We start from the raw sequence: 52,289 nt of genomic DNA on the forward strand, positions 1-52,289 counted from the left end.
TCTCGGAGGACCTGAGCCCTAGGACCATGCCCCAGGACTACCTGACATGATGACTCCTTGCTGTCCCCAGTCCACCTGGCCATGCTGCTGCTCCAGTTTCAACTGACCTGAGCCCTAGGACCATGCCCCAGGACTACCTGACATGATGACTCCTTGCTGTCCCCAGTCCACCTGGCCATGCTGCTGCTCCAGTTTCAACTGACCTGAGCGCTAGGACCATGCCCCAGGACTACCTGACATGATGACTCCTTGCTGTCCCCAGTCCACCTGGCCATGCTGCTGCTCCAGTTTCAACTGTTCTGCCTTACTATTATTTGACCATGATGGTCATTTATGAACATTTGAACATCTTGGCCATGTTCTGTTATAATCTCCACCCGGCACAGCCAGAAGAGGACTGGCCACCCCACATATGCTCTCTCTAATTCTCTCTTTCTTTCTCTCTCTCGGAGGACCTGAGCCCAAGGACCGTGCCCCAGGACGACCTGACATGATGACTCCTTGCTGTCCCCAGTCCACCTGACTGTGCTGCTGCTCCAATTTCAACTGTTCTGCCTTGTTATTATTCGACCATGCTGGTCATTTATGAACATTTGAACATCTTGGCCATGTTCTGTTGTAATCTCCACCCGGCACAGCCAAAAGAGGACTGGCCACCCCACATAGCCTGGTTCCTCTCTAGGTTTCTTCCTAGGTTTTGGCCTTTCTAGGGAGTTTTTCCTAGCCACCGTGCTTCTACACCTGCATTGCTTGCTGTTTGGGGTTTTAGGCTGGGTTTCTGTACAGCACTTTGAGATATCAGCTGATGTACGAAGGGCTATATAAATAAAATTTGATTTGGATTTGATTTGGCATGCTAAGTGCAGGAATGTCCACCAGAGCTGCTGCCAGATGATTCAATGTTCATTTCTCTACCATAAGCTGCCTTCAATGTCATTTTAGAGAATTTGGCAGTACGTCCAACTGGTCTCACAACCGCAGATAACCCAGCCCAGGGCCTCCACATCCTCCTTCTTCACCTGTGGGGATGTCTGAGGGGGGTGGCAGTGGAGATGCTGAGGAGTATTTATGTCTGTAAAAGAAGCACTTAAAAAAAACGAATTAGCTTCACAATTGCAACATTTTCTCTAAACTCAATGGATAAAATGTGTAGAATAGCAGAAAATTTGCTTTAAAATTGTACCTTTTTCTCTACACTGTCAATATACCTTTCTAACTAATAGAGTTACATTTACATTACATTTAAGTCATTTAGCAGACGCTCTTATCCAGAGCAACTTACAAATTGGTGCATTCACCTTATGACATCCGGTGGAACAGCCACTTTACAATAGTGCATCTAAATCTTTTAGGGGGGGTGAGAAGGATTACTTATCCTATCCTAGGTATTCCTTAAAGAGGTGGGGTTTCAGGTGTCTCCGGAAGGTGGTGATTGACTCCGCTGTCCTGGCGTCGTGAGGGAGTTTGTTCCACCATTGGGGGGCCAGAGCAGCGAACAGTTTTGACTGGGCTGAGCGGGAACTGTACTTCCTCAGTGGTAGGGAGGCGAGCAGGCCAGAGGTGGATGAACGCAGTGCCCTTGTTTGGGTGTAGGGCCTGATCAGAGCCTGGAGGTACTGAGGTGCCGTTCCCCTCACAGCTCCGTAGGCAAGCACCATGGTCTTGTAGCGGATGCGAGCTTCAACTGGAAGCCAGTGGAGAGAGGGGAGGAGCGGGGTGACGTGAGAGAACTTGGGAAGGTTGAACACCAGACGGGCTGCGGCGTTCTGGATGAGTTGTAGGGGTTTAATGGCACAGGCAGGGAGCCCAGCCAACAGCGAGTTGCAGTAATCCAGACGGGAGATGGCAAGTGCCTGGATTAGGACCTGCGCCGTTAGAGTTAGAGTTTACACTTTCTCTTCCAGTGAACTGTGGGAACGTCAAAATAATTTAACTGTCTACCAAATCTATTAATTTAAAAATGTTACTTCTACTTTCCATTATCATTCACTTGATGATAAAACAAGAGGTCCCTGGGTTGCAGGTTTTCCTGGTCAGGGGAACCCTGGGCAAGAACATTTGTAAACCCCTGCCATAAAGTACCTGTACCCTCCACAATGATTACTATGTATTCATATTAAAGTAATTGCTCCTGTGATTTAAAACACTTTCTATGAAGAATCAAAGCTCTATATCACTCTTGCTGGTCTGGTTCCACATTGTGTGTATACACTCTTTGAAAAAAGGGTTCCAGAAAGGTTATTTGGCTGTCCCCATAGTAGAACCCTTTTCAGTTCCAGGGAGAACCCTTTTTGGTTCCATGAAGAACCCTCTGTGAAAAGGGTCCTACATGGAACCAAAAAGAGTTATTCAAAGGGTTCTCTTATGGGGACAGCCAAAGAACCCTTTCAGGTTCTAGGTAGCATATTTATAAGAGTGTATGTAACTGTAATATCACCACCCCCATGGGAGAAGCCTTATTTTTGTGCAGCTATGCCATCCTGACAAAATATTCCCATGCTTTACACAAAAGCACTTTTCCATTGGTTTTATCTGCGCTGAGCTCTGGGAAGATCAAGAGCCCTCTTCTGATTCTCAAAGAATCTCACTGGAGGACAAATGTAATGGCCTAGACAGATATTCCAGTTGAAGTCTACTAGTGCCTCATGTTATAGCTCTTTCCTGCAGTCAAATGACCTAGTGGCCTCGTGGGTGGAATGTTATTAGTATTTTTCATAATTTCATAATTAATTAACATTATAAAAAATGTAAAAACGCAAGAAATACAGTGTTTCTATGTCAAACATTTGTGTTATATTTCTGTCTTCTGTGATGTATATAAAGTCTAATGTTGGGATATAAACTCAGAATTGAATAGATTTCAACTCTATATTTAACACAGTACAGGTATCTTATTTTTTGTAAGCCCATAACCATGTGTGTAAGGTGTATACATTCGTTTCAAAGTAGATTTGTTTATACTACCAAGAAACCCTCTGTGTGACCCTGATTTATCCCACTGGGGTAAAAGGTTCAATGTTGGCAAGAATTGTCTTGTTGTGCCAATGCATGGACATGACATGCAGTGATCACATGTTTGTCTTTTAAGGGGATTTAGTTTAGAATCTGGGATTCTACTGTTTCTAAAAGGTCTGCCCTTTCTGTACTTTCATTTTCTACACATGTGCCATGTAAGCAATTCATTTAGCTATAGGTGTGGTGGGGGATGGGAAAGAGAGAGCTCTGAGGATGTTGTTATGTCAGCATATGCCCTGCCCATGTTTTATAACTTTACAAGTTCTGCTCCAAGGCAGAGATAACCATCTATCACTGTAAGACCCTTTGAGCAACGAGTCAGTGTTGAGAAGATGTAGCCTACAGTCATAGTAAATGACCAGCCCTTGGGGGAAGGAGTCTCCCGGGGACCAGAGATGATGTCCACCAGTAAATTACTAAACTACAACACAATACTTCACTGGCAGGATTCAGGAGAGGCAGCACACCCCGAGATCGTGTTCCGTCTTGTCTACATTCCACAGTGGTCTATGGAGCTCCCATGTGGAAAATTCCACCTCTGTGGATTGAAAGAGAAGAAGGGGTGGCCAGGGGACCACATTAACACAACCTAGTACTGTATGTGATAACCTGTTTCTGTACAACTAGCCTCTATGACAGCTTTACTTGTGTTCAAGAGCATACTGTATTTTATGGCTATTTTTCTCAACAAATGTGTTGCCGTGGTGAAACACTGTGTTGCCTACATTTTGAACTTTTGACCATGCTGTCAGTGGCTCTTATGTGTCATTGCCAAAAGAAAGATGAGGTGACATCCTAATCCGAAATCAACTAACCAGGGTCAGACTCAGTCCCCCAGGAGTTACAATCTACCCTCCCTCAGCTTCAGCCTTCAGCTCTTAACCACAATCATTAAATGAGATTAGAATATTGGAGCTAGGTTTTTGTATTCAGGGAGCACACAGCACAGCCATGGTCTCCCCCAAGGGAGGGCACTGGATTGGCTCATTGGTTTTCATCAGAGGAATTCATCTTTGCAAACTGACAGCCTAATGTATATAGATCAGCTTCTAGATAATGATGGATTTCACTTCACGTTTCCAAATAATTGACGACAATGGAACTGACGCAGCAAATCAAAGTATATTTTTCTGCCAAATCAATTCACATGTTTTATGTGAGATGTGTTCATCTACACTAATACCAGCTTGGATTGTCACCAGTTGTCACAAAGTGTCTTCTTGCCTCATTGGGTTCTGCTTTGCTTCCCCACCTTGCATCCCCACCTCCTATTATGTCTTAGCTTGTACAATATTGGGCATTAAGCAATGTGTTGGCTACAGGTGAAACTCAAAGCTGCACTCTTTTCTCAAAGAAATATGGCAAAAGAAATTGATGAACATAATTATAGAACACTACTTAATTATGCAGTTTTAAAAAATCCTAAGAAAAAAATGTATTTTACAAAAATGTTTTTTTTATTGATTGTAGAAATTATTCTGAAAAGGTATGGAATAGAGTTAAGGGCTTACTTGGTACATCTATTTCAACATGCCCATCTAGTGTGGATGTTGACTGGAGGACAATAACAAAACTGGCTGATATTGCCAATAATTTTGCTGATATTTTTACAAAGAAAATGAATTTATAGAGCGATAATGTAAACACCCATTCTTCCAAACAATCTATCAATGGATTGATGATCATATTATGAGCAAAAAAACAGCTCTTTTAGTCTACAAATTGTGTCAGTAGAGGAGGTGTTAAACCTATTGAAGTCATTACCCAATGGTAAATCTACAAGTTACGATCTTATGGAAATGTTTTACTTTGCTATGCTGCTCCCCAGATTGCAGCTCCACTGAAAAACATATTAAATTGGTCACTCGCAAAGGGGACATTTGCAAATGTATGGAAGCATGCTAAACTGTGTCCAATCATGAAAGACAACAAAGAACCCATTACTCCTGCCAATAGTCGACCAATTAGTCTGCTCCCTTCCCTCAGTAAGATGTTGGAGGGTATTGTGAGTAGACAAATATGGGAGTTCATGGGAAAAAAATGATCTGATTACAGCCAATCAGCATGCTTATCACAAAACAATTCCACCACCACTGCATTGGTTGACATGACTGACTAGTGGCTCAATGCAATGGATAATGGTAGGTTTGTGGGTGTACTATTTTTAGATTTTAGTGCAGCATTTGATTTAGTGGATCATGAAATAATTGAATCAATATTCTTGCATTGTGGGTTTAAGGAGGCAGCATTGAATTGGGTACAGTCATATCTAACTGACAGGAAACAGTCCACCTATGGCAATGGGTTGTTTTCTTCCCCTCATGCTTTAAACTGTGGAATAACGCAGGGCAGCTGCCTTGTGCCACTTCTTTACTTTAATATATACCAACAACCTTCCTTATGCATTATCTGAAACTCAAGCGAGTATATTTTCAGATGAAACTACAATTTATACAGCAAGCCAATCGATTCAACAGGTACAGAAAGCTCTACAAGTAGATCTTCAAAATATCAGGGAGTCGGTTTGCCGGTACAAACGAAAATCAAGGTTATGTTGGTCTGTTCCACCAGGAAAAGGCCAACACAGCATGGGATACAGTTAAGTATGAGGGGAGTACAACTTGAGGAAGTGGCAGAAACCAAACTACTAGGGGTGCAGCTAGACAACTGCTAATCATGGACGTCTCAAATAACTAATCTATGTTAAAAATTTAAAATTAAAACTGCATGCATGATCAGAAGGATAGCTAAATATTTACCGGAAAATATTCTTAAGCAAACAACCCAAGCATTAATTGGGAGTCAGGTGAACTACTGTTCTATGGTCTGGGGACATGCATCAGCAAGTGAAATTAGGAGGCTGCAGATTGCAAAGAACAAAGCAGCAAGGATTGTTTTAAAGGTGGAGATATGGTTCTTCTGTTGTAGTCATGCTCAATGCTCTTGGTTGGTCATCCATAAAACAAGATAATTGAAAAAACCTGCTTATTTTATTTCACAATGTACACCATTTAAAATGGCCAAACTCTATTCACAACAGTATTCAGCTGGTAAGAGACAGACATTCAGTAAATACGAGGAATAGATTGTTCTCCATCTATGTGTTGTCCACATAGAAAAGAGTAATAAGCAAAATAACATTTCAATTTAGAGCAATAAAGAAATTGAATAATATATCTGAGAAAACCAGAAACCTTTTAATTAATAAATTCAAACAATTCTTTAGAACAATTCTTTAGAACAATTTAAATATAATAAATTGGAAGGTTGTGCGGGACTATGGCAGATGAAGGATTATTTATCTGGTCAATATGTCAGTGTATTATGTCTGTTTGTAACAGTGTGAAAATAATATGTGAAAATGTGATAGTATTATAAATTGTATTTTAATGTTTAAGGACTCTTGGAAGATTAGTCCTAATGAGGATTAAAAGAGATCCTAATCAAATCAAATCTCTTGATTGAATGTGTTGCTGGGGAGATTGCAGCCAACCTTGAATGATGTGCAAGTCCAGACAAAGCAACACATATTTTACCTGAAAGTGTAGGCTGGGAGGAGACTCTAGCAGAGACTGTGGCTGTGGCTGGCCCCGGGCCCTCAGGGGGCTCCTGTAACTCCCCATACCCCTATCTACTATATGGCCTGCTTCACCCAGGGGCTCCTCTGACATTTAATTTCCTCAACTGGATCACAGTAATATGCCTTCAGTATAAACAAACAGTGTTCTACTGCTCATAGTGTGTCATTCTGCTCCTCTCAGAGTGTCAGGTTCTCTTTCCACTGAGTGCAACCTTTGTCTTCAAATGTGTACTCGAATCACAAACTTAAACATGTTTCAAGGCTGAACATGAAGACGTGTCAATCTCACTATTGTTTAGAGAATCCTGCATGAATGACCACAATGCGTTATTCAGGACTCTAGAATAGTACTGTGAATACATTTAAACATGGTATGAAGTCAAAATACATCAGAACACATTCATGTTGAAATGAGATCTGGTATCACAGAATTAAAAAGGTTCTCATTCAGGCAGGGAGCAGAATATACAGGTGCTACTCCTTTCCTGCACTGTAGAATTCCAGGCATGTTGAAACAGTGACCTCTCCCTGGAACTGGGATGTCGAAATAGCTGTTCTGTTCTGTTTAACATAAATTATACCTGTTTTATACAGGAAGTGTTAATAACATATTGCCCTCACAACATGTGAACTGCAATATCTTAATCATAAATGTTATTCACAAGTAATGTCATAGCGTAACATGACTTATGGGCTGTAAAATATATGGTGTTTTTCTTTTATCAAACACAACTGATTTTGCATTATTCTGGGGGCTAACTGTGACCATTTAAATACTGTGATTTTGCATACAGATTTCCTGCATTAAGCTTCCTTTTTATCTCCATGTTTTCTTCCATAGTTGCAGTCACCCAGAAAGTGAGCAAATTCCTTGGCCAACGTGTCCAAACAGACTCCACTCTGGTGAGAATGAAAGGAAGGGGAGGAGGGGGAGGATTGGGAGGAGGGTATTTTGATGATATCCCACATTTCCATAGAATTTCTGCCAAAGAATGCACAACTCTATAGATCAACATCTATAGATTGTTGTCAAGCATAGACAGCCAAAGACAAAGCTATTAAACATACTGCTGTGTTGACCTAGAATAATAATAGAATAAAGCCTAAATGGTTAATCTATTTCAACAGTTATTGATTGTTTATACTTTCAGTATGATCATTTTTTATTATCATTTCTTATGCTGAATTGTGAAAATGGATGTGGAACAATACTGCTGAATAATGTTGGGTGTTTGTTGGTGGAATAGTTTTAGGGAGGTGATAAATTCTGTTCTGTCATTCAGAATTTGGCCACAAGGGCTATATTAGGGTGTGGACCAGTATTAAAGGGATACTTCGGGATTTTGGCAATGAATACCATTGATACCATTTTCATGTTTCTGTGTTCAATATTAAGGAAGTTAGAGGTAGATTCACAAGCCAATGCTAATTAGCGTTAGCGCAATGACTGGAAGACTACAGGGACAACTGTTCCCATAGTCTGATAGTCATTGTGCTAACGCTAGTTAGCAATTGCACTAACGTAAGACTCTGGAGAAGTAAATAAAGGACTTAATTGCAAAACTCCCGAAGTATCCCTTTAAGATAGAGGGGGCGAGGCATGCTCTTTTTGCTGCAATGCCATTGGTCCATGCTGTAAGCTAAAATTCCTCTATTTAGGGCAGGTGAAAAGACAATGAGGCTGACATCAGGCACTTCAGGAAAAGGATTGATCTGGACTACTTCGTTTAATTTACCTTTCAAAGGAAATTTACAGAAACTTTTCGAAGACATCGTCTTTACTTTTTGTTTACCTTCAATGATTACTCAGAAATAAAATCTAAAATCTTTTTTATTTTGATGAAACTGTTGCTTGATGTTTGATATTTGTGTTTTGTTTTGTTTTTAGATATGGAACAAACGAGAACCAAGAGTTGAAAAGTCAATCTCCAGTAAGGTGAGTCAGATTGGAGACTTCCGGTATCGATGTTAAAACAGGGTATGCAGTGACCCAAACCTTCAACCATTTAATTGATAGGTAGCAGTCGTGATATTGAAATCTCATATTCTACTCAGTATTGTAAAAGTAAAAAACATTACATACAAAACAATGTGACTCTGGGCCACAGAAGCTTAAGCCCCACCTCTACCAATGTCTAACAGGGATAAGGCATTCACCAGGGCCTGGAACACACTGAAGGAATGGAACAGTACAGGAGCAGGTTGCATCTTGTGCAGTGAGAGGCTGGCACACCTACACAGAGGCCCACACACATTACACAGACACATGGAGTGAACTGTATGTAATTCTTCACTCCTCAGTTTTTCCTCAGTGTCTAATGTTCCATTTTGACTAATTTTGTGATTTGTTTTCTGACAAGGATCCAAGGAGTACTCTGCTTTGAATTGGGGCGAATGAAGGAAAAGATCCATAGGCTGACTGGAATTATCCATGCATTCTATCCTTCATTCCACCGGAGTCTGTGTCATGAACCAATCAGATTTCAGTGGTATGAAGAGTAAGAAACATGGAGTTTATCATCAAGAGAAAATATTTGGAGAGTTGGATTCTTTGCTCTGAATCTTGACTCAAATCAGTAACTTAGCAGGATTTTACCTGAATTTACAGACAAGATCTAGCCCTGTTCGGAAAATAGTTTGGACCATTGTACTGCAGACATAGTGTATGTTGCTACAGATTATGATACAGCATTATGACAGAAACATCAGTAAAAGCCTAACAGAGAGGTGCAAACATGAATAACGTGTTATTTCCTGCATTAGATTTAAGTAATGTTTATGTTTATCGATTGGTGTATGACACAGTTGCAATCTCTACACGAACATGGTGGGCAAGGTCAGATTTTTGTTCATTAACATTATACATTCATGGCAGGTTTGTGACCTGCCATAGTCTACTGCTATAAATGCATTTTAAAAAAACAAGTTGCATCCAACACACAAAATTAGAATATATGTGGCTAGGGTATACACAATTCAAAGCCCTTACAAAGAATACATCAAATGTTTGTAGTAATTGCAATTTGATGACTCATGACTCACTCTTTGTACATAAATCATGAGGTTTTGAAGTTGTCATACAGACACCCCTAACCCCACCCCTCCTAGTCCATTTTACTCAGCCCTTGTATTCCGGAAGTGGAATATAACTACATGCAAATGGCAAATATCACCCCTAGCAAGTCAGTCAATCAAGGGGATAACAGCTCATGCAACTTAATCTAACATCTAATTTGATGGAAATGTCTACATTTATAATGTCAACCAATCATATACTATTATCTTAGTAGTCTCATCTTTATTATTTGACCTATAAATGAAAACCATCCTTTTCACATTTACATCAGATATTTATATTCAGAGTGAATCTTTCTTGTTCTAAAGAGAGTTGGTTTTCTCATGCGACTGTACCTGGGTCTCTGTGGGGCAATTAACATCCATTTCAATAACAGTGTGACGCTTCACAGACCTCATTCAAATTGTTAATAACAATGAAAGAGACTGCTGGAAGTCATTTGACAGCTATAGTGTGCTGTTAGTCATCCAGTTATAATGTTTCCATCCAATTAAGATGAAGGAGCATAATGAATGAACAAACAAAGCGATAACAGGACAAATATGGAATGATTAATATCATGGCAATTTTACTAATAGGACTTTGATAGAAAAGGCTCAAACACTACTTGCGATGCTCATTTTTTGATTTGTAGGCATGTTCTAGGCACATTTGTAGCAATATATTGGTTTCATGACATTTGAGTTCCATCAATCCAAGCTTGCCACCAACTTTTCCACATAATAATCAAATCAGCTCAAACATTAACTTTATACAGTATATTAAACAATATTAAACCGAAGAAAAGTATTCTTAAAAAATGTGAGTACAAGAGGTCAAGATACTCTATATGTTTTCTACTCCATATTCTAATAGCAACATAATTAATTTATAATCAACATTATTCATCTTTGTTACCATCTTACTACAATAAGTCCCTAACTCACACAGTAGATAGTGTAGTGACTTTGTCCTGAACGGGCCTCTCCTGCACCACACACCTTAGCCTGCTGTTCACCTTCCTGTTGGTGGCTATGATCACCAGGGGGCTGAGCGCTGCATACAGCGACGAGAAGAATATGCGCAGGTCTGAGATCAGTGAGGAGTTCATGGTCTTCCTCATGGTGAGGGTGTATACCCACAGTCCATTATCCACCCCATAGAGGACCACATACAGGGTCACCAAGGCCACTACAGCCTTAGCTGCCCGCTGCTCTGCCCCACCGCTGGCCCCAGAGCTGCTGCGGAGTCCCTTCACCTGCTGGCTGTAGCGGTACAGGAACAAAAGGATGACCAGACTGGCCAGGGTCATCATGCCCATAGGTACCACATCCCTCCCTACCTGGACAGCCCCGTTCACCTGTTTGGACTGCATAGTAGGAAAGCGAACATAGCAGAATTGAACATTAATGCTGTGCTGCATGTTGACCGAGTCATTCAAGGAGCCCAGGGAGAAGGCTATGGCTGCCGAGCTCATGGAGGTATTGATGACCCAAAGGGTGAGGAAGATCACTGCCAGGTAGCGAGCCACCAGGACACGGATGGAGGCCCAGCGGGAGCCGGGAGTAGCGATGCTCAGGCACTGGTAGGCACTCAGCACAAAGGTGAGCCAGATGGAGAGGGAGCGAGACGTACGGTAGACAAAGATCACCCCCTGGCAGCCCGTATCCCCGAAGATGTTGACCAGGCGGAAGGTGGCCAGGGTCTCCAGCAGACAGCGCACGCTTACCACCAGCAGGTTGGCACAGGCCAGGTGCAGCACAATGGCGTCAGCAGGAAGAAGCTGATGCTCCTGGTACCGTGCCAGGAGGAATGCCACGATGACAGCAATGTTTCCTGGAACTCCAACCACAGTGAGAGACAGGTACAGCATTCCCCGGACCACCTCTTCTGATTCCATGGCTGCAGGGATGAAGGATATGAAAATATATGTCATAGGCCTATTAGTATTTGCCAATATATTCAATCATCTCAGAAGGCCATTGCATTCATCAATTATCTTACCTGAGGGGTATGCTTTATGATGCAGTTGGAGTCTGTAGATCACAAGTCTCTTTGTAAAACAGACCAAAGTCCCCATGTCTAGTGAGTTTCCTCGTATTCTTATACTCCTAGAGTGGTTCAGTAGCCGTAGGGAGTGATCAGCATGGTCCACTGACTTTAGGCTCCTCTTTCATCTCCCTCCAATTACCTGATATCAATACAGATGACTGCATATTTTCCAGCTGTGTCCATATGGCACCAAAACATATGATTAGGACTGAGGACAGTCAGCCAGAATGGAAATATACTCTAGGTCTCAAGAAGTATCTCAATGGGCTCAATACATTTCCAGCCAGACCGGTCACTTTCAATACTCATGGACTAGATCTACTGCTCTATTTCTATGGTTCCTTTGAATTGCTTTCTGCTATGTTCCAGGTAAGGACTAACAACAAGGCTACAGTGCCCCCCTGTGGAGAAAGATGTGACAAGATAGATAAGTGTATAATTTCTGCCATAGAGCCCCAGAGTGGAGGTGTAATAATACACACAAAACCTAGCGGTCAAACAGGGAAGTGGATCCAATTCCCATAGGGAATTTTTAGAAACACTTCAAATAATGTCTGTTTTCTGTAGGCTTACCCTGGCGTGACGTTTTGATAACCATGTCAATCTCTCTCGGTCAAAGTGAGTTTTATCAATTGTATTCGGGCTCTATTTACTCTGATTTAAAAATGCTAGCATCAAAGTAGACATCATGGAAGACTACAAATCCCTGCACGTTATCTCTAGCTGACACCTTTGCTAACAGGTATTGTGTCAATTTAAAACTTGCAGAAGACAGTTCACAGAATTGTCACGAAATGTATAAATTTATTCATTACGAAATGTAGCTAACATTAGATAATTCATTCAGAGGTTCTTACCTTTGCCTCGATTTGGCAGTCTTGTCCAGATCATCATGGCATTTGTAGTTCTTTACGATAAACACATTAGTAGCTAATTAGAATTTAACTTTTGAGTTGTTAATTACAGGCAAATTTATTGATAAAAGTCCCCTTGTCCTAGAGGGATTTACACGGTTATCAAAACGTCACACCAGGATAAGCCTACACAAAACACAGTCCTTCTTTTAAGTGTTTCTAAAATCCCCTACGGGAAAAATGAATGGCGGAAAAACGATTGGAACCATTTCCTTGTTTGACCCCTGGGGTTTTATGGGTATTATGACTCATACTGTGGTACTCTATTAAAAAAATATCTGACCGAGGAGTAAAATAGTTACACCAAACTGAGAAATAATGTGTAACGGCTTTCTTCCGTCGAAGGAGAGGACCAAAATGCAGCGTAGTTCGTGTTCAACATGTTTAATAAAAGACGATAACACTACACAAATACAAAATAACAAACGTGGCAAAACCCGAAACAGTCCTATCTGGTGCAGAGAACACAAAGACAGGAAACAACCACCCACAAACCCCAACACAAAACAAGCTACCTAAATATGGTTCCCAATCAGAGACAATGACTAACACCTGCCTCTGATTGAGAACATTATCAGGCCATACATAGAAACGGACAAACTAGACACACAATATAGAATGCCCACCCAGCTCACGTCCTGAACAACACTAAAACAAGGAAAACACAAAAGAACTATGGTCAGAACGTGACATAATATATGAGCACTGTGTGGTTTGTTTTACTTTGTGATTGATGCTTGTAATGAAATGAGTAACAAGTGAAACAAAGAGCATGTTTCAAATTTTATTTGTCACATACACATGGTAAGCAGATGTTAATGCGAGCATAGCGAAATGCTTGTGCTTCTAGTTCCGACAATGCAGCAATAACCAACGAGTAATCTAACCTAACAATTTCACAACAACTACCTTATACACACAAGTGTAAAGAAAGGAAGAATATGAACGGCATAGGCAAGATGCAGTAGATGGTATAGAGTACAGTATATACATATGAGATGAGTAATGTAGGGTATGTAAACATATACAAGTGGCATTGTTTAAAGTGGTTAGTGATACATGTATTACATAAAGATGGCAAGATGCAGTAGAGGGTATGGAGTACAGTATATACATATGAGATGAGTAATGTAGGGTATGTAAACATTATATTAAGTGGCATTGTTTAAAGTGGCTAGTGATACATTTTTTACATCAATTTTTATATTATTAAAGTGGCTGGAGTTGAGTCAGTATGTTGGCAGCAGCCACTCAATGTTAGTGGTGGCTGTTTAACAGTCTGGTGACCTTGAGATAGAAGCTGTTTTTCAGTCCCTCGGTCCCTGCTTTGATGCACCTGTACTGACCTCGCCTTCTGAATGATAGCGGGGTGAACAGGCAGTGGCTTGGGTGGTTGTTGTCCTTAATGATCTTTATGGCCTTCCTGTGACATCGGGTGGTGTAGGTGTCCTGGAGGGCAGGTAGTTTGCCCCTGGTGATGCGTTGTGCAGACCTCACTACCCTCTGGAGAGCCTTACGGTTGTGGGCGGAGCAGTTGCCATACCAGGCGGTGATACAGCCCAACAGGATGCTCTCGATTGTGCATCTGTAAAAGTTTGTGAGTGCTTTTGGTGACAAGCCAAATTTCTTCAGCCTCCTGAGGTTGAAGAGGCGCTGCTGCACCTTCTTCACCACGCTGTCTGTGTGGGTGGACCAATTCAGTTTTTCCGTGATGTGTACGCCGAGGAACTTAAAACTTTACTACCCTCTCCACTACTGTCCTGTCGATGTGGATAGGGGTTGCTCCCTCTGCTGTTTCCTGAAGTGCATGATCATCTCCTTTGTTTTGTTGATGTTGAGTGTGAGGTTATTTTCCTGACACCACACTCCAAGGGCCCTCACCTCCTCCCTGTAGGCCGTCTCGTCATTGTTGGTAATAAAGCCTACCACTGTAGTGTCGTCTGCAAACTTAATGATTGAGTCGGAGGCATGCATGGTCATGCAGTCGTGGGTGAACAGGGAGAACAGGAGAGGGCTCAGAATGCACCCTTGTGGGGCCCCAGTGTTGAGGATCAGCGGGGTGGAGATGTTGTTACCTACCCTCACCCAGATAACAGGGCGGGGTCGAGACCCAGGGTCTCAAGCTTGATGAAGAGTTTGGAGGGTACTGTGGTGTTAAATGCTGAGCTGTAGTCGATGAACAGCATTCTCACATGGGTATTCCTCTTGTCCAGATGGGTTAGGGCAGTGTGCAGTGTGGTTGCGGTTGCGTCGTCTGTGGACCTATTGGGGCGGTAAGCAAATTGGAGTGGGTCTAGGGTGTCAGGTAGGGTGGAGGTGATATCGTCCTTGACTAGTCTCTCAAAGAACTTCATGATGACGGAAGTGAGTGCTACGGGGCGGTAGTCATTTAGCTCACTTACCTTAGCTTTCTTGGGAACAGGAACAATGGTGGCCCTCTTGAAGCATGTGGGAACAGCAGACTGGGATAAGGATTGATTGAATATATCCGTAAACACAAAAGCCAGCTGGTCTGCACATGCTCCAAGCGTCTGGGGATGCCTTCTGGGCCTGCAGCCTTGCGAGGGTTAAGACATTGAAATGTTTTACTGTCAGCTGCAGTGAATGAGAGACCGCAGGTTTTGGTAGCGGGCCGTGTCAGTGGCACTGTATTGTCCTCAAAGCGAGCAAAGACGTTTTTTAGTCTGTCTGGGAGCAAGACACCCTGGTCCGCGACAGGGCTGGTTTTCCTTTTGTAATCTGTGATTGACTGCAGACCCTGCCACATACATCTTGTGTCTGAGCCGTTGAATTGCGACTCTACTTTGTCTCTATACTGACGCTTAGCTTGTTTGATTGCCTTGTGGAGGGAATAGCTACACTGTTTGTATCCGGTCATGTTTCCGGTCACCTTGCCCTGGTTAAAAGCAGTGGTTCAAGCTTTCATTTTCGTGAGAATGCTGCCATCAATCCACGGTTTCTGGTTTGGGAATGTTTTAATAGTTGCTGTGGGTATGACATCTCCGATGCACTTGCTAATAAACTCGCTCACCCAATTAGTGTATTCGTCAATGTTGTTTAACGCAATGCGGAACATATCCCAATCCATGTGATCGAAGCAATCTTTAAGCGTGGAATCTGATTGGTCGGACCAACATTGAACAGACCTGAGCGCGGGAGCTTCCTGTTTTAGTCTCTGTCTATAGGCAGGAGCAACAAAATGGAGTCGTGGTCAGCTTTTCCGAAAGGAGGGCGTCGTTAGAATAAAGTTAGAATAACAATGATCCAGGGTTTTACCAGCCCTGGTTGCACAATCGATATGCTGATAGAATTTAGAGAGTCTTGTTTTCAGATTAGCCTTGTTAAAATCCCCAGCAACAATGAATGCAGCCTCAGGATATGTGGTTTCCAGTTTACATAGAGTCAAATAAAGTTTGTTCAGGGCCATCGATGTGTCTGCTTGGGGGGGATATATGCGGCTGTGATTATAATTGAAGAGAATTCTCTTGGTAGATAATGCCGTCGACATTTGATTGTGACTAATTCTAAGTCAGGTGAACAGAAGGACTTGAGTTCCTGTATGTTGTTATTGATGTCATTGACGTCTCACTGTCATTGTCACCTCTGTCAGAGATTAAAGTGATGCTGAAGCAAGACACCATGCTCTATAAAAACATATAAGAAGTTAATAAAAATATATATCTTTCTGTAAGTGGATCCCACTCCAAGGAGTGTATACATATTAGTGTACACCTCTACCCCTCCTCATTAGTCTTTAATAAGACATAATGTCTCCCACAGAGAGCGATGGGGATACGAGGAGGGTGGCAGAAGAAATAGGACAGGAGAGTAAATAACTTGGTGAACAGAGTAGCTTTTAGAGATTTTCAACAGTCATCTGTAGTTTGTGACAACCTCTTTGAGGCAATGAATAATGAATCAATAAAGTAATTAGAAGCGGGGGGGTCTGGTCTTTGGAGGAAACACATTAAAACTATCTGCTCACTGACTCGGAACACATGATCAAATCCCCAGAGAAGAACATGCATGAGCCTGCTCTTTAATTAGTCCTGTACTCATACAAACATTTTGATACACACATGGGGAAATAACACCTTCTTTACATTATGTAACCCAGAGAGTGCTTCCAGGATGTGTTTAGCAAATTAAATTAAAATGTCACCTTCGCCTTTATCAATGATTCTTCAGTATTGGTTGACTTTCTTCTAAGTTTGACTATTGGTCAAAGGGCTGTGCAGTCTAAATGACACATTATTGGAGCAACACTTAATTACAAATGTACACTGTCTGGATTGCATAGTGCAGAAGAGTATTGGTGGAACAGGATGATTGTTTTGGAAAACTCTAAGTAGAACCATACAGGGTTCTTCGGTTTGTCCCCATAGGTTAACCCTTTTGGTGCTGGGTAGAACCCTTTACAGATGGTTCTATCTAGAACCCTCTGTGTAGGGTTCTTTAAAAAAAACACTGTATATGGTTATTTCTAGAACCCACTATGAACGATTCCAACAGCCTTATTTGCCTTTAAAATGTTATTATCTATGGCAATACATGATATACTGTGTATCATAAGGCCTTTCTTTGAGGGCCTAGTTATACCCTAACACAGGTTTACTGGCCACATCAGGCCTGCAAGTCACATTATGCTGGCTTGCAAAGTGATATGTAATTCCTAATGGAATCCAGCCATAGTCAGGATATCCAACAAGTGAAATTGTTAATCACCCTCAACCTGCATTCAGTATGACTGCCAGGTAGGGAATATTGAATACTGAGCCTCATTCATCTAACCTGGAACAACCATCTCAGTAATGGGTGAAATTAATCCAACCGATTGGGTTAGTTTAGAAAACTGTATGGTATTTATCTTTGTGCAGCAAAAAATGTATTAACCAATCAATGTAAATGCAAAAACACATATTACACTAAGAATTTTGAAAATCTCACTGCAATAGAACATGCTGGGAAATATTAAATATGCTTTTATGTAGAACCCTTCTTGCCTTCCAAAGAATCATCAAAGGACCCTTTCTTCCAAAAACGGTTCTTAGGAAGTTAAAGGTTCTCTGTAGAACCCTTTGCCTTACAAAGAACCCTTGTCTTCCAAAAAGGGTTCTTCTGATCAAAACGGTTCTTGGTAGAATCTTATCCCTCTGCAAAGAACCCTTTTGGAACCCTTTTTTTCTAAGAGCGTAGGTGAATAACGCAGTATTAAGAATAGAGAATAGAACATCAGAATATAAGGTTACTCTCCCATTGCTCCCAATTAGAACAGACATCTGTTATTGCTGGATAATGACCTGTGCTGCTGTGTGCCAAGGTGACATACTCCCAGGACAGGAGAGAACAGAGGAGAGCAGTGTAAGAGGCCAGCTGTGCATGTTAAAACCTCTAAATGACTTCCTAATAGCTTCATCAAGCTGCTTTTACATCAACAATAACAAAAACCTCTGCTGGGGTATGGGAACACTAAGACTGAATCTTACCCCTTGACTAGTTTTGCCAAATTATTACTTTAAAAAAATTTAATTGAATTTTCAATAGAATATGGCCATTGATTTCTGCCTTCAAAAAAATGTAGAGTTGTTCTTATTCTTGTTTACATATTGTAGTGGTTCTTACATCTTTAGGTGGGGTGGGGTGAGTGTTCTAATGTTGTCCCCTAATAATCCCCACAGACTAGAACATGCTATATATTGAAATTACAGGGGCAATTAACCACAATGAATGCTCAATACTGTGTTCATGCTTCTTTATCAATAGTTGCAGGTAAGAATATGCTTCTGCAATCCTAGTCTAATAGAGAGTGCAATAAGTAACATTTGTTCACAGTTGGTGTATTCATAAATCTGTTTAACAAACTTCATTTTCTGTCTCTATTCTTCAGTGTGGTACCCAAGTTAAGTATCATGTTGGATCTCTGTGTCACCATCAAAGGGGTGTCCTTCCTGTTGCAAACAGGGTTAGGGTTCCTGGGGAACACCCTGGTGCTGCTGGCCTACACCCAGGTTGTCTACTCTGAGTACCGACTCCAGCCTGTGGACATAATTCTCTGCCACCTAGCCTTCGTTGACCTGCTGCTGCTCCTCACCCGCTGCGTCCCCCAGACTATGACTGTGTTTGGCCTGCGTGACCTGCTGAATGACCCGGGCTGCAAGGTGGTCATCTACACCTACCGCATCTCTCGGGCTCTGTCAGTGTGCATCACCTGTATGCTCAGTGTGTTCCAGGCAGTGACCATCGCCCCTGCAGGTGGACCCTGTTTGTCCAGGCTTAAGGCCCGGCTTCCCAGGCTCATCGTGCCCACCATCGCAGGGCTGTGGCTCTTCAACATGGCTGTATGCTTCGCAGCTCCACTTTTCTCTATTGCCCCTCGCAACGGCACGGTGCCTGCCTTCACCCTCAACCTGGGCTTCTGCCATGTGGACTTCAGGGACAGGCTGTCCTACAAGATCAATGGAGTGGTTGTCTCTACACGGGACTTTGTCTTTGTGGGGCTCATGTTGTGGTCCAGTGGCTACATCCTTCTCCTCCTCCACCGTCACAGCCTCCAGGTGAGAAGCATCCGACGATCATCCCAGGGTGGAGGAGCTGAGACTAGGGCTGCCAAGACAGTGATCACCCTGGTGGTGTTGTATGTTGTATTCTTCGGCATAGACAATATCATCTGGATTTACATGCTGACGGTAGATAAGGTGTCTCCAGTGGTAGCTGACATGAAGATCTTCTTCTCCTCCTGTTATGCCTGTCTCAGCCCCTTTTTCATCATCAGTTCCAATAAGAAGGTCAAGAGTAAGTTGGTGTGCGTGGCAGCTGACCAAGAGCAGCCATCAGTTGACACCCAGGACTCCAATGACAAGATGTAAAATGCTCCCAAAATTCTGGGCAGATTTATTTTATTTTTCTGGGGCTATTAATACCTCATGGAGGGTTTTGCTGTGATTAATTTGTGTGATTATGCCTATGTACCCTACTTGTTATAGGCATTTTATTTATTTGTGTAAATAAATGATTTACAGTTTTCAGGATTTTAGATTGAACTAGTCTGACCTGAGGTTTGAAACTATATTATCATTCATTATATTGGACAAGCAGGAGCTGTGAAGATAGACAGCAAATACAGCAGCTATACTTCTTTTTGTTAAATAGCTATATGAAATGCAATGGAAATTAATAAAATCAAATCAAATCAAATTGTATTTGTCACATACACATGGTTAGCAGATGTTAGTGCGAGTGTAGCGAAATGCTTGTGCTTCTAGTTCCGACAATGCAGTAATAACCAACAAGTAATCTAGCTAACAATTCCAAAACTACTACCTTATAGACACAAGTGTAAGGGGATAAAGAATATGTACATAAGATATATGAATGAGTGATGGTACAGAGCGGCATAGGCAAGATACAGTAGATGGTATCGAGTACAGTATATACATATGAGATAAGTATGTAGACAAAGTAAACAAAGTGGCATAGTTAAAGTGGCTAGTGATACATGTATTACATAAGGATGCAGTCGATGATATAGAGTACAGTATATACGTGGTCCTTCTGTGGCTCAGTTGGTAGAACATGGCGCTTGCAACGCCAGGGTAGTGGGTTCGATTCCCGGGACCACCCATACGTAGAATGTATGCACACATGACTGTAAGTCGCTTTGGATAAAAGCGTCAGCTAAATGGCACATATATATAAATGGCACATATGTATATATACGTATACATATGAGATTAATAATGTAGGGTATGTAAACATTATATTACATAATATTTACAAAAAAAAATAAAAAAAATATGTTCTATTCTGTTCTATGTAGATATTTATTTTTTACTGTATTCCATACGCATATATTTTATTGTAGAGTACGCTCTAGCTGTCACAGGTTTTCCATTGGAATGTGGAGTTTCCACAGGCCACACGCGCAGCGGTTGGCTGCACAGATTTGACAGTTCTGACAGAAATGTCAACAAACAAGCAGGCTCCGATCAACCCGGAAAAAGGAAGTGCAAGAGCCTAAAAATAGTTGTTTCGGTGTGCATTCCTGGGAATTCGACTTCAAATACAACTGATAGCAACGATTGGTGAAATCGTTTTGATAACTGCAGTATAAGATAGTTACTCATAAATCATTGAAATCCCTACAGGTGAGATGCTGCTCACGTTAACTGGATAGTTAACGTCGTCGAGCCGCGCGCCACTCCTGGGCTGAAGAAGAGCTGGCGAGATAACTCTTTGTTTAATGGTAGCTAACTTGCTAACGTTACTTCTTTCTAATCTATATAATGTAAATGTGGCACGAATCTGTTTACCTATTTTGAATGGTGGCAAGTTCAAACGTGTTTTGTACGAGTTGAAAAGTATAGCCGAGGTTGCATGAATGATGGCGAAGCAGAGCTAGTTTGCAAATCACACTGCGACATCCCGCTTGATGATACTGCTCCGGGATAATGGTTTTACTGGCTGTTTTTAGAATGATCACTAGTACAGAGTTTCACCTGAACACAGTTGAACAATTGTATCACCTATCTTCAACCACATTATCATTTGGGCTAAATTGAGATGAGTTGAATTTCTATATAGTTATTTTTTGTAATGGGGGTAACAATTGTACATGCAGCACAATGGAGTGCTACAATTAGCTAGCAGTGGTAATTTCTGGTATTGAGTGAACATGTTGTGGAAAGGCCCATTGTACTCCACAATGTCATTGTTTTTGCTTAATCTCTAATGTTCTCTCCTTTGTTTTTGTTGTTACACAAGCCTGGGTTGCAGCCAGATCTTATCTGTCCCTGTGTCCCCTCTGAAATGACCTGACACTGAGTGTTCACCACAATCATAAGACAATGGCGAGAATAGCATGGTATCAAGAGAAGGTAAGACATGCTGGACTTACTGACAATGTAATGAGGGTCTAAAATCCCTTACATGGTATAATAAAACTGAAGTGTGTCCATGTGTCAACAGATCGGTGCATATGATCAGCAGGTTTGGGAGAAGTCTCTGGAACAGGCTGAACTTAATGTAAGTTCATGATGTTTGGTCTAATATGCTCATATTTCACCAGCAATTAGATTAATGTCATATGTGATCAGTATTTGTTAGAAAGATAACTGTCTCTCACACAGGACATGGACTGTAAACCAAAGAGGTCCGGTCATGTCAAGCCAGACCTCATTGATGTTGATTTAGTAAGAGGTGAGTATCCATTTATTACAAGGTGTATATGTATGCTCATTTGCACTATTTGCTTATTGGATGGATATGGTGCATGCAACGCTATAGATTGTCTCTCTTCTTTTTCAGGGTCTACATTCGGCAAGGCCAAGCCCAATAGTCCATGGACGGCATTGACCCGTAAGGGCCTGGTCAGGGTGCTCCTCTTCCCCTTCTTCTTCCAGTGGTGGATCCAGGTGACCTCCAGGTCCATTTCTACCTGTATCCTGTTGCTCTACTTCATGCAAGGTAAACTCACCTCTCACCTTAACATTACTTTAGGAATGATGCAGATGTATGCTGTGGAATCCAATATTCTTTTTCATAAACCTAAATGGGTCTGTAACTCTCAGTCCCCTAAATAGTATATTAATGGCTTTCTCTCTGTAGTGGCAGCAGCAATGTTGTACGTAGAGGTTCCTGCAGCCAGTGCTAGTGAGCAGTTGGGGCCTATGTGTCTTATGTTATTGCTGGGGACAGTGCACTGCCAGATAGTGTCCACAGAGTCCAACCGGAGCCCTTCAGTCAGTCCTGTCACCAGCAGCAGCACCAGCCCTGCACGCAGGAGGAGGTATGGTTCTTATTGCTAGTAACACACACACACACATGCTGTTCACAAACATGGTACACACCCTTTTATACACTTGCGCAAACTGCTCCCACACTGTATAACAGGTTCCCTTGTTTTCTCACCCTTCATTCAGGCTAAGGAAGGGTAAAGGATTGAAGAGGACAGAGGGACAGGGGAACGATGGTGACACTGAGCTGCAGCTTTGGCAGCTGGAGGAAAACCAAAGGTTGTACAGATCAGAGGAGAGAAGGGTAAGGCCAAACAAACAATGATCAGATCCTTTACCTGATAAAACAATGACTGTTTGAGTCAAGCAGTCATTAACAGAGTTCCAGTTTTTCCTTTTTTTCAAATGTCAAAATTTGTTTCCTTTGCGTTGCCTTAGCAAACTTGTATAGCGGGTTGTAAGGCTGGGTTTTTGTCTGTGATTTACATTTTGGGACACTGGATTTGCTGTTTTATCCAGCTAATTCTATTTCTGTTTTTGATGTTGTCCAGACAAATCAGAGAAAGTCAGGCTTTGGGGCCTCTGATGAGCTTTCCAGTGAAGAGGATGATAAGGAAGCAAAACCACCCACTAGTGTAGCTGGACCAACACCTACCACTGTCCTCAGGAAGAGACACCTTCACTCCTTCTCAAATCCCTCACCACCTGAGGTAAACCCTAAGACAGTGAGTCCTGCTCTTTGTTGCCTGAGTGAAAGGTGGACATTTAGTTTGACCAGTCCTATTATTTGCACAGGAGGAAAGTAGTGGAGGTGCCAAGGACACTAAGGTGAACCCTCGTGAAGTGGAGCACCTGAGGATCGAGGGCTCGCGCCCGGCCTCTGACACAGATGATACTATGTGGGAGGATCTTCTTCAAGGGCCTGACTCCGTTTCCACTGGCAGCAGTGACAGTGAGGGGGAGGGGCGGTACTGCCCTGGCCTGACTCTTCCCCCATCCACCACTCTCAGCAGTGATGATGAGAACCTACAGCAGGTGGGTCTACACCACCATACCCTGTCACCTAATATGTAACCTCAAAAAGGCTTAGTATATCAGCACACCAACTTTTTCTCCTCACATGGCCAACTATCGTGGCTGCAGGCGTGCCACCCATCCAGAGACCGGGTCAGTGCCATCATCTGGGAGCAGGGGGAGTGCAAGAAAGCAGACATGTCAGTACTGGAGATCAGTGGGATCATCCTCACACGGGTACACCTCCTATGACCACTTCATTACACTCACTGATGCCATTTTGGTACAATTAACACACGTTCAATACAAAGTGAATTCTGGTGTGTAATGCTTTAGGGCTGGAATGGGTTTCTTAAATAGAAACACCATACTGGCTCTGTACTCTGTGCCCCATAACTCTGTCCTCCTAACAGAGGTGATATCTTCTCTGTAGGTGAAGGTGGTGGAGCAGGGCATGGGTTACCTAGCCCTGGGGGGGTTGGTCACTGCCACACTGGTGCTGCTTCCCTTTGGCTTCCGCCTGGCACAGCGGCTGGACATGACACACCTGAGCTCCCTGTCTCTGGCTGAGCTGGCTGTCATGGCGGTGGGGCCGCCCAACGCCAAGACCTACGCCTTCCTCTTCATCACCACTGTGGAGAGGCTCTGCCTTACAGGCCTCTTCTTCTTCATGATGTGTGTGGCAGAGAGGACCTACAAACAGGTCAGCATGTTAGTCCCACTGTTGTAGACTCACTACAACACAATGAATACGCTGTAAATGGTGTGGCTGTTTCTCTTTCAACAGAGGCTTGTTTTCGCCAAACTCTTCAACCACATCACATCAGCACGAAAGGCCAAAAAGTCGGAAATCCCCCACTTCAGGCTGAAGAATGTGCAGAACATTAAGATGTGGCTGTCACTCCGCTCCTTCCTCAAGGTCTGAGTTCTTCTCACTACTCAGATGCCTTTACTTCAGCGTATGGTTTTGCCACTAGGGGAGGATGAAGCCCCTGCCCTCATTGAAATGTCCCCAAATATTTTTTCCTATTAACCACAGAGACGTGGGCCCCAGCGTTCTGTTGATGTCATCGTCTCCTCCATATTCCTCCTGGCCCTTTCTATCGCCTTCATCTTGTGTACACAGGTCAGACATATCTATAAAAAGAGTATACTTTGTTTGATAAATACACAAGATTCCAGTAAACACACCATGATTTACCATCCACATAAAAAAATACCTGTTGTAAGACCGAATGTGCATTTGTTAAGCTCCAACCTGTACAAACAGAATAGATTTAAGATAATGAGTACTCATTTCCTATATCTAACTGCCAGCTCCTAAACAGTCACCACACATTCCTGGACTCTGAGACCAACTGGGAGCTCATGGTGTGGGGTTCCTCTCTCATCCTCTTCCTGCTCCGCCTGGCCACCCTGGGCTCCGAGACCAACTGTAAATACAGCAACGTGTCAGTGCTGCTTACCGAACAGGTAAGGCCCCCTGCTACATACACACACACACACACAAAATCAGGGTTCGCATTAACGTAGGATTCTGCATTTTTTTACACAGAAAGGGAAATATAGAAAAAAAAATATGCTGCATTTTATAAACACAGATTTTAAAATGCTTCTTCTTGTAAATTCTGCTCGGCTTCAGTCAGGGTTCGCTCCAAATCATGAATGGAAAAGGACTTATTTCGTGCATCAGTTGCACTTCTACACTCGGATGAAATATCTTTGCTCTTGTCATTGGATCACCAGACAGCGTTCTGACTGATGTAGGCTACTTTTCTCTGGTACTTTCCTCCGGTCTAGTTTTTCTCTGGTAGCAAGTTAAAATGCAAGATTAACTTCAGGAAATCTAGGCAGCTACATTCTTTTTGTGATAAACATTAGAAATATGGCCATGCATCGTTTTTGCAAAAAATACCTTACTTTTTCATTGTAAGCTAACTTGTGTGGCTGCAAGCCAAATAGTGTTACCCTTCTGTTGTCATCTGATGAAAACAATTTTCTGCCAAATGTGTTGCACAGCCAGCTACAACTGGGTATTCCACGTGGAGAAGCTTCTAGAAACAATGGGGTAGTTCAATGCAGTAGTGAAATGCATGTGCGTGTCTCTTTGATGTTTGAGAGAACTTGATTGATGTCGTTTGTGGCCAATGAATGCATGATGTCCGTTGAGTGTTCACTACTTTAACATAGCACATCTATTGATATTAAGCTAGTGATGTTTCAAATGTCCTCTTTGGACACGTTTACCAAAAGTCTACTCACAACAACGTATGTTAGCTGAGACATGCACCATAGTTTACTGCCTTGGATGGAGAAACGCGTTGCTAATACTAGCTACACCAAGCACCTCTGCGACCTTCATTTCTTGATTATGGATATTATATTCAATCTCCTCTGGAGGACGTGTGGGTCACACGGTTACAACGGGTAAAGTAGTTCTCCGATCACAAGAACGCAGCCAAGTAGGATTCACATCAACATCAAAGCTCTTCTCTTTCCCTCTGGACATGCACAGGTGCCTTCTGGGAATAATTAAGTGCTTTGCAATAAAAGTCTTAAAGGGGTACTGTCAGTAATAATGACTCAATATAGTTTCAGAATAAAAGTATGATACAAAAATCTATGCTACAACTCTATTGAAGCAAAAACTTTATTAATACATCTCCCTCAATTATTTTCTTATTTCAGATCAACTTGTATCTTAAGATGGAAAAGAAGCCCAACAAGAAAGAAAATTTGAACATAGTGAACAATGTTCTGAAGCTTGCAACAAAACTAATGAAAGTAAGGATGTCTCTCAACTTCAGCCCATCATGACTCTTTTGACTTTAGTCAAATCTACTGAGCTGAGAGGCCTCCCGAGTAACACAGCGGTCTAAGGAACTGCATCGCAGTGCTAGCTGCGTTACTACAGATCCAGGTTTGATACCGGGCTGTATCGCAGCCGGCCGCAACCGGGAGATCCATGAGGCGACGCATAATTGGCCCAGCGTCGTCCGGGTTTGGGGAGGGTTTGGCCGGCCAGGATGTCCTCCCAGACGCATGCACACTGACACGGTCGCCAGGTGTATGGTCACCAGGTGTTTCCTCCGACACATTGGTGTGGTTGGCTTCCGGGTTAAGCGACATTGTGTCAAGAAGCAGTGCGGCTTGACGGGGTTGTGTTTCGGAGGACGCACGGCTCTCGACCTTCACCTCTCCCAAGTCCGTACGGAAGTTTCAGCGATGGGACAAGACTGTAACTACCAATTTGGGAGAAAAGGGGGGTCAAAAAAATGTAGCATAATAAATAGAAAATAATCTACTGGGCTGGTAGTTGTTTATTCAGCATAACGTGCAGTGAAAGCATCTCTGACTGGGTTTTCATACCAACCCTTTTACAGGAGCTTGACACCCCCTTCCGACTGCTGGGGCTGACTGTGAATCCTCTCATCTATAACATCACACGTGTGGTCATCCTGTCTGCAGTCTCCGCTGTGGTCAGCGACCTGCTCGGTTTCAACATCCGAGTGAGTGGAGACACGTCTAATCCTACAATGCTGTTGCTTAACACTAATATTTTTGCCATACAGTGAATCTTCACCTTTGTCAGAGTTGTTTTCCTCCTGGCACATGTGCATTAACTTCCAAAAGTGAGTATATATGCTGGGTTTTTAAATGTGCCCTCTTTGTTGTCTCTCTTACAGCTGTGGAAGATTAAGCCTTAATGTGAACTTGCTAAACCACTAACTGTTGGATACTGGAGACTCTGCCAACTCCTACCATCCACAGCTGGCAATCTGTGCAAAGTGTACAAACCTACTGAGTGATCGCCTATGCATCTCTGTGCCTTCCCAGAAACATTGAACTTTAAATTACACAATACCATTGTGGTCATACACAAGCATGAGCTCTTTACAATCAATGATACACACATCCCTGGCTACGGAATCATTGTAGCCTGAACTGATCTGCTGCAGCAGTTCCAGTGCCAAGACCTGGATCTGGCCACTTCCTGGTTCTTACTCTGAGAAACAGTAGCCAATGGGTGCCTTCTGAACACTGAGAAATTTGTTGGCCATTTGAATGTGAACCATTTGAAGATGTGGAGACAGGATGGAATAGGAAACAAGAATGAACAAACTGTTATGAAAGAATTTGACATTCCAGCGTGGTTTGACATGTACTCGGCTGTTAGACAGCGTAAAATACTTTTAAGATGAAAAATGTTAATACAGATCTTCAAAATTGGTTACTGAACTAAATTGATTAATTGCTTTGTTTTATAGGAATATTTAACTCTACCCTAAACCAATTTTGTGATATTTTAAGGGCCATGTGCTGTAGCTTTTATTGGGACTTTATTTATTTGGAGTTTGTCATTATTTCATTTCATTACTGACATAATAGTACACATAGATTGTAACATGTGGACCGCCATCATGACCTTAGTACTGAAGACCATTATGTTCTGCTAAGCAACTATTCACAGATAGTGTAGTTTGATTTTTAAAAAAATGTTAATAGACTATAAATTAGGTTACGTTTTATTTCCTTTGATAATAAATCTTTCACAATTTATTTTATTACTGCTGTCTGGTCAGTACACATAATTTTCTCACTTCCACTGCCTACATAATATACACAGTTATGTAATGTACTTACGTAAAAAATACTTTAAAGAACTACAGACTTACTAAACATACATGATTCATTTGTAAATGATGTCTGAATGTTGAAGTGTGCCCCTGGCTGTCCATAAATTAACATTTAAAAAAAGTGCAATCCGTTTTAATGAATTCTACGTTTACTTTTGATACTTAAGCATATTTTAGCAATTACATTTACTTTTGAAACTTAAGTATATTTAAAACCAAATACTTTTAGACTTTTACTCGAGTAGTATTTTACTGGGTGACTTATACTTGAGTAATTTTCTGTTAAGGTAAATTTACTTGAATGAATATACATTATATGCGCATCATAAATCATAATATTATGAAGATTACGGTAAAGAAATTGTGACGCAAATGGCACACCTCATGCCTTTCTGGCTTGGAGGACATCAACCGGGCCCGCGCCACCAACCTCAGCACAAGGACAGAGTAGCACACAACAGGACTTAATAGTTCCTCCTCCGACTGGAGTGGGACAAAAACCTCAGAGTCAGAGATGGCAGAACGTGCGGATTGGGCGTCAGATCAATGTTCTAATTCCCTCATCGGCTCTCATATTGCAGGTAAATTGCAATAGTTTTTGAGAGTGTACAGTAAGTAGCCTATGCTATTTAGATGTGAAACAACCATAGAGCCAGATAGAGGACTCTAGTGGCCAAAATGCCATTTTAGCATGGGCAGCGCCATTGAGGACATTCACCATTTTGAAGTAGTCAACTGGGTGGGACATCCTATGGGTTAAGGAAGGATCACATAATTCCATCCAGGTCATTAGGTGGGTTATACTCGGGACCAATTAATTATACTTGTGAGCAAACATTGCATAATGGCAGGTGGCAGTACATCGCCAACCTTGGCTTTATACCTGTTCAAACAACACACTCCGGGTGGCAGTATGCACCCTTTCAGTTTGTTTACCAACTAGTAGAAAATGGAGATGGCCTCAATGGTGCTGCCCATGCTCTCATAGACGCAATAATCGGACAAATAAGATGTTGCGCCCTCTAACTATCTCCATGGAAACTACCAATGCGTCTATTATCAGTGTTCCCGGCACAGACAAGTGAAACTGGCTCGAGACTGTCCGATTGGACTGCAGTAGTGTCGTCGCATAATAATATTGCCTACTGAGGTAAATGGCTTTGGCATCATTTTGTCATTCCCGGTTTTTGTGAGTGCTCTTTTGATGAGCGGATATGGCCGCGCAATACATGGTGGCAGTGAGGATGAAATGGCAGTCCCTCACTTTGCTGTGTTGCAATATGCTTGAAGGCCTTTGACAGAAAACGAAGCTGTATCCAACCTAATATAAAAGTAGTCTAATTATGTTACAGCAAATGTTAAGTCATGCCATTACTTTCTAATTCACTAGAACATTCATCAGAATCCTAATACTTAATGAAATGGGATTTTAAGTGCATTTAGTGTGTCCTATATACACAACATGACAAAAAGTATGTGGACACCTGCCCATTGAACATCTCATTGCAAAGTCATGGGCATTAATATGGAGTTGGTGCCCCCTTTGCTGCTTTAACAGCCTCCACTCTTCTGGGAAGGCTTTCCACTAGATGTTGGAACATTTCTGCCGGGACTTGCTTCCATTCTACCACGAGCATTAGTGAAGTCGGGCACTGTTGTTGGGAGATTAGGCCTGGCTCGGACAAACCATTTCTGTATGGACCTCGCTTTGTGCACAGGGGCATTGTCATGCTGGAACAGGAAAGGGCCTTCCCCAAACTGTTGCCACAAATTTGGAATCACCGAATCATCTAGAATGTCATTGTATGCTGTAGCGTTAAGATTTCCCTTCACTGGAACTTAGGGGCCTAGGCAAACCATGAAAAACAGCCCCAGACCATTAGTCCTCATCCACCAAACTTTACAGTTCGTAGTATGCACGGGGGCAGGTAGTGTTCTCCTGGCATCCGCCAAAACCCAGATGTGTCCGTCGGACTGCCAGATGGTGACGCGTGATTCATCACTCCAGAGAACGCATTTCCGCTGCTCCAGAGTCCAATGGCAGCGAACTTTACACCGCTCCAGCTGACGCTTGACATTGCACGTGGTGATTTCAGGCTTGTGTGTAGCTGCTCGGCCATGAAAACCCATTTCATGAAGCTCCCGACTAACCATTCTTGTGCTGATGTTGCTTCCAGAGGCAGTTTGAAACTCGTAGTGAGTGTTGCAACCGAGGACAGACGATTTGTTACGCGCTACGTGCTTCAGTACTCGGCAGTAACATTCTGTGAACTTGTGTGGCCTACCACTTTGTGGCTGAGCCGTTGTTGCTCCTAGACCACTTTCCGCTTCAAATAACAGCACTTACAGTTGACTGGAGAAGCTCTAGCATGGCAGAAATTTGACAAACTGACTTGTTGGAAAGGTGGCACCCTATGATGTTGCCATGTTGAAAGTCACTGAGCGCTTCACTAAGGCCATTCTACTGTGAATGTTTGTCTATGGAGATTGCATGGCTGTGTGTTATAGATGTTATACACCTGTCAGCAACGATTGTGTCTGAAATAGCCGAATGCACTAATTTGAAGGTGTGTCCACATACCATTGTATGTATTTTATATCAACATCAATTTACTTGAATATTTTTCAGATTGTGGATAAATTACCCATTCTTATTCAGGAAATCTAAATAAAAATGTAATATTACATAGGCCTAGACCTACTGCTAGAATAAATCAACCTTGTGTTTCAGATTGTCTGGGGCCATGCCCTTCTAGAGCCTTTGGGAACCTGGCACAACAAGGACACAACTCCACCATGTCCGCAACTATTCAGAGAGAGGCTAGCTTGGAGAACACTGCTGAAGCCAAGAAAACAGAGCTCAGAGTAAATGAGAAGAAATGCTGTAAGTAGCCCAATGATAAGCCTCCCAGAGCAACATCTTCAATGCAGGAGAGCTTTGCGCAGGCAGGACCATAGGCAAGACGGCAACAATTCCGCTGCAGTCTGGATGCTTGCTTCAGGCCGTTTTGACTGGCATATGAGTCTACAGGTGTTATTTTGTTTTGGCTTCATCTCCAAAAATGTTGCTAGTTATGATGTAAAGCTTTCCCTATGCATTGAAAACACTTTTATTTTGCTGAAGCACACATTAACAAGAAAATTAGTTTAAAAGAAATACAACTGTGTTTATAATATTTTGAGAGGGATTAGTCTTCTCTGAAAATTATTCCGTTGTGCATATTTTGGGCAAATTATTCATTCTCATTCCACATTATATTTTTATCATGCAGATTATGTTGAAATCTGTTTATAATGAGCCCATATTCCATACAGTATTCAGTTTATCTGCAGTCCTGTTGCGGGTGTAATTTATATGACTTTGACATATCCCTTTTCATCTAAGTATACAGTACATGGGAAATCAAGGATAAGAAATGTATCCAATGATGATTGATCATACCAACCAACAAATTTGATAGTTAAATTGTTTTGCCTTATCGACTGTATATAATTTTGTCAGGCCTGTGTATCACTTGTAGGTAGGTATACAGTATACAGTAGTATTTGAGTTAGCCTGATGCTAATGCACTATAGTATGTATGTCTGTCTGTCTTTCTGTTCAGCATGGGCATCCTACATGACAAACTCTCCCACAGTGATTGTAATGATCGGCCTACCTGCTAGGGGAAAGACCTACATGTCTAAGAAACTGACACGATACCTCAACTGGATAGGGGTGCCAACCAAAGGTGAGTGGGAGAAGACAGCCCCTACAACATCACTTATGAAAACATTAAACATGTACCTTTAAGTCTTCCATTATGACAGACTATTGATGGTGGAACACTCTGGTGTTAGAACTTTTAATAAGCACTTCAGTCAAATTTAAATCACCAGTGTATTGCGTCCTACAAAGTAAATTCCTTCATTATTAGGTAAATGTCACATTTTTAATGAAAATGTAAAGCTCCTGAGAACTGAGACGCCCCATGTTGAATAGGATCCTACTTTGAACCAGTCCCATTTCTATAACAGGAGACAACCCTAACTTAATAAACCATGTAGACACTAATATAAGCGAGTCATAACTCTGTTGTTGGTGCCATTTTGTTAATTTTGTAGTGTTTAACTTGGGTGTTTACCGCCGAGAGGCTGTCAAAGCTTACAAGTCCTACGACTTCTTCAGACACGACAACAAGGAAGCCATGGAAATAAGGAAGTAAGTTACGTTTGTTTTATTCATGCAGATTCCAAACTGAGAAAACATTCACAATTTGCCATGCACACTGTTTTGATGGCACATTTTTCATTTTTATTTGCTTAGAACTTAAGTTCACATATGACAGACAAAGTTTTCTATCAATCGTACCATGCTAGGAAAAAACGGTAATTAAATCAAGTATTGTTTCCATCAACATGGTCAGATCTGAGTCAATCTTATTACTCCAGCAGCACACCAGGTTATCTCATGCATGATTTCACAGGTGTACTTTGCAGCTCTGGCTGCTGCGTCAATGGCTAGTGAGTTTCTGAACCAACACACTGCTGTGCAAGCAGATATTCAGTGTACAAAAGACCCATATTATATTAATAGAATGTGTGTGTACACACACACACACACCAGTTGTGGGATTCAAATGGACATTTGCTTAGTTTTCATAGTAATTTGTGACGGATTACTATTTTCCAACTAGCTGAAAGTTTTCTAAGCAAGCACTAAACTTGATCCAGAATAATCACTTAATGAGACACATCTGAATTGCCCTTTATGGACCTGTAAATGGCTTTACTGCTCTTGACAACATCACAGAATGCTGATCTAAATATATTTCTGGCACGCACTCACTCTTACAAAATGTTGCATCGGTATGTTCCCTCACTGTTCTGTCAGTGTTACTATTCAGATGTCTATACAGAAGAAAGATAGGTATACAGTAACATTTTGTTCTACTGGACTGCTCACCATAGAATCAAACACAAAATGATACAGGGGCCTTTATGATTGAGTATAAAAAACAATATAGATATATTATCTGAGGTTGGAATGCATACCTGCCCCCTTTTCTGCAGATCCACTGTTGAGCCCTTTGATGCAAATTAAGACTACTGTCATTGTATTTCCCTCTCCTCTCCCACAGACAGTGTGCTCTGGTAGCCCTTGAGGATGTGAAAGGATATCTAACTGAAGAAGCAGGACAAATCGCTGTAAGGCATCTACTCTTTCCTTTAGATTCCTTTTTGTCTGTTCAATATATTTATCCACCCATTTTGGGATGTTTGCTTTGATTAGGTATTTGATGCAACAAACACAACAAGGGAGAGGAGAGACCTCATTCTTGATTTTGGGAAAGAGAATGCATTCAAGGTAAAAATGTGCTAAATTGTCAATTTTTGTGTTTGTATCTCCATATAACGTTACTCTGTGTAACGACACTGCATCCAGCCCTGTGGTGAGGCAGTATATTTTAGTGGCGCAGTCTGAGCTGCTTTCTTTCCAACAGGTGTTCTTTGTGGAGTCTGTGTGTGATGACCCAGAAGTCATTGCTGCTAATATTCTGGTATGTTCCGATGTCGCCATGTGGGATTGTAATGCTTTACTATGACCCCAGGCCAGGGTCAAAACTAACCTATTTATACACTGACTATATCCTTGTCATGTCACAACTTTCTTTTTTCTTTGCACACATTCTAATGTGTCATATCTCTAAACAGGAGGTGAAGGTGTCCAGTCCAGACTACCCAGAGAGGCACAGAGAGAGAGTAATGGATGACTTTCTCAAACGCATAGAGTGCTATAAGGTTACATACCAACCTTTGGATCCCGATGAGTATGACAAGTAAGAATGACCAAAGCATATTGTCTGTCTCAGTGTGTTGCAATTGAATAGGACATTGCTTCAATTAGAGGCAACTGTCCATACCGATCATCATGTGTTATACCTAATAGGCATTAACGTTTGTAGTTCTTGAGAATTGCTGTACATTTGCTGCAAGGTCAGATGAATGCCACCAGATGGAGACAGAATACTTACAGACAATTGTGTTACTGTGTCTCCCGTAGGGACCTATCCTTTATCAAGGTGGAGAATGTGGGCCGGCGCTTCCTGGTGAACCGGGTGCAAGACTACATCCAGAGTAGGATAGTGTACTACCTCATGAACATTCAAGTGCACTCTCACTCGCTCTACCTGTGCCGGCATGGAGAGAGCAATCATAACACGGAGGGCCGTATCGGAGGCGACTCGGAGCTCTCCCCAGGGGGAAAACGGGTATGTGTCCTGTCTGCCATGACAGTTAGGCCTAGTGCAGAGAGACCAGTCCATAGAGATAGAGGATTCATCTTTGTACCTGTACCATTATAGCATCTGTGATAGCATGGGCAGCACTATTGAGGCCATCTCCATTTTGAAGTAGTCAATTTTCTTCTTCACGATTGGCTGATCCCTCCTAATGACTCAGTTGGACGTGACTCCAACAGGGTAACCAGGAGGGATCAGCCAATGAAGTTGGAAGGCCCACCCTGTTGACTACATTAAAATGATGAAAGCCCTCAGTGTGCTAATGCTAATACGGCCTTTTGGCAAGTAGAAGCCTCTATCAATCTCTATTGAGCAGTCAGGCATAATACTGACCTTTGTCTTTGAGTCAGTGGATCCTACCGATTTCTATTTAGACCTAGTTGAACAGCTAATGGAAAAGACTAATTAAAGCTCCTGTACTTTGAGGAAACACTGGTAATCTGGTCATGTACTCTTAAATAGTTAATAGCATGTTTACCATGATCATGTACAGTAAGAAGTCCCCTGATAGATGGGCCTGTTATTGACACCAATCTCTCTTTGCCCTTTCTGGTCCAGTTTGCCCATGCCTTGCGCGGCTTCATCGAGGACCACAAACTGTCGGACCTGAAGGTGTGGACAAGCCAGCTGAGACGTACCATCCAGACTGCTGAGGAGCTGATTGTGCCCTATGAACAGTGGAAGATCCTCAACGAGATAGATGCTGTCAGTACTGACTTTCCCTCTGATTTATCACTGGTCTAAAGTAATGAATAACATGATGGTTTAATTTAGGTAGACACCATTTGTGATTAAAATGAATTTGATCTTTGATAAAGGACTTGTTCTATTCATTGTTTGAATAATAAGTAATGATTGATCATTATCTGGCAACTCAACTGCCAAGGCACATTTTCCAGAGTTCTCTCTTTCCCATCTGTTAGGGTGTTTGTGAGGAGATGACGTATGATCCCATCTGTTAGGGTGTTTGTGAGGAGATGACGTATGATCCCATCTGTTAGGGTGTTTGTGAGGAGATGACGTATGATCCCATCTGTTAGGGTGTTTGTGAGGAGATGACGTATGATCCCATCTGTTAGGGTGTTTGTGAGTAGATGACGTATGATCCCATCTGTTAGGGTGTTTGTGAGGAGATGACGTATGATCCCATCTGTTAGGGTGTTTGTGAGGAGATGACGTATGATCCCATCTGTTAGGGTGTTTGTGAGGAGATGACGTATGATCCCATCTGTTAGGGTGTTTGTGAGGAGATGACGTATGATCCCATCTGTTAGGGTGTTTGTGAGGAGATGACGTATGATCCCATCTGTTAGGGTGTTTGTGAGGAGATGACGTATGATCCCATCTGTTAGGGTGTTTGTGAGGAGATGACGTATGATCCCATCTGTTAGGGTGTTTGTGAGGAGATGATGTATGATCCCATCTGTTAGGGTGTTTGTGAGGAGATGACGTATGATCCCATCTGTTAGGGTGTTTGTGAGGAGATGACGTATGATCCCATCTGTTAGGGTGTTTGTGAGGAGATGACGTATGATCCCATCTGTTAGGGTGTTTGTGAGGAGATGACGTATGATCCCATCTGTTAGGGTGTTTGTGAGGAGATGACGTATGATCCCATCTGTTAGGGTGTTTGTGAGGAGATGATGTATGATCCCATCTGTTAGGGTGTTTGTGAGGAGATGACGTATGATCCCATCTGTTAGGGTGTTTGTGAGGAGATGATGTATGATCCCATCTGTTAGGGTGTTTGTGAGGAGATGACGTATGATCCCATCTGTTAGGGTGTTTGTGAGGAGATGACGTATGATCCCATCTGTTAGGGTGTTTGTGAGGAGATGACGTATGATCCCATCTGTTAGGGTGTTTGTGAGGAGATGACGTATGATCCCATCTGTTAGGGTGTTTGTGAGGAGATGATGTATGATCCCATCTGTTAGGGTGTTTGTGAGGAGATGACGTATGATCCCATCTGTTAGGGTGTTTGTGAGGAGATGACGTATGATCCCATCTGTTAGGGTGTTTGTGAGGAGATGACGTATGATCCCATCTGTTAGGGTGTTTGTGAGGAGATGACGTATGATCCCATCTGTTAGGGTGTTTGTGAGGAGATGACGTATGATCCCATCTGTTAGGGTGTTTGTGAGGAGATGACGTATGATCCCATCTGTTAGGGTGTTTGTGAGTAGATGACGTATGATCCCATCTGTTAGGGTGTTTGTGAGGAGATGATGTATGATCCCATCTGTTAGGGTGTTTGTGAGGAGATGACGTATGATCCCATCTGTTAGGGTGTTTGTGAGGAGATGACGTATGATCCCATCTGTTAGGGTGTTTGTGAGGAGATGACGTATGATCCCATCTGTTAGGGTGTTTGTGAGGAGATGACGTATGATCCCATCTGTTAGGGTGTTTGTGAGGAGATGACGTATGATCCCATCTGTTAGGGTGTTTGTGAGGAGATGACGTATGATCCCATCTGTTAGGGTGTTTGTGAGTAGATGACGTATGATCCCATCTGTTAGGGTGTTTGTGAGTAGATGACGTATGATCCCATCTGTTAGGGTGTTTGTGAGTAGATGACGTATGATCCCATCTGTTAGGGTGTTTGTGAGTAGATGACGTATGATCCCATCTGTTAGGGTGTTTGTGAGGAGATGACGTATGATCCCATCTGTTAGGGTGTTTGTGAGTAGATGACGTATGATCCCATCTGTTAGGTGTTTGTGAGTAGATGACGTATGATCCCATCTGTTAGGGTGTTTGTGAGTAGATGACGTATGATCCCATCTGTTAGGGTGTTTGTGAGGAGATGACGTATGATCCCATCTGTTAGGGTGTTTGTGAGGAGATGACGTATGATCCCATCTGTTAGGTGTTTGTGAGTAGATGACGTATGATCCCATCTGTTAGGGTGTTTGTGAGGAGATGACGTATGATCCCATCTGTTAGGGTGTTTGTGAGGAGATGACGTATGATCCCATCTGTTAGGGTGTTTGTGAGTAGATGACGTATGATCCCATCTGTTAGGGTGTTTGTGAGGAGATGACGTATGATCCCATCTGTTAGGGTGTTTGTGAGGAGATGACGTATGATCCCATCTGTTAGGGTGTTTGTGAGGAGATGACGTATGATCCCATCTGTTAGGGTGTTTGTGAGGAGATGACGTATGATCCCATCTGTTAGGGTGTTTGTGAGGAGATGACGTATGATCCCATCTGTTAGGGTGTTTGTGAGGAGATGACGTATGATCCCATCTGTTAGGGTGTTTGTGAGGAGATGACGTATGATCCCATCTGTTAGGGTGTTTGTGAGTAGATGACGTATGATCCCATCTGTTAGGGTGTTTGTGAGGAGATGACGTATGATCCCATCTGTTAGGGTGTTTGTGAGGAGATGACGTATGATCCCATCTGTTAGGGTGTTTGTGAGGAGATGACGTATGATCCCATCTGTTAGGGTGTTTGTGAGTAGATGACGTATGATCCCATCTGTTAGGGTGTTTGTGAGGAGATGACGTATGATCCCATCTGTTAGGGTGTTTGTGAGGAGATGACGTATGATCCCATCTGTTAGGGTGTTTGTGAGGAGATGACGTATGATCCCATCTGTTAGGGTGTTTGTGAGGAGATGACGTATGATCCCATCTGTTAGGGTGTTTGTGAGGAGATGATGTATGATCCCATCTGTTAGGGTGTTTGTGAGGAGATGACGTATGATCCCATCTGTTAGGGTGTTTGTGAGTAGATGACGTATGATCCCATCTGTTAGGGTGTTTGTGAGGAGATGACGTATGATCCCATCTGTTAGGGTGTTTGTGAGGAGATGACGTATGATCCCATCTGTTAGGGTGTTTGTGAGTAGATGACGTATGATCCCATCTGTTAGGGTGTTTGTGAGGAGATGATGTATGATCCCATCTGTTAGGGTGTTTGTGAGGAGATGACGTATGATCCCATCTGTTAGGGTGTTTGTGAGTAGATGACGTATGATCCCATCTGTTAGGGTGTTTGTGAGTAGATGACGTATGATCCCATCTGTTAGGGTGTTTGTGAGGAGATGACGTATGATCCCATCTGTTAGGGTGTTTGTGAGGAGATGACGTATGATCCCATCTGTTAGGGTGTTTGTGAGGAGATGACGTATGATCCCATCTGTTAGGGTGTTTGTGAGGAGATGACGTATGATCCCATCTGTTAGGGTGTTTGTGAGGAGATGACGTATGATCCCATCTGTTAGGGTGTTTGTGAGGAGATGACGTATGATCCCATCTGTTAGGGTGTTTGTGAGGAGATGACGTATGATCCCATCTGTTAGGGTGTTTGTGAGGAGATGACGTATGATATGATCCAGAACTCCTTCCCAGAGGAGTTTGCCCTGAGGGACCAAGACAAGTACCACTACCGCTACCAAGGAGGAGAGGTAAAGTCCTACCCCCTTACCACAATATGGAGCCCTTATCTTGTTAGGGATAGCTAAAGCTCAGTGTGTCCCTTCTCCCCACCTGTAGTCCTACCAGGACCTAGTGCAGAGGTTAGAGCCTGTCATCATGGAGCTAGAGAGACAAGGCAATGTGCTGGTCATCTGTCACCAGGCTGTCATGCGCTGCCTGCTAGCCTACTTCCTGGACAAGAGTGCAGGTGGGTGAGCACACACCATACAGTACACACTTGCTGACAGTGTCACAAACACCAGAAGTCATTGATACTTTTTTTTTTAACTATGTATTTCGTAGATGACCTACCCTACCTGAAATGTCCACTGCACACAGTGCTCAAGCTCAGCCCTGTTGCCTATGGTAAGACTGTGAATAAATTGACAATTACATTGTGTTATGTACACATCTGATGGAATTCTTCTATCACCACTAGTAAACTCAGCAAAAAAAGAAACGTCCTCTCACTGTCAACGGCATTTATTTTGTAAATATTGTATGAACATAACAAAATACTGCAACTGAGACATAGACTGAACAAGTTCCATAGACATGTGACTAACAGAAATTGAATTGTGTCCCTGAACAAAGGGGAGGGGGGGGGGGGGGGGGTCAAAACAAAAGTAACAGTCAGTATCTGGTGTGGCCACCGGCTGCATTAGGTACTGCAGTGCATCTCCTCCTCATGGACTGCACCAGATTTGCCAGATCTTGCTGTGAGATGTTACCCCACTCTTCCATCAAGGCACCTGCAAGTTCCCGGACATTTCTGGGGGGAATGGCCCTAGCCCTCACCCTCCAATCCAACAGGTCGAGATCCGGGCTCTTTGCTGGCCATGGCAAAACACTGACATTCTTGTCTTGCAGGAAATCACGAACAGAACGAGCAGTATGGCTGGTGGCATTGTCATGCTGGATGAGCCTGCAGAAAGGGTACCACATGAGGGAGGAGGATGTATTTCCTGTAATGCACAGCGTTGAGATTGCCTACAATGACAACAAGCTCAGTCCGATGATGCTGTCACACACCACCCCAGACCATGACGGACCCCCCCACCTCCAAATTGATTCCGCTCCAGAGTACAGGCCTCGGTGTAACGCTCATTCCTTCGACGATAAACGCAAATCCGACCATCACCCCTGGTGAGACAAAACCGAGACTCGTCAGTGAAGAGCACTTTTTGCCAGTCCTGTCTCGTCCAGCGACGGTGGGTTTGTGCCCATAGGCAACATTGTTGCCGGTGATGTCTGGTGAGGACCTGCCTTACAACAGGCTTACAAGCCCTCAGTTCAGCCTCTCGCAGACAGTTTGAGCACTGATGGAGGGATTGTGCATTCCTGGTGTAAATCGGGCAGTTGTAGTCTCCATTCTGTACCTGTCCCGCAGGTGTGATGTTCGGCTGTACCGATCCTGTGCAGGTGTTGTTTCATGTGGTCTGCCACTGCGAGGACGATCAGCTGTCCGTCCTGTCTCGCTGTAGCGCTGTCTTAGGCGTCTCATAGTACGGCCATTGCAAATTTATTGCCCTGGCCACATCTGCAGTCCTCATGCCTCCTTGCAGCATGCCTAAGGCACATTCACGCAGATGAGCAGGGACCCTGGGCATCTTTATTTTGGTGTTTTTCAGAGTCAGTAGAAAGGCCTCTTTAGTGTCCTAAGTTTTCATAACTATGACCTTAATAGCCTACCATCTATAAGCTGTTAGTGTCTGAACAACCATTCCACAGGTGCATGTTCATTAATTGTTTATGGTTCATTGAACACGCATGGGAAACAGTGTTTAAACCCTTTATAATGAAAATCTGTGAAGTTATTTGGATTTTTACGAATTATCTTTGAAAGACAGGGCCTTGAAAAGGGGACGTTTCTTTTTTTGCTGAGTTTAGTTTGACAATTAGGAATGGGTAACATGAATTTATCTCTGCAACTATCCCCAGGCTGTAAAGTGGAAATGTTTTACCTTAACGTGGAGGCAGTGAACACACATCGCGACCGCCCACTTGTAAGTAACATTGCATGTTATCCTCAGTGGCAAGGCTTTGCTCCTTTTTGTCATCCCTGCTCTGTACTGCTCACATATCACATGCTTCACGGAACCTCTTTAACCAAACTAGCTCAAGCTATGTCTGGATAAATGAGTAGTTAGTGTGACTTTATATTTAACTTGTACGAAGCTATGACTGATCACCTTTCCCTGCTTGCGAACACAGACACCACTACAACAATAAAGCTGCAAAATAAATAAAAATTCTAGAGCAAGTCTTTACATATTTTTTTAGGTTTGCACTAGCTTATTAGTTAGCTAGCTAGATAACGTTAGCTTGCTAACTGACAAGGCAGTTACACACACTTCATATGAAACAAATGGGGTGGTAAGTGTAGCACAATGCACACAACACTAAATAGTTTACCAATCTGGCCACTGTAGCTAGTAAAATGATAGTTAAATCACAATGGATTATTTTCCATGAAGCAGCTGCCTGTAGCTGGCTGCTGAGAGTCAATGCAGTGTCTTAACTTTACCTAGCGAACACAACATCTCGCTAGCTAGCGAATAATGCTAACCATAACATTAGCCAGTTAGCAAAAAATGTATCTATGGGCTGTAGTGACCATGGAGATTGAATTAAATTGTTAATTTGTCATCTTGCTAGTGAGTTATCTAGCTGTGGCCATCTAGCTATATCAACAAGGGCTGTCTAAAACAATAGTAACATTAGCGCCACTAGCTATATAGCTAGCTAATATTGGGCCGCTTGAACTCGTCGTGACTGTAGACCATAAAACAACATGCATTTCCAAATAACGCTACTGCCACCTTCTGTTTTGGACTAAGGCTGAGTGGCTGACGACTTCAAGGTCTTTGCTGTGTGAACACAAAAAGAGAGACTGCCGACACTGTTCAGAAGTGCTAAGTAGTCGGCATGCAAACGTTTCACAATGCTACCGGTGTGTCTGAGCTATTAGTGAGATGCCATAGACAATATTTGAGAGGAACAGAATTAAGTGGAATCGGTTTAACTATGCAGAATCAACTTTTTCATATTCCATAGCAAAAGTCCTATTGTAGTGGTTGGTCAAGGAGAACGATTGTTTGATTGCTGTGTTTTGGAGAATTGTCCCAGTCACGCTGTGTGTTCCCGGGTCTCTTTCTTTAATGCACCTGGTGTTTCCCCATCTCCAACCAGGATAAGGTCTCGAGGGACCCAGCTCCCATCCGGCGGAATAGTTACACCCCCCTGTCCAGTCACGACCAGTTCAAGCGACCCAGGCTCTACAGTGCCGGCAACCGTCCCTGGCTCCCCCAACGCCCCACCCCATCGGCCCTGCAGTTCCCCGAGATGCCAGAGGGGGTGCTGCAGCAAAGCCAAGTTAGTGTCAGAAATGGATGGTGCCCTCTTAATTAATCACTCATAATTCAACTCAGTCTCCTTCCACCCAAGCCAATCCCTTCTTTATCCTTAGCATCCCATCACCCTTAAATCCCCTTGATAATTCAGACTCTGTAACAAAAACAGAGTGGACGTCTCCCTGATGCTATGGTCTTGTTGGTGGCTTCCCCTCTTTATATTATGTCTGTCTCTCCCCCAACATCAGCTGTTTGTCTTTACATGGCCTCCCCTTTTCTTCATGGGCTGTGTCTCCATCTTGAATATGCACAGCACTATGCCTGTCCTAAATAAACTGCACCACTAACTTCTACTCATTTACATCTTATGAATAGATCACTTAAGTACCATTCCAGATGATACACAGTTCAAAAGTTTTCCAGTAACCAGGTGTTATACATTAGTCATATGGTGATCTTAGGAGAAACATGCACTGAACAACAATTAGCGTCAGAGATCAATGCCATACAAGGGTCGTAAATAGACATGTTGATGTTTTGAGATGCATATTCAACGTTGCTGTTGTGATCCGAATGTGTTGGTTCGCTTCGCTTTGTTGTGAGTTCAGTGCTTCAGCTAGTCTCCCCATTTCTATCTCTTCCCTTTCTGTGTCGTCACAGCCTCGAATAGTTATCTGTGAGTATTTAAGAAAAATTCCCGCAGAACTCCACCAATTTTATTTCTGTTTTCACTTATTCACATGAGATGTCATCTCAATAAGACAATGGGGTATGTATAGCATATTTTTATTTATTTATTTTTTTTACCCCTTTTTCCTCCCCAATTTCGTGGTATCCAATAGTTTAGTAGCCACTATCTTGTCTCATCGCTACAACTCCCGTACGGGCTCGGGAGAGACGAAGGTTGAAAGTCATGCGTCCTCCGATACACAACCCAACCAAGCCGCACTGCTTCTTAACACAGCGCTATCCAACCCGGAAGCCAGCCGCACCAATGTGTCGGCAACCTTGGTTAGCGCGCTCTGCGCCTGGCCCGCCACGGGAGTCGCTGGTGCGCGATGAGACAAGGATTTCCCTACCGGCCAAACCCTCCCTAACCCAGACGACGTGCGTTGCCAATTGTGCATTGCCCCACAGACCTCCCGGTCACGGCTGGTTACGACAGAGCTTGGTCGTGGTGGTACAGCTGGCACTGCAGTACAGCGCCCTTAACCACTGCGCCACCCGGGAGGCATGTATACCATCTTAAACTGATATCATACAGTATGATGCTTCATCATAATTTCAGTGCAAGGACATACACTTCACTACTAATAGTACTAATAATTTCGTTCCCTCATTGTTTTATAATGATGATGGTGTATCAGGAGAAAAAAATTCCCTAGCAGGGATGTTTCTTTTCATTGGTCTCTCTGAGGCAAAACACTAGTAGTAATGTAAGACCTGTCTTCAAGACAATAATTGGTCAGAGTGTTTGGACTCATGTTAGCCATCGACTGAGAATATTAATCGTGTCTGTTTCTGTTTCAAGGACTCCCTGTGTGAAGGAATCGACTATGACAGCCCAGAAGAAACTAGTGGCTGTGTCCGCTTCTGAGTGACTATGAAGTCACCTTCAAGTTCAGCTGGTGCCTCAGTCTATCCCTGTGACACTGAAGTTCTGCTAATCCTATTCTCCATGTCCCTATGGCCTTCCACATCAGATAATAATTTCCCTGCATGCCAAATATCTGAAACCACTGGTGGCACAACTATAACATGTATTTTTATGTATGCCAATAGAGATCAAACATTGTCTTTTGTGTATCAGAGACTCTTTATGTCTTGTTGAATATATGTGGCAGCATGTTATGGTATCATGACATCCTTTCCCACTACTGCAGCATAAAGCATTTTTGCCAATAATCAGATATATCCATATTAGCCATCACATGACATGAACACAGAAAAACATAGTAGGATAATTTGATATTGTGGTCATATATGGTTTGTGTGGAACCATTTACAATAAGAATATACTGTATATATTTTAGATTAGAAGTTAGTCCAGTGCTCTTAAAAGGGAAGTTGTCACGTAAATGAATGTATTTATCTGTCAATTACTTACTCTGTCTTCAGATAACATAAAGGAGTAACAGAAATATGTAAACATGGAATAAGAAAAGTACTACGGTCCTAATTATCATAGTGTAGCTTCAATACCTTTCTTATGAAATTCTCTCTGAATTGTCCCTTTGATTATATTCATGGTTGAGAAAATGTTTTACACTAGTATATTTTTAAGCAACTCAAAGCTTATTTGGGAACCTTACCTTTTAACCAATTATTACAGACATGTGACTATTAATAAATGTATCTTGTTAGCCATTACCACTGAAACCAAAACTGTGCAAATACCCCATATTTTAACAGATGCTCTGAGATACTTGAAGGAAATATTTGACATAGTCGTGGTGTGATAAGATGTTTTTCTCATCACATTCTTAATAGGATATTTATATGTAGAATAACAGAAGACTGTACAATGGCTGTATATTAGATATTGAGATGTTGCCATTTGTATGAATGTGTTTGGCATTCTGCTGTGTTTTGAGTTGGTTTGTGTTGAATGTTTTCATTAATAACCTGCATAAAGTAATGAGATTTCTGGCAATTTGCACCAAAAGCCACTAGTCAGTAGGGGCACACAATATCCTTTTAATTTAGATAAAAGTTATGCTATTACGCACACCCAATTATTCCAATGACTCTGAACTACAGTGTCACAATTATTTATGATTTTTTTTGCCTGTGCCTTTTGGGGCATGTTGAAAGCCTTACTGAAAAGTAATCTGTTCTGTGCTTAATCTGTGTATAATCATACACAAGAAGGTTCCAAAGAAATGTCAAGAGTTGTGACTATATATTTGATACGTTTTCCAAGGATAGCCTGCTCAGCTCAAGAATGTACTGTGCTCAATACCCGGCTGCAGTATTATTCTCGTGAATGTTGTCAAGTAAAATGTTGCCTGTTGATATGGACTTCATTGCGTCAATTAGCTCGTTTAGCATAGTTGAATTGTATTTAAGATGTAACTGTATTAAAGAGTCATTAAATATGTAAAACAGGTGTAATTTATGTCTAATTTTTCTGTGTGAGTTTTGGGAAAGGAGGGGGTGGCATGTTTCAAGTTAATTTGCCTACTCTCTGTACGCTCAAGAGAACCATTAATAAGCACTATGCACACAATCGGCAGGTAGCCTAGCAGATAAGAGCCAGTAACCGAAAGCTCGCAGTTTTTTTTTTATCCCTGAACTGATTAGGTGAAAAATCTGCCTTGAGCAGGGCACTTAACCCTAATCGCTCCTATAAATTGTTTGGATAAGTGTCTGCTACAATATAAAGTTAGCTCATGCAATTTCACTTGCATTATTAGGATGTACACTATATGAGGCTTTAATGTCACAAAAGTTAACATTTAATTTTAAAAGAGACTGGATCCATCAATTGAGTGGATCTATCCCCCCTTCGAGCCAAAAGGAAACAAAGCTTGTGTATACGTCATGTGTGTGGCAACGACGTTACGAATAATAACACGCTGACATTTGTGACGTTCTACACATCAGAGACTGTCGGTTGATATTTATTGTCCGAGGCAGGGGTACAATTTTCATCAGGTAAGCAAATAAATAATGGTTCAATTACTAATTAAATAGGTAAAATACGTAGATAGTTATGTAAAGTGAGGCTGCAATCTCGTTAGTATAAAGTACCATAACAGTTTAGCCAGCTAACGTTAGCCCTTTGCTAGCAGAACACTTGGCTAGCTAGCTAACCTAGTTGTCAAACTAGCTAACACTCAACATCAATTAACGTTAATCAATCGCATTGCTCATTTGCTAGACAGTTTCACTGAAACCAGCTCGTCTCGTATTGTAGATAGCAGAAGAGGAAAGTGACAACATGCTAAACGCTAGCACAGAAATGCTATGTTATTTGTTTTTAAGCATTACTTAACTAGGCAAGTCATTTAAGAACAAATTATTATTTACAATGACTGCCTACTTGTAAAGTCCTCTCCCCCGGCGAAACTCTCCCCTAAACAGGTGTTGTGCCGAAAAGCCCCCCCTAAAAAAGACAAATAACAAACAAATATTGGAAAGCTGCAACCGCTCGACTGAACATTTAGTCCACTTTTTATGGAACGTTTTCCAGGTGATACCGTCGCCTGGAACTCAAGCCTAACCTAGTCCTGACACGCAGCGCAGACATAATCCTACAATGATGAGGTGGTTTTCATACAGGACTGGTGGAACCATCGTGGGCACAACCAATCTGAAATTAATGATGAAAAATGTTAAATATATTTAAAACATTAAATACAATTATTTCATTTATTATCAGACAAAGCAGATGATGCTACCTCTAGAAATGTTCAATTCCAAAGCCACATTTTTAGGAGTAAGAATTTGTATAAGTACTAATAAGCAATTACCAAGTTAGTGTCTTCCTCATTATTGTCCACCTCCCCACAGGAGTGGCTCGGGTTATCTAGCAAAACATAATGTCAAGTCGTCTATAAATCTTGAGCAAACAGGGAACAAGGGAATTGTTAGAGTTATGTGTTTTTTAAACTTTGATCCAACTTCTGTCCATCTAGGCAGAAGTTGGATCAAAGTTAACCTTGAAAGATCAATATCAATGTTTTTTTTATTAAATTAGAAATTGAACATACCAGTGTTTGAGGAGAGTGACAGCTATTTCTTCTCTCGTGATGTTAACATCTTTGTCCGTATTTGAAAAGGCAAATCGACTCCTCCTTCAGAACACCGCAAACTGGGGAAAACAATTGGACATTTCAGTTGTTTTCCTCAACAAAATTGTCACACTTAAGATTCTAACACTTAAGATTTTAAGTATACAACACAGCTATAATATAATTTGACAGTTCTGTTTAGCCTTTTAGTCTTATTCTTATTCTTTCAGTAGGTTCATTGTACATTGCCTTGAAAGTAAGTATGAGAGTATAAGTAAAGACCCCACAAGAAGTAACATCTTTTTGCCATGGGTGAGGAAGGGTACCACACGCCCATCTGGATATATTACACCCCTTCTCAGGTGTGATCTGAACATAATATGTTAATAAAAGTACAGCATTTTGAAACACTTTTTATTGATTACAATATAGAGATTAATAACAGAGGGGAATCTGAGAATGCAGGGATTCCAGCAGGATGTGAGTTGAAGTAGTCAAATCTGGAGCTGACAAGGCTCTGACTTTAAAAAATATATATATATTTAACCTTTATTTAACCAGGCAAGTCAGTTAAGAACACATTCTTATTTTCAATGACGGCCTGGGAACAGTGGGTTAACTGCCTGTTCAGGGGCAGAACGACAGATTTGTACCTTGTCAGCTCGGGGGTTTGAACTCGCAACCTTTCGGTTACTAGTCCAACGCTCTAACCACTAGGCTACGCTGCCGCCCGACTTAGCATCTTGGGGTCATCGCTGGATGGTGTGGAGGAAGAAGCAGAACGTTCAGGTTAGGGCTGGAATGTAAATGAAGTGATCATCTCGGATTATCTAACATCTGAGAATGGGCAGGCAGTCCCTCGGATGAAGAGCATCTCCGTTTTTCTGATTATGTGCTGTCATCCTGGTGGAAATGTCACCTGCATATCTGATGTAGGAAAAGAGATAAGTTGAGTGTCCTGTGAATATGTTTATGTAGTGAGTGAGTGAGATATATATATATATATATATATTTTTTTTTTTTTCAGTTATTATTATCATTATTGTGTTTTGTGGTTGAGGGGTGGGGGGAGGTTGATGGGGATGGTGGAGGTGCTGGGGCTGTCCTATTGAGGGTGAAGGGACCTATTGGGGAGAGGATTCTTCATGGAGGCACATTCAGTCTTAGTTTTGTTTATTATATTATACATAGTTTTTTTCTATTATTATAACAGTTTACTGTGATTATGGATATGCACTCATGTTGACTTTTATATTTGAACTTTTTTTTGCCCAGAGTACACTTTTTTTCTTTTTTTTTAAGTGGGGGAAAAAATGTGGAAAAGCACAATGGGATGGGTATAGAGAACAGTAGAGGGCTCTGAAAACTAGTATTGCTGAAATAACCACTTCTTTTTGTGACTAGAGTCTAATACTTCCTGTGGCACACATCAGACAGGATAGGATCAAAATTATTCTGAAAAGTGCCAGGCCTTGCAGTCCCAAGATAGATTGGGGGGGGTTCGACAGGCAAGAAAATGGCCTTGCTGACCCCCCCCTTCTAATTTCCTAAACAGAGAAGGGAGTAAAATGTAGGCAAGCAATAACATTTCAGACCAACTACTAGTCGAATAAGACATGGGAGAGATGACGAATTTTGGCAAATAATTTTCTTTCTAGACTAATACACTTGAAACAAATAGCCAAACCCGAAAACTGCAGACATTACTAGTGTCTCCCCTGCGATCAAACCACCATGAAAAATAAAGGGAAATGCAGCCTAACGTGATCAAAAATCTCAACTAGCAAGCAATTTGCAGCAATGACGTGTGTGTGCACATTCACGCGAGGGAGGGGAGGGTTCTGGCAGGGAGGAGCTTTTCGGCACAACGCCGGACGATGCTGGGCCAGTTGTGCGCTGTCCTATGGGACTCCCGATCACGGCCTGTTGGGATCGAACCCGGGTCTGTAGTGACCCCCTAGCACTGCAATTCAGCGCCACTCGGGAGGTGAAAAAGATTTTGGAGTTGCAGAACAAATAAATAGTTGCAGTTAGTTGTTTTGCTTGCACTGCTGTGATTGGCAGATTAGCCCCATCAAAGTGTCATCAGCATGCTGACTTCAAACATATTATTTTTCCATTAGAAATTAAAGTAATTTCTTGCTACAAGGTTCCTTGGCGTGAATAAACTAGCATTCACTTCTTAAGTTGTATGTAGCATACACGCCTGTGATGTTCCTTTGTTGAATGGTGTTTTATTCCCACAGATTAAGGACCCCAGGATGTTGCGTCTGCGTTGCAAAACCAAAAATGGGAGCCACATTATGCAGGGCCTGACCCATCAGTCCTGTGTGCAGGAGCTGAAGAGCAAGGTAGAGGAGCTGACTGGTATCCCCTGTGATGTACAGAAGATCATGGTTGGTTACCCTCCCTCTAGCTTGGACCTCCGAAACGGAGATGCTCACCTCAAGGACTACCCCATCAAATCAGGTAGGCTATGTTGTCTGTCTCTTCTCACTTGAATCAATCACTTGTGACTTTTACACAGCTGGATACACTTCACCATGCAGTGTCATGGCTGTATTTGATTAAGAAAATGACTGTGTTGCAGGAGACACTCTCATTGTTGAGGAGGAAGAGAAGAACAAGATGAAGACCCAGACAACCAATTCAGCTGTAACCAAGGGACCCCGTCTGGAGTCTCCCCCTGTGCTGGCCAGAAGGGTCGTTCCAGCAGACAACTCCTGTCTGTTCACCAGTGTCTCCTATGTGGTGGAGGGTGGGGTATACGACCCAGCGTGTGCCCCCGAGATGCGAGGCCTCATCGCCCAGATCGTGTCGAGTGACCCAACGGCTTACTCTGAGGCGGTTTTGGGAAAGACCAACGAGGAGTACTGCACCTGGATCCGACGTGACGACACCTGGGGCGGAGCTATAGAGGTGTCCATCCTGTCCAAATTCTACCAGTGTGAGATCTGTGTAGTGGACACGCAGACAGTGCGTGTGGATAGATTTGGTGAGGACGCTGGCTACCACAAACGTGTGCTGCTCATCTACGACGGCATCCACTACGACCCACTGCAGAAAGAAACGCCTAGTTCCGACACGCCGCCCCAGACCATCTTCTCCACCACAGATGACATCATCCTGGCCCAGGCCCTGGAGCTAGCAGATGAGGCGCGAAGGAAGCGGCAGTTTACGGACATCAACCGCTTTGCCTTACGCTGTATGGTGTGTCAGACAGGCCTAGTAGGACAGAAGGAGGCCCGGGAACATGCCAAGGAGACGGGCCACACCAACTTTGGAGAGGTGTGAGTCAGAGCACTCTTCCTCCTCTCACCACCCCCTTACCTCACAACCACCACTCCCATGCCGTCACATCTGTGTCTGTACGATCCTCTACCTCACTTGGTCCAGCGAGATTCTGCAGACCCTGGGGTTCGGTCTTACCCGTTCAGTATTACTACTACAGCTGTCAGCTCACAGGCTAATCTACTGTAAGGTTCTGATCTCATACAAAATATCCTCTACAATTGTTTTAGGGACATTTTTAAGCTCAGTTTTGAGTCTTCACACTAAACTCAAAACACAGTGGGTGATTGTTTGTTGAAGTCTTGTTGCTCAGTAATGTAGCATTTGTTCAGTTTGTTGACACTAATGGAGCAGAACTTTCTTAATACCAAAGTTGGAGATGCCTGGAAATGCCTTGCTTTTTCAGTTCTGACTTGTGGCACTATTGTCATGGCATGGCTAGATAGTACTACAACAGAAATCTTTTTCCAGGGCCATTGTGCCAAGATACATGTTTGATTTCACACATCAATGACAATATTAATTAAAATGTTTTTGTTTGTGCCTCACTAGTACTTGGAAAAACAGTGACAACTGTTGCAAAATATCAAATATAAACCCAGTCAGTCACTTGGTAGAGAAGCTGTTATTTTATTATTTTGCATTGGCAATGTATTTAATATTTGTAATAGCAGAGTTTAGCTAGATTCCTTAAAGGTCAATACAACCCTAAATTATTCAACAATGGTGCTGTGACAACTGTATAAGTTATTGTGTAAGCTATTACTGAATTTATTTAGTTATTTTCTGCGTTGTGGGTTGTCAGGTGTTTGGATTGAAATATAGCTCTTGGTGTGGAACATTAACATTTCATGCAATTATTATCATGGCACTCTAGCATCAAAAGGCCATGGCATTACCCACAGTGGGATTGTTTTTTTATTATATTTATTTGTGTCTGTTTTATATGGTGTAATTTGAATTATGGTATTTTGTATTACAGAGAATTGATAAGAATGCTACATGCTTATTTTATTTCCATTTTAATCTTGGAGTTATTAGACTGAATCATATAGATTGTAAGTCTGTGATGAATCATTATATATTTGTAGTTCAGGTACTGTACACAATGTGCTTTGCTATTCAACATTCTCTTCATGATAGTGTTTTCTTTTTCATTTCCCATTAGCCTCTCACTCACACCCTGGAGGTCTTGTTGGACTAATGTGAGGACCACCAAGTGATGTCATAGTTGTAATGTTGATCTATAACCACGTTTCCATCCAGTTTTTATGCAAGATAAGTCATACCATATTTTAATAAAACAGCTGTGATGGAAACAGGAATCTTCGGTACAGTTTTATAAATGCCGACAGATCATTTGTTTGTTCGACATGGTGGGATCTTTTTGTCTTTAAAATGAATTATGCGAGAAATGGTGGAAACGCCCTTATGCGCAGATATTGATAGAATAACCATCATATTGACGTAAACTTGGAGTCACGCAATTATATGGTGTGTGTGTGGTTCTTCCACTACGACTCTGGAAACCATGTAGTTTATTAGGCTGCAGATTAAATAAATGATGAACTTCACAGGCTGGTAAAAGTGCACAATGTTGAGCTTGATGCTCCTTTCCAATAAATAATCTGGTGACATGATGCTTGACTGCAGTTTGACCAACAAATATTCTCGCCTTTATCCGTAATAATCATATCATATAGACTAGCCTATTCGCACTGTATCTGCAAGCTGTTGGCTAGAGCGCACTTGCCAAGACTAGAGTAGGTACATCTTGCTATTGAACTCAACAGTTTTTGTGACAAAACTATCAGTGGAGTTGAAAATGTGATGCAAACACATTGAACTTTAGATTTTATTTGGAACATGTAAACTTTTGTGAAAAAAATACATTGTGTGCACTACGTCATCATGCACTGATTTTGATCCGCAACAAGTCAGTTTGGTGGGAAAAGCGCATAAAATCTGTCTCCAATTGAACAGAGTTGCTAGGTTTCCATCCAATCTAAATGCATGTGAGAGGAAGACTGCCGCTGTTCTACTTTCACAGATGACAGCCACCATGATCTCATGCCTTGCTCTTGAAGCAGCTGAGCCATTGAGATGGTTGAACCATATAATTCTCACACATGAAAATACGTGAATTCTGACAGTTTTCTTCAAGAGGTTGATACTGTTGTTACTGGCAAAAATAATCATAC

The 52,289-nt window shown here is 42.3% G+C and overlaps 5 protein-coding genes and 1 long non-coding RNA gene across 9 annotated transcripts; 4 read left to right on the plus strand and 2 right to left on the minus strand.

Moving 5' to 3' along the window:
* Positions 1-8,408: 8,408 nt before the first annotated feature.
* LOC118388464 (olfactory receptor class A-like protein 1) lies at positions 8,409-11,829 on the minus strand. The gene is made up of 2 exons (XM_035777567.2): positions 11,655-11,829; positions 8,409-11,552 (listed from the first exon to the last, which is right to left on the minus strand). The coding sequence occupies exons 1-2, from the start codon at positions 11,728-11,730 to the stop codon at positions 10,594-10,596; spliced, it is 1,035 nt and encodes a 344-aa protein (XP_035633460.1). The 5' UTR covers positions 11,731-11,829; the 3' UTR covers positions 8,409-10,593.
* A 6,523-nt stretch (positions 11,830-18,352) lies between these two features.
* Positions 18,353-20,039, plus strand: LOC118389468 (olfactory receptor class A-like protein 1). Its single transcript, XM_035779374.2, has 2 exons — positions 18,353-18,385; positions 18,504-20,039. The coding sequence occupies exon 2, from the start codon at positions 18,526-18,528 to the stop codon at positions 19,480-19,482; it is 957 nt and encodes a 318-aa protein (XP_035635267.2). The 5' UTR covers positions 18,353-18,385; positions 18,504-18,525; the 3' UTR covers positions 19,483-20,039.
* A 529-nt stretch (positions 20,040-20,568) lies between these two features.
* LOC118388465 (protein PHTF2-like) lies at positions 20,569-27,926 on the plus strand. Its single transcript, XM_052526778.1, has 17 exons — positions 20,569-20,858; positions 21,377-21,489; positions 21,581-21,637; positions 21,742-21,811; positions 21,920-22,078; positions 22,220-22,400; positions 22,534-22,651; positions 22,899-23,057; positions 23,143-23,398; positions 23,477-23,598; positions 23,795-24,064; positions 24,149-24,280; positions 24,401-24,487; positions 24,679-24,834; positions 26,050-26,145; positions 26,745-26,870; positions 27,048-27,926. The coding sequence occupies exons 2-17, from the start codon at positions 21,460-21,462 to the stop codon at positions 27,066-27,068; spliced, it is 2,040 nt and encodes a 679-aa protein (XP_052382738.1). The 5' UTR covers positions 20,569-20,858; positions 21,377-21,459; the 3' UTR covers positions 27,069-27,926.
* Positions 27,927-28,387: 461 nt separating this feature from the next.
* On the plus strand, positions 28,388-45,175 carry LOC118388466 (6-phosphofructo-2-kinase/fructose-2,6-bisphosphatase 2-like). 4 transcript variants are annotated; one of them, XM_052526780.1, is made up of 16 exons: positions 28,388-28,579; positions 30,730-30,882; positions 31,637-31,729; positions 32,103-32,199; positions 33,119-33,185; positions 33,271-33,345; positions 33,482-33,538; positions 33,693-33,817; positions 34,042-34,249; positions 34,838-34,984; positions 38,594-38,698; positions 38,787-38,916; positions 39,012-39,074; positions 40,650-40,714; positions 41,901-42,083; positions 43,593-45,175. In XM_052526780.1, the coding sequence occupies exons 1-16, from the start codon at positions 28,513-28,515 to the stop codon at positions 43,656-43,658; spliced, it is 1,701 nt and encodes a 566-aa protein (XP_052382740.1). In that variant the 5' UTR covers positions 28,388-28,512; the 3' UTR covers positions 43,659-45,175. The 4 variants fall into 4 exon arrangements, with proteins under 4 accessions (XP_052382740.1, XP_052382739.1, XP_052382742.1 ...); XM_052526779.1 differs by having other exon boundaries at positions 28,389-28,579; positions 31,604-31,729; XM_052526781.1 differs by lacking the exon at positions 28,388-28,579 and adding an exon at positions 28,939-29,148 and having other exon boundaries at positions 31,604-31,729.
* Positions 45,176-45,324: 149 nt separating this feature from the next.
* On the plus strand, positions 45,325-51,957 carry LOC118388467 (ubiquitin thioesterase OTU1). Its single transcript, XM_035777571.2, has 3 exons — positions 45,325-45,718; positions 49,044-49,266; positions 49,388-51,957. The coding sequence occupies exons 2-3, from the start codon at positions 49,059-49,061 to the stop codon at positions 50,089-50,091; spliced, it is 912 nt and encodes a 303-aa protein (XP_035633464.1). The 5' UTR covers positions 45,325-45,718; positions 49,044-49,058; the 3' UTR covers positions 50,092-51,957.
* LOC118388468 (uncharacterized) lies at positions 45,729-47,809 on the minus strand. The gene is made up of 3 exons (XR_004826567.2): positions 46,777-47,809; positions 46,537-46,592; positions 45,729-46,376 (listed from the first exon to the last, which is right to left on the minus strand). It is a non-coding gene; the product is annotated as an uncharacterized LOC118388468 (long non-coding RNA).
* Positions 51,958-52,289: the final 332 nt, after the last annotated feature.

Source organism: Oncorhynchus keta, chromosome 10, assembly GCF_023373465.1.
Source record: "Oncorhynchus keta strain PuntledgeMale-10-30-2019 chromosome 10, Oket_V2, whole genome shotgun sequence".
In the NCBI taxonomy this organism is placed as follows: domain Eukaryota; kingdom Metazoa; phylum Chordata; class Actinopteri; order Salmoniformes; family Salmonidae; genus Oncorhynchus; species Oncorhynchus keta.

Excerpts from the sequence above, each read along its gene's own strand:
- LOC118388464 (XM_035777567.2), bottom strand. The coding sequence starts at position 11,730 with ATGGGGACTTTGGTCTGTTTTACAAAGAGACTTGTGATCTACAGACTC. Across the intron at positions 11,553-11,654 it reads TCATAAAGCATACCCCTCAG|CCATGGAATCAGAAGAGGTG; the intron begins GTAAGATAATTG and ends TCATCCCTGCAG.
- LOC118389468 (XM_035779374.2), top strand. The coding sequence starts at position 18,526 with ATGTTGGATCTCTGTGTCACCATCAAAGGGGTGTCCTTCCTGTTGCAA.
- LOC118388465 (XM_052526778.1), top strand. The coding sequence starts at position 21,460 with ATGGCGAGAATAGCATGGTATCAAGAGAAG. Across the intron at positions 24,065-24,148 it reads CAGAGAGGACCTACAAACAG|AGGCTTGTTTTCGCCAAACT; the intron begins GTCAGCATGTTA and ends CTCTTTCAACAG. Across the intron at positions 26,146-26,744 it reads TTGCAACAAAACTAATGAAA|GAGCTTGACACCCCCTTCCG; the intron begins GTAAGGATGTCT and ends ACCCTTTTACAG.
- LOC118388466 (XM_052526779.1), top strand. The coding sequence starts at position 28,513 with ATGGCAGAACGTGCGGATTGGGCGTCAGATCAATGTTCTAATTCCCTC. Across the intron at positions 32,200-33,118 it reads GAAGCCATGGAAATAAGGAA|ACAGTGTGCTCTGGTAGCCC; the intron begins GTAAGTTACGTT and ends CCTCTCCCACAG. Across the intron at positions 33,818-34,041 it reads GATCCCGATGAGTATGACAA|GGACCTATCCTTTATCAAGG; the intron begins GTAAGAATGACC and ends TGTCTCCCGTAG.
- LOC118388467 (XM_035777571.2), top strand. The coding sequence starts at position 49,059 with ATGTTGCGTCTGCGTTGCAAAACCAAAAATGGGAGCCACATTATGCAG. Across the intron at positions 49,267-49,387 it reads GGACTACCCCATCAAATCAG|GAGACACTCTCATTGTTGAG; the intron begins GTAGGCTATGTT and ends ACTGTGTTGCAG.